The following is a 64,662-nucleotide window of genomic DNA, read 5'->3' as shown; positions in this document are numbered from 1 at the left end:
CACACACACACACACACACACAAACAAACAACAGCTTCCACAAAGCTTCCCACCGAACCCAACTAAAATGTCTGTGGATAAGTGCTGGTGTGTGCTTTTTCTATAGGATTAGGAAGTCTTTCCAGTTTGGAGCTATGGCGTAGCTACGGGTGCGCCTGGGTGTGCCAATGCCACCCACACAGGCAGCTGGCACACCCAAAAAGAAAGGGGAAAAAATACAGTTTTTGGTTTGTCTGCAAACACATCAGCTGTCACGCACAGCCTGTCATGCGTAAGTGTCCGACTGTCCGCTATGCCTCTGTGCCCCAGAGCATCATGGGAAACTAGCTACGCTGTCTAGTAAAGTAAACAAATGCAGCCGCAGCGCCAAATCAAGAAGACATGAAACAGAGCTCGCTTTTAAGCTTTTTCGACAAAGGTAAGAAACGTCGCATTGATGAGAAAGAAGATGACTCGTCGCCCTCCCCCTCAACAAGTGTGTTATGGGGCGGCTGTAGCTCAGGAGGTAGAGCGGGTTGTCCACTAATCGCTTTGGATAAAATAGTTTGGTGGTTCGATTCCCGCCTCCTCCACTCTGCATGTCGAAGTGTCCTTGGGCAAGATACTGAACCCCAAATTGCTCCTGATGGTGTGCCAGCACCCTGCGTGGTAACCTGCCGCCATCGGTGTATAAATGGGTGAATGTACCTACTGACTGTAAAGCGCTTTGGATAAAAGCGCTATATAAATGCAGGCCATTTACCATTTAACAAGTGCGGCTTGTAGTGCACCCGTTCCAGCACATGTATTGGTGGTGGACAGTGGAGAGACAGACGATGATGAAGATGATGCAGTCGAAACAATGATGTTAATAAGAGTGGGGGACGCAGCCAAAAACACACCGGTGGTTTGTGCAGCAGCAGAGTCAGAGGACACTAACGCTACAGATTACATTACATTACATTATGTCGCTTTTAACCAAAGCGACTTACAATAACACATTTTTGTCAACAATAGAGCAATCAACTATGCAACACAGTCTATGACAACTACAACATCTGAAGGAATAGTGGTAAAGTTTAGTTAGTATTTATTTTTATTTTTTTTAAGAGAGAGAGAGAAATGTTAGTTCAAAAAGGGCCCAGATGGAGCCTGAAAAGGTGTGTTTTAAGTTTTCGCGGAAAGATTGGCAGTGAAGCGGCTGTCCTGACCATAGGAGGGAGCTCGTTCCACCATTGAGGTGCCAGGGACGAGAAGAGTCGCGATCGGGATGAGCGACTTTTGAGCCCCCATAGCGAAGGAGGGGCGAGGCGTCCTAAACTGGTGGAGGAGCGAAGGGAGCAGTGAGTGGTTTGGAACCTGACCATAGATTGCAGGTACAGAGGAGCTGTCTGGTGTACTGCCCTGTAGGCCAGTACCAGTGTCTTGAATTTGATGCGTGCCGAGCAGGGGGCGTTTCTAGGTCCTGAAGACATTGGGGGCTTTAGCCCGGTAAGCCGACGGGGAAGGAGGGGAGGGGGCTCCCCCCCCTTTTTTTGTTTTTTCCAATCCGTAAATACCCATGTTGTGAGTCATTTGAGATGAATACAGAAGAACAAGATTAGTGGGTCTCAAAGTGAGGTCCAGGAACCACCAGAGGTCCTTGATAGGGTTCTGGCGGGAGTCCACTTAGCAAATTCATGAATTGATAAATGTCAGCATTAGCCTCTTTCACTTACAAGAAGTTCTCACCACCTCCCCTCCTCATCCTCTGGTCTGGTCTCCTCAACTCTGCTCTCCTCTCCTCTCCTCTGCTGTGGTCTGGTGTCCTCTGTTTTGCTCTGCTCCACTCCCCTCAGGCTGAGATGAGAAAAAAACAAACAGAAAATATCAGTAGGCTATGCAGGACCAAATTATCAGTTACTATTGTCATAGTGTGTCATTACATAATGTTTCTGCTTCACTCCTCACCACCTCCTCTCCACACGAGCTCATCATCTCACTATGAAATTATTCAAACAAATGACATGCACCAACATGCACAGCATCACAGTAGCTACAACTATGAAATTATCTTATGTTATTTAGTTGTTAAGATATTTTCTGAGATAAATGGGCCTTGATGCTCAAGGCCCATTTATCTCAGAAAATATCTTCACACAGAATATTATTAACCATACAAGCTACAACGCTAGCATCAGCATGAAACCACAGCCATCCACTCCAATGTCTATAGAAGCTAACGTTAGCATGACTGTCACAATAACAATGCCTTCACTTCACAGTTACATTAAACAAAACCACACATCACTGCTTCATTAAACCATTACAACAAACAATACCTTGTTCCCAATTCCAGCTAGGCGCTTTTGATTAGATAAAAGAACCGTAGGTTGAAGAGCGACATGTGTTTTGCGACCGTCTGTTTAAATTTTTCATGTCAATTCACTTCCGGCCGGTGAGCACACCTTACGTCAAGTAGCGTAGATACAACATCACTACGTCCGCTCTAAGTTTCAAAATAAAAGTACCATATGATACAAAAACGGCGCCATCAGAATTTAGGTTTACACCTTCACAGGAGTTACTGGGGGGGTTCGTACACTCTGACTGAGTTGGTTTCTTCCATGATGCGTCATCATGGGAAAAACCAACTCGACGGGGGAAAGAGGGGGGTTTCGTTGCAAGCACTGACTTGAGAGGCTGTTCATAACCTCCGGGGCTAGGAAAGAAACATCCGGGGCTCTAGACCCGGAAGCCCAGGGCTGACGACGCCACTGGTGCCGAGATGGGAAGATAGTGAAGGTCCCGGAAGAGGGGAGTGACATGAGAGAATTTGGGTTGGTTGAATACCAGACGGGCTGCAGCGTTCTGAATGAGCTGAAGCGGTCGGATGTCAGCGGCAGGTAGGCCAGCCAGGAGCACGTTGCAGTAGTCCAGGCGGGAGATGATAAGTGACTGGAACAGGAGTTGAGTCGCTTCCCTCGTGAGAAAGGGACATATTTTGCGGATGTTGTAGAGGGAGAACCTACAGGAGCGTGCTATCGCAGCTATGTTGGCCGAGCAAGACAGTTGGTTGTCAAGGATCACCCAAAGGTTCTTAGCTGTTTGGGAGGGAAGCACAGTGGTATTGTCAATGGAGATGGAGAGATCTGCGAGAGGGCAGTGTTTCCCTGGGAGGAAGAGTAGCTCTGTCTTACCAAGATTGAGCTTGAGGTGGTGGGCAGACATCCAGTCACCATGTCTTTGAGGCATGCAGAGATGCGAGCCTCGATTTGGGTGTCGGAGGGGGGGAAGGAAAGGAAAAGCTGGGTGTCATCAGCATAGCAGTGATAAGAAAAGCCATGAGATGAGATCACATGGGCAGGGAAAAGCAAGGGGCCCAGGACTGAGCCCTGGGAGACACCGGTGGTAAGAGGGCGGGATCTGGAGAGGGACCCTCTCCATAAGACCTGGTATGAGATCTCTCTGCAGTAGACGAACCTGCATGCCAACCAAACTTGCATTCTTTCTCGACTAGAACACTCTTTGGAAAAAGTAGGTCAGACGTTTTTGAGATACCAAAGTGGTTTTACATGTTGCCAAAAAATACAATTTAATTGGCTGCTTCTATCTGCTAATAATGAGTGTGAAAAGGAGCAAACATTGATGGTTATGGTCATATGGTCCTATTTTAACATTCCTCTAAATCTGGCTTGAAAAGGCCCACATTTTTAGTTCGCCCTCTGGCACGCCCTGTCTTTCTGTGGCACAGCCAATGTGGTTTGGAGGCGTGTGTATGCGTGTGTGTGTGTGTGTGTGTGCGTGCGCGCGCGTGCGTGAACACGTGTGTGTAAGAGAGAGAGAGAAAAACTAAGAGGGAGAGGGTAAGACAGGAAAGGAGTGTGTGTGTCTTTCTCTCTCTCTCTCTCTCTCTCTCTCTCTCTCTCTGTGTGGGTGGGTGGGTGTGTTTGAGTGTGTAACCTACTATATAGCTTGCCTTTCCATTTGAGTGATGTCACCTCAGCTCACCCTCTCACTACTAAGTCATTCACTGGGGAGATACAAAACCACCAGAGGGGAAACAACAAGGTAACAACAAGGTAAGCAAGTCTTTCAGCCGTTATCACAGTGCTACTTTACATTTTTGTTTGAATGGTTAAATGTAGTTAGTGACATCGTATCAAAATATGTTCCTGTCAGAGCCCTGAGGTCCTCAGATTCCCTCCAATTATTTATTCCACTGTCTAGAACTAAAACATATGGAGAGGCTGCTTTTAGTTCCTATGCGCCTAGACTGTGGAATAACCTTCCTTTAGAAATCAGACATTCTTCAGTCGATATTTTTAAGAAAAATCTAAAGACCTACCTCTATAAAAGGGCATTCTGTTAGGAACCATTATTTTCACTGATTTTAATTTGTACCATATTTCCCATCATTCATTTTTATGCTTATTTTACGCTTTGCTCATTTTACCACTATTCTGTTTTGTGTGTTTTGCTGACATTTTATTTCACTATTTTATCTTTCTGTAAAGCACATTGATTGGCATTTTATGTTTGAAATGTACTATATAAATAAAGTTTATTATTATTATTATTATTATTATTATTAGTTAAGTTATTGAATTTTCAGACGAACTCCAGTTAATTAAATTATCTGAATGTGTCCACTCAGCAGATTTACCTAATTTCAAATAGAGGAGGGTACATTATTGTGATAGTCTCGGCTCCCAGACGTTTGCGGCACCAACAGCGCCACGGATAGAGACTGAGAACTAAGTCTAGTATTGTGAGGACTTTGCGTGACTATTGTGAGGACTTTGTGTGACTAATGTAAGGACTTTGTGTGACTATTGAGGACTTTGCGTGACTATTGTGAGGACTTTGCGTGACTATTGAGAGGACTTTGTGTGACTATTGTGAGGACTTTTAACCTGACGCTGCCAGATGGATGGTTTGGCTCCACATTACGTTTCACTAAACCAGTCGATCTGGGAATGCAGTAACCCGACCCGCTGACGGAGACGGGCACTTTTTCCAAGCTACTTGGCAGGTGATTGGATGACCCATCTGTCTATCACCGCTGGTGCGTGTTAACTTCAACCAATCAGATCGCCATGCCTCTGACGTCACGTTTGCGACCGGAGGAAGGTGCCTGTGCCTGATCTCCGTGGTAGTCTATCATTGATTGAGTCCTCACCGTCCTCATCGTCGTAAAGTCGCCTTCGAAGCATGACGTTCGATTATAACGAACTAGTTGTGTGGCTTAGCCTTCCCAAATGTTGAGGGTCGTTTTTTAGAATTTAATACATAGAATTGGGAACGTTACATTCAATTTCATTCAGACTGCCTGTCACTTCCGCGGCGGCAGCCATGTTGACGAGTGAAAAGAACTACAAAGACCATGTACCCACTACTTGCCCAGACGAGCCTAAGCCCGCCTAAGGCTGCCGCTGATTCGTCGAGCCGGCCATGGTTCGGCCAATCATCTTAACTGCCTGTGCATGACAAGATGGATTACGTCGAGAGAATCTCTTTTGATCTCGCCAGGTTATCCATCTTGCAAGCAAGGTTAGAGGACTTTGGCACCAGCGTCAATATAACAACAGGTGTGCAAAGGACTTGTCTTTCATATTATAGAGCGAATCCCCATGACGTGGCAGTGAAGGTCCCTTCCGGGTAGACACCTGCCATTTTATTTCAATTGTGGAGATATCACAAACTTGTTTATTGTTTATTTGTTGTTGTTGTCATTTTCAGCCATAACTGTAACGTTAAAGATTACCCTAAACACGGTGGTCCGACCTATCTGATGTTTGTCTGTGCTTATTTTATGTATTGTGTTAATAAACCAAATCTCCCCAATAGGACAAGCTGCACCTGTTTTGGGTGAACTCAAGCTGTAATTGTTTTTATTCTGTGGTCCAACAGGTAAATTAGGTCTCTAAACTAACATTAGTGAGTGTTGTTAATTAAGTCAAGTCAAGTTTATTTGTACAGCACATTTCATACACAGAGGCAATTCAAAGTGCTTCACATAAAATGGTTGACAGGAAAATAAAAGAATAAAAGAAGAGAATAAAATGGACATTTAAAAGCATCACAACAAAACTTAAAAAAAAGAGTATAAAAAGTGCATTAAGCAACAGGCGCAGCAGTTGCAAAAAGAGCTAAAAACTTATAGAGGACTCATTGGGTTTGCATAATAGAATAAATCAATTTATCTATATTTAGTCCCCCGACATCATGACTACCGTATATAAGAAACATGACTACACACACATAAAAATCAGGTCTAGGTACGGTGTCCTCTTTTAAGCTTCCCATACGCGTGCGTCCCTCCTGACGCATCACCTCACCCTCTTGTGAGTATATCCGTATTACGGAACCACCCCCCAGACCTGCAGCTTTTAGCAGTAATTGCAATCATCTATGTTTTAAAACCAATTGTACAATAGTGATTGAGAAACAGCTGTCAGCAGTTAAAAGCGACGGTAAACATAAAAGTCTTTAGTCTATTTTTAAAAGTAAGTAAAGTTGGAGCAGATCTGAGGTCTTCAGGCAATTTGTTCCAGCTAGCAGAAGCATAGTGGGTAAATGCAGCCTTCCCATGATTTGATTTGATCCTAGGGACAGTTAATAAGCTGGACCCTGCTGACCTAAGAGGTCTAGACGGTTCGTAGCGTGGGAGCAATTCAGCTATGTATTTTGGGCCTAGGCCATTACGTGATTTATAGACTAATAACAGTATTTTAAAATCTATTCTATGACACACTGGCAACCAGTGTAACGACTTAACACATTGACTGCCAGCCCTTTTTTCAATGCTGTAGGTAGGTTCTGCCAGTTTTTTTTTTGAGGATTCTGGCTCATTTTACAAGAGCCGAGGATTCTTTTCTGTTAAGACTTCGTGAACACCAATCATCTAAAAAGAACTAATAGAATGTGTGCTTTCTCTGTCTAAAAGAGTTAGTTTGTAGAGTTAGTAGTTATGTAGATATTAGCCGTTGAGTACAGCATGGTTTCAGAGATTTTCAGAGAGTTTTGAGATAAATGGATTTTTAGAACCACCTCACGTGCCTGTGATTATGGGTGCCCTTGGGCAAGTCTGTATACTGTATTGTGTGTGTGTGTGTGTGTGTGTGTGTGTGTGTGTCTCCAAACTCCTCCCTCCGTCTGTGCTGCTGCTGCTGGCTCCGCGGCCGCTCTCGGGCAGTCTGGATTACTGTAAAACGGGCTCGTTCGTTTCTTGAGGTGTCGGCTGAGAGCTTTGAAGAAGCTTTTGCGATTCTGGTCTTATTTATGCTCAAAGGTACTCGAGTGTGTGTGTGCGCGCGCGCGCGCGTGTGTGTGTGTGTGTGTGTGTGTGTGTGTGTGTGTGTGTGTGTGTGAAATCGAAAGCGTTTTCGCCCAGCTATTTCCTTGAAAATTAGAATGGCTTTCTCCCGCGGACCCGCGGCTGTTTTTTGCTCGGCTTTCTCTCTGTCTGGAGAGCACTGTCGCCACCTAGCTGGTCGGTAAAATAGATTATACACATTATCTTCCTCCAATATTGGTATAGGAGACGTAAAAGGGGTTGATCGATGTCCCACCGTCAAAAAAAAAAAATGTTTATGTAAGCCGAGATATCTCGTCCTTGGCACTCAACGGTTGGATCCTGTAAGCCGAGATATCTCGTCATTGGCACTCAACGTGTTAAGAACTGGAGTGATATGATCAGCTTTCTTAGTCTTCGTTAGAACTCTAGCAGCAGCATTCTGAATGAGCTGAAGTTGCCTAAGTTATTTTTTGGAGAGACCAGAGAAAAGGCTATTGCAGTAGTCTAACCTACTATAGGCGTGAATTAGTCTTTCTAGATCCTGTCTGGAGATGTAGCCCCTAATTCTTGCTATATTTTTAAGAGGATAAAAAGCAGATTTTCTGATTGACTTAATGTGGGAGTTAAAGTGGAGATCGGAATCAATAATAACGCCAAGATTTTTGACTTGATCCTTAGGCTTCAGGGATCGAGACTCAAGGCGTGCAGTGATTTTAAGCCTTTGTTCTTTGGGACCAAAGACAATCACCTCTGTTTTGTCTTTGTTTAGCTGTAGGAAATTCTGGCACATCCAGTTATTTATTTGATCAATGCACTGGTACAATGATTCTATGGGAGCATAGTCAGCTGAGGAAAGAGTTATATACAACTGAATATGAAGTCATCAAACATGCATTTTACACTTAATAATTGTATCTTTATCTCAGTTGTTACCGACCCAGTTTGCCCAACTCCATTCAACTGTATGTATACCTGACGCCTGCATTGTCTACCCGGTAGTGATGCGCGGGTCACCCAGAACCTGCCAGGTCCCGTGGGCGAGAGAGAGAGGGGGGAGAGAGACAGAGTTATTAGCTACTTTGTACACCTTGGAGAGGGTTAGGGTTAGGGTTGCTGCGCTCCTCCTGAGTCCGGAGACATATTACATTAAATTGGCCGCTGCGGGCTGCTGGGTTGGGCTGGGTTGGGAATTTTCAGATAGTTTAACGGGCTGGGCGGGGCGGGCTGGCTCCAATGATGGGTTGGGTTGGGGCGGGCCTTAAAAAACCCTGAACCGCGCATCACTACTACCCGGACGTTATTGTAAACAAGTGGGTGATTTGGTCTATAGTCTTTAAGGAGTCAGGACCGCTATAGTCAAAAGGAAACTGTTGTTGCCATATGCAATAGTTATATTGCAAAGACCCCTAGGTACAGAAGAGAGCAGCAGCAATGCCAGCAGACCTTGTCTAAGTCAGACACTACATGTGGGAGGAGCTGGGGTGCAGGTGGGGTGCAAGCGGCTTGCAGAGGAAGCAGAAAAGGATAGGTGCACCGAAGCAGCTAAGGTGCCCTGGACAGTATGTTAAATAAGGTGCCCTGGATGAGATTTACCAATTGATACCTAGAAGGAAACCAGCTGAGCCATCAGCTGATGTGGGCTGGGGGTGTGAGCTGAGCTTGACTTCAGGGCCACCCTGAACTAACACTATGCTCATATTATGGAGTACCGCAGGGGTGACGTATTTTGTAGGCTTATCCAGAAATCGTGGCCATTTGGTTCTTCAGTGGAAAAGTCTATGGGGTTTTAGAATGGGGATTTCACTTAAATGCATAAAATAAGGTCTGTGGTTAACAAAAGTTTATGGGAACGCAAATTTGGGTTCAACATGATACTCTTCACAAACGTGAATAACTTGTATGCCTTTTGAAGCGTTTTATAAAAATCACTTGAAGAAAAAACGCATTTACGTTCCAAAAGTCATAAAAGTTATTCACGTTTGTGAAGATGATCATGCAGAACCCAGATTCGCGTTCCCATAAACTTTTGTTAACCACAGACCTGATTTTATGCATTTAAGCCAAACCCCAATGTCAAATCCCATAGACTTTTCCACGGAAGAACCCAAAAGTATAGTTCCGGACTCATTCCTGCAGCTCTCTATTATATCATATTATTATATCATATCATGTTCTTTCCTGGCACCACTGAGTCCATCATTACAAGGTGGCATGGCCAAGCTTCATTCAAACCCACAGAACTTCATTTAACATTTTAGTCAAGAACAAGATTTCCAAAGACATCAAATCATGAATTACAAGGAAATGTATAATGACGGCATCATCTCGATGTTTTTCGCTCCATTTGATGTGCAGCCACAAAAACTGCCATCTTGTATTTGAAATATTTCATTCAATCTAAGTAGAGCTTCAAGAAAGAGTTGTGACAGCAGATACAGAATATGGATGTGATGTACAATTTCTATTTAGGGGGGGGGGGGGGACGGGGGGTTAGGGTAAAGTCAGCTAAAGTCAGGGTACAAGGGGTTAAAAGCAAAACTATGAGAACTGAGTAACCTTTATAATCTTTAAAACTGAACGTTTGCCAGCTCACTCTTGGCACCTTATTGTGGCTGAACAGGGAAGACCATTTGGACTTTCTAAACAGTTTATTGGAGGTGCAAGACTGAGTTTACAATGGCCACATGCGTATGTGTGCTAAAAAAATCAGTTTCAACATTCAAACAACAGGCAAAGGTTTAACTTTCACTACTAGTTTTACATTGTATAGGTTATAAAGGTTATACAGGTTTAATTTACATTTTAAATAATAAAAATACAAAAGGAGAAATGTATGTGCTGTGCAGAAAGAGATGAGGACCTTCTAAAACATCTAACTCCAAAAGAAAAGGAAGAGAAAACAGGCAAAATAATAACACTGATTTGCTGCTCTCAATTTCTCTCCAGCCGTTTCCTATTAACTCATTCATGGCCAGTTTAGGACTGCCAATATTTAGCACAGGCCAAAGATTTTCATAATTGTTGGTCATCTTTCAAGACCCACAGTAAATTATCTATTAGCACCAGAGTGATTTGCAATACCTCAAAATGAAGATGTACGTCTCTGGGTTCACCAGGAAAAAAAAAAGTGAGCTTTTAGCATGTTCTGTACTCTACTTATATCCATTTATATACACCCTGTTTTCACCCAAAAGGTCTCTTTGAGAAGGAAAATAGGAGAAAAACGCCTTTTTGTAAAGAAGACAATCTCAGGCAGATCTCGCTCTCAATTCTTTTATTTTGAACTGTATTGACATCAGACATGTAAATACTATTCGTTATGATACAAATGACAAAAAAAAAATATATATATATATATACACATGAAGTGCTTTTTTTACATTCAACAATGCAGTTTACTCAGTGTGAGTGAGCGTGAATGTGTGTGCGCGGGGCCCATGTGTGTCTCTTTAGATTACATTTCGTCATTTAGCACACTTTTATCCAAAGCGACTTACAATGTCACATTCTGTCAACATTAGTGGAATCAACTGTGGAACATCATCTACACAGATACACCCTTGCAGCAAGCAGTAGAGTAACATCAATGTTTTTTTTGTTTTGTTTTTTTGGGGGGGGGGGGGCGGTTTGGGGTGAAGAAGGGGGGGAAGATGCTAGATGGGGGGAGGGGGTTTGGGGTGGAGAGGGGGGGGGAAAGATGCTACATCAAAAGGGTTAGTTCAGGAGGGACTCAAGTGGAGCTTGAAAAGGCGAGTTTTTTTTCCAAAAGGTGGACTCACTGAAAACGAATAAAAAGTTGAAAAAAAAGATGGGCAGGGATTCGGCCGTCCTGACCTCAGTGGGGAGTTCGTTCTACCACTGAGGGGAATTTACTCTTTATAGTTCAGGGTGTCATGGTAGACCTCAAAGCAGGGGACCCTGCACAAGGGGATGCGGCAGAAGTGGCACTGGAAACGTGTCTCCTTTCTCTTTTTGTTGCCCAGACACACCTTGCATTTCTTAGCTGGGTTGTCATTTTTGGGGGTGGGGTCATTCCTGACAGGGAAATGCTTTGCCAGGTTGGCAGACAGCCTACTCGGACGGTCAGCGTAGGGAACTCTATGGAGCTTTGTGGCAGTGGTCCACGCCTGTATCAGACTCTCCTGGAATGCATACATGGTCTTTACTGTGCCCTGTGGGTTTTTAGCTCTGTATAGGACGAAAGCGTTGTGGAGGCAGATTTGGAACATGTACAGAACAAATTTAGTTGTCCATTTATACGACTTCCTGATGAACGGGTAGTACGAAATCATTTGATCCAGCCTATCAACACCGTTCATAGACTGGTTGTACTCTACCACAGAGACAGGCTTCTCCTTCACCACCTTCCCCCTCACACCTTTCTTCCACGTCAAGACCTGTCTCATCTCGTTCTGGTGAAATGTGGATACCATTCTCACAACATTTGTGTCCCGCCATGCCAAGCACAGAACCCGGTCAGTGTGGAAGGCAATTCTGCCCCCTGGTTGCAGGGTGGCCTTCTCAGCATGGTGTACAGCTGGTGGTTCTCCTCTATGCTTTCGCAGTGTGCCACATACATGTGTCCCCAGATCTAGCAGGATATCACACATGTTTACAGAATTATAAAAGTTATCCATGTACAGTTTGTAGCCCTGCTGTTCCAGCCCCAACAGGAGACCACACACTGTATCTACAAGAGATTTACCGTCTCCACAATAAGGCATCAAATTATAACAAAATCCTGTCTGGGACTCACATAACACATAACTTTTGATCCCGTAACGCACAGGTTTCTGTGGGTTAAAAACTTTGAAGCTCAATCTGCCTCTCCACAGTAAAGTTCCTTCATCTATTGAGATGTTCTGGCCTGGCTGGTAGAGTTCCTGGAACTTGTTCACTAGCATGTCTAAGACTGGGCGGACTTTATGCAACCTGTCATCATTGTTTCTCACTGCTGTGTTGTCAGTAAAATGCAGGAAACGCAGTATGATCTGGAACCTGTTTTGGGACATTGTCTTTCCAAAATAGGGGGTCTCCAGCACCTCGTTCGTGGACCAGTAACTCTCCAGGTCAGGCTTTCCAATGAGCCCAGTCAGGAAGAGGAGCCCTAGGAAGGCCTTCAGTTCAGCAATGTCAACAGAATTCCATGCATCGAGCCTGACACTCGTTGCGCCAGCCTCAATTGTCTGCTGTGCATACAGGTTGGTCTGGTCCACAACATACTGCAGCAGCTCTTCAGTCAGGATGAGTTCCAGGAAATCGACCGGCTTGTCCGACTCCAGCGCAGCAGCACTGTTGAGCAGGCCAGGAACAGCAGTGAACGGGATGTCTTCTGGCTCCCACGGCACTTCATCCATGCAGTACCATTGCTGCTCTGGATACAGGATAGGTGTTATAAAAATATAGAAATACAAATACATTACTATAGCACACTCACACACACACAAGCTTGTAGATCAGCTATATTGGGCAAAGAGGGAAAATGAACATACCTTTGGTGTCTTTCTTTTTCCCCTTCTTGGGTTGCTGTCCCTCCATTGGCTCTCCATCTGCACCACGGCCTGTAAATAAAGAAATACATACATTACAATACAATTTACAACACACACACAACATGTATAATTGTGAGCTTGTAGATCAGCCATTTTGGACAAAGACACAAAAGAGGGAAACAAGATCTTACCTTTTGATCTAGGTTGTTTTTTCTTTGATGTGGGCTCACTGGGTTGTGCAACAATCGGCTCCTCAGGCTCCTCATCTGAAATAAAAGCAATATATCCTCAGTAAACTATATAATCACATTTAGTACAGAGAGACAGTGTATTGTACTAGTGTCTCAGTAAACTATATAATCACATTTAGTACAGAGAGACAGTGTAGTGTCTCAGTAAACTATATAATCACATTTAGTACAGAGACAGTGTAGTGTACTAGTGTCTCAGTAAACTATATAATCACATTTAGTACAGAGACAGTGTAGTGTACTAGTGTCTCAGTAAACTATATAATCACATTTAGTACAGACACAGTGTAGTGTACTAGTCTCAGTAAACTATACGATCATAGAATGCAGAGATAGTGTAGTCAGTAGTCACACACACACACACACACACACACACACACACACACACACACACACACACTGATGACATCATCACTGGGACTTTGTGCGTGAAGCTGGTACTGGTACTGTCTGTACAATATGCATATATCAACAACAAAATTACTCCTTACCACGATCATCGGGGTCCTGTCGCATTGGATTCCAGTCTTCCTCCCCCTCGACATGGACAACTGGCAACGGTGTGACCATCTCCTCTTCAGATGAATGGGAGCTTGATGGCTGAGAGTCAAAGTCACTTTCCATGTAATCCCGGGGCGTCTTTGCACGGCGCAAATGCGCCCTGGAAAATGGCTCCTCCTGGGGAATCATGTCTGTTGTTGTGTTGCCCTCGATCTCCTCCTCGTCACTAAGTTCTGACTCCGTCTCGTCTCGCAAATGCGCCCTGGAAAATGGCTCCTCCTGGGGAATCATGTCTGTTGTGTTGCCCCCGATCTCCTCCTCGTCACTAAGTTCTGACTCAGTCTCGTCTCGTTCGGGCTGGGACACAGGAGGCTTGGGTTTGGGACCAGGCGCTGGAACCGGATCGATGGTGGTCACGGGTTTGACTACCAAGAACATCTCATCCAGTGTCCGCTGCCCAGCAGCAAGGCCAGCAGCAAGGCGAACAGCTCGGGCACCGCCGCGCCGAGGGGCGATGCGGTGTTTGGTCTTTCCTTTTGCCTTCACCATGACTGACTAGACTATGACTACTACAACTAACTAACTAAACTATACTACAGACTATACTACAACTAACGCTAACTAAACTGACGACTATAGGCTACTAGCTACTGTAATCTCTTCAACTTCAACTTCAACTCCAACTCAACTCAGCACACTGTCACAACCGTACACAATGGCGTCTCTCTCCTACTCTGCAAAGAGGCAGCGTTTCTCACGGCTTTTGTCTTCTTGCCTCCTCCCCCATTTCAAAAAAACAGCTGCGGTATGTGTTTGATCGCGTGCTGTCGGCTACCCTTTGAAGGCAGGGACCTGTGTCTGTGTCACAGGCTGGGAAAGTGTTTGCTGCACGCGCTGCACTAATAAAACCAAAAACACGTCAAACACGTCTTTGGCGTGGATGGCTATTTCTGATAAGACGTCAAAGACGTCTTTGGCGGTGAATGAGTTAATTAAATTATCTGAATGTGTCCACTCAGCAGATTTACCTCATTTCAAATAGAGGAGGGTACATTATTGTGATAGTCTCGGCTCCCAGACGTTTGCGGCACCAACAGCGCCACGGATAGAGACTGAGAACTAAGTCTAGTATTGTGAGGACTTTGCGTGACTATTGTGAGGACTTTGTGTGACTAATGTAAGGACTTTGTGTGACTATTGAGGACTTTGCGTGACTATTGTGAGGACTTTGCGTGACTATTGAGAGGACTTTGTGTGACTATTGTGAGGACTTTTAACCTGACGCTGCCAGATGGATGGTTTGGCTTCACATTACGTTTCACTAAACCAGTCGATCTGGGAATGCAGTAACCCGACCCGCTGACGGAGACGGGCACTTTTTCCAAGCTACTTGGCAGGTGATTGGATGACCCATCTGTCTATCACCGCTGGTGCGTGTTAACTTCAACCAATCAGATCGCCATGCCTCTGACGTCACGTTTGCGACCGGAGGAAGGTGCCTGTGCCTGATCTCCGTGGTAGTCTATCATTGATTGAGTCCTCACCGTCCTCATCGTCGTAAAGTCGCCTTCGAAGCATGACGTTCGATTATAACGAACTAGTTGTGTGGCTTAGCCTTCCCAAATGTTGAGGGTCGTTTTTTAGAATTTAATACATAGAATTGGGAACGTTACATTCAATTTCATTCAGACTGCCTGTCACTTCCGCGGCGGCAGCCATGTTGACGAGTGAAAAGAACTACAAAGACCATGTACCCACTACTTGCCCAGACGAGCCTAAGCCCGCCTAAGGCTGCCGCTGATTCGTCGAGCCGGCCATGGTTCGGCCAATCATCTTAACTGCCTGTGCATGACAAGATGGATTACGTCGAGAGAATCTCTTTTGATCTCGCCAGGTTATCAATCATCCATCATCAGGTGTGCAAAGGACTTGTCTTTCATATTATAGAGCGAATCCCCATGATGTGGCAGTGAAGGTCCCTTCCGGGTAGACACCTGCCATTTTATTTCAATTGTGGAGATATCACAAACTTGTTTATTGTTTATTTGTTGTTGTTGTCATTTTCAGCCATAACTGTAACGTTAAAGATTACCCTAAACACGGTGGTCCGACCTATCTGATGTTTGTCTGTGCTTATTTTATGTATTGTGTTAATAAACCAAATCTCCCCAATAGGACAAGCTGCACCTGTTTTGGGTGAACTCAAGCTGTAATTGTTTTTATTCTGTGGTCCAACAGGTAAATTAGGTCTCTAAACTAACATTAGTGAGTGTTGTTAATTAAGTCAAGTCAAGTTTATTTGTATAGCACATTTCATACACAGAGGCAATTCAAAGTGCTTCACATAAAATGGTTGACAGGAAAATAAAAGAATAAAAGAAGAGAATAAAATGGACATTTAAAAGCATCACAACAAAACTTAAAAAAAAGAGTATAAAAAGTGCATTAAGCAACAGGCGCAGCAGTTGCAAAAAGAGCTAAAAACTTATAGAGGACTCATTGGGTTTGCATAATAGAATAAATCAATTTATCTATATTTAGTCCCCCGACATCATGACTACCGTATATAAGAAACATGACTACACACACGTAAAAATCAGGTCTAGGTACGGTGTCCTCTTTTAAGCTTCCCATACGCGTGCGTCCCTCCTGACGCATCACCTCACCCTCTTGTGAGTATATCCGTATTACGGAACCACCCCCCAGACCTGCAGCTTTTAGCAGTAATTGCAATCATCTATGTTTTAAAACCAATTGTACAATAGTGATTGAGAAACAGCTGTCAGCAGTTAAAAGCGACGGTAAACATAAAAGTCTTTAGTCTATTTTTAAAAGTAAGTAAAGTTGGAGCAGATCTGAGGCCTTCAGGCAATTTTTTCCAGCTAGCAGAAGCATAGTGGGTAAATGCAGCCTTCCCATGATTTGATTTGATCCTAGGGACAGTTAATAAGCTGGACCCTGCTGACCTAAGAGGTCTAGACGGTTCGTAGCGTGGGAGCAATTCAGCTATGTATTTTGGGCCTAGGCCATTACGTGATTTATAGACTAATAACAGTATTTTAAAATCTATTCTATGACACACTGGCAACCAGTGTAACGACTTAACACATTGACTGCCAGCCCTTTTTTCAATGCTGTAGGTAGGTTCTGCCAGTTTTTTTTTTGAGGATTCTGGCTCATTTTACAAGAGCCGAGGATTATTTTCTGTTAAGACTTCGTGAACACCAATCATCTAAAAAGAACTAATAGAATGTGTGCTTTCTCTGTCTAAAAGAGTTAGTTTGTAGAGTTAGTAGTTATGTAGATATTAGCCGTTGAGTACAGCATGGTTTCAGAGATTTTCAGAGAGTTTTGAGATAAATGGATTTTTAGAACCACCTCACGTGCGTGTGATTATGGGTGCCCTTGGGCAAGTCTGTATACTGTATTGTGTGTGTGTGTGTGTGTGTGTGTGTGTGTGTGTGTGTGTGTGTGTGTGTGTGTCTCCAAACTCCTCCCTCCGTCTGTGCTGCTGCTGCTGGCTCCTGCTGGCTCCGCGGCCGCTCTCGGGCAGTCTGGATTACTGTAAAACGGGCTCGTTCGTTTCTTGAGGTGTCGGCTGAGAGCTTTGAAGAAGCTTTTGCGATTCTGGTCTTATTTATGCTCAAAGGTACTCGCGCGTGTGTGTGTGTGTGTGTGTGTGTGTGTGTGTGTGTGTGTGTGTGTGTGTGTGTGTGAAATCGAAAGCGTTTTCGCCCAGCTATTTCCTTGAAAATTAGAATGGCTTTCTCCCGCGGACCCGCGGCTGTTTTTTGCTCGGCTTTCTCTCTGTCTGGAGAGCACTGTCGCCACCTAGCTGGTCGGTAAAATAGATTACCGTAAATTCCGGACTATAAGCCGCGGCTTTTTTCCCGTTTTTTGGCCCCTGCGGCTTATATAACGGTGCGTCTTATCTATGGATTTTTTCAGAAAAAAAAAAAAAAAAAAAAAAAATCTCTCTTTTTTAGCACTCTTTCTAACTATAAATCCACTTCTGTTTTAATTTCCTCTCTTGCCCTCTTTTCACCACACCGCGGACACTGTGTGCACTGTAAAAATAAACAACGGTGGTGTTGTGTTATGTTGTTTTGTTGAAATGTTACGGTAATACGGTAAATGGGAGCTTCCTCAAACAGCCATCTCTTTCCCGACAATCCCCTCTGTGCGTGACCACTTACATATGGTAATTACGGTAAGCAAACGGCCACAAGCCCATCAACTCCCTCCCCCGACTACCAGGAGAAAATCACAAACTTCGGCGAATTCACACAAAGGAAGATCAAGGAATATTCCATCGAACCGGAGCAGATCATAAATATGGATGAAGTGCCTTTGACGTTCGACCTGCCACTCACTCGGACTGTTAACAAGAAGCGCCCTGGAGGATTCTTTCACCAAAAAAAAGCTTTGCTCGTTCTCGACAGCATGAGAACGAGCAGTAGATGATCATGAGGTGGTTTTTCAGACGTGTCGATATAGCAGTTTATCGCAAAAGTGTAATGGAAACACATTTTTCGCATTTGCACGTCATGTGACCCATATTATCCCTTGGAAAAGGAGCGGAAAATAAGTTTGGTAAGTAAGGTTCGATAGCCGTGTCAAAACCTCCGCAGCAAGTGGAAAACTTTGAAGCAACGCTACCTAGCAGAAAGACGAGTGTTGTGCAAAAGCGTAGCCGGGCAAATTAGATAATGTTTAATGGCAGAAATCGGTCCATGGTGACAGCAGGCTGCCTGTGTGCGCGCATTTGGCACAGCGGCGAGATGAGAGGATGAAAAGCACACACTGGTGCGGTGGTGCTGTCTGAAGTGAATACAGTGACTGTGAGTAGGCTAATACATTGCACACGTTTCAGGTGCAATTATAGAACCAAATCAGCCTTTTCCCCCCTCCATCTCTAAATCGGACCAGTTGTAGGCTATTAGGCTACCTTTTTTCCTCTGCCTGTCGCGCTGACTGCATTCACGCAGCCAGCAACATTTTGCGACTCATTTTCTTTTGAATTGATAATCAGGCTCGTTTATATGCATTGTAACTTCATGTTGGGATTTCCATTGACCATTGGTTGGATTTGAGCATGCAGGGGACGGGATATGGGGCAGATCCCCGTGCGTAATCACTGTGGCAGCTGCTGCAACGGGGAATCACTCAAACGCAACTTCAATGGAAACGCCTACAAGTCGCAATTGTACATTGTCGAAGTTGTAGAAATATCGCAATTCTTTTGCGAAAAACTGTAATGGAAACACAGCTATAGATGAAGAGGAGTTCGTTGGTTTTGAGTGACAATGAAGGAGAGAGGAGAGTGGTTGACGAAGCCACCCTGAACCTGTTCGTTTCCGACACTGAAGATGAGGACTTTGGTGGTTTCAGTACGCAGGAAGAAGAGGAAGACGAGCATTAGTGACTTGACTTCTCTGGTTACAGGTTTGCTGCACATATAGCCTATTGTTGTGTGATTTTGTCTGGGGATTAGTGACCTGACTTTTGTTTTGTTTTGTTGAAATGTTAATAAATGGGAGCTTCCCCAAACAGCCATGCTTTCCCGACATTCCTCTCTGTGCACGAACCCTTTCATATGGTAATTAAACATCAAAACACCCGCGGCTTATAGACCGGTGCGGCTTATAGAAGAAAAAAATAGTCAATTTTGGTCCCGCGGCTTATACACCGGTGCGTCTTATAGTCCGGAATTTACGGTATACACATTCTCTTCCTCCAATATTGGTATAGGAGACGTAAAAGGGGTTGATCGATGTCCCACCGTCAAAAAAAAAAAATGTTTATGTAAGCCGAGATATCTCGTCCTTGGCACTCAACGGTTGGATCCTGTAAGCCGAGATATCTCGTCATTGGCACTCAACGTGTTAAGAACTGGAGTGATATGATCAGCTTTCTTAGTCTTCGTTAGAACTCTAGCAGCAGCATTCTGAATGAGCTGAAGTTGCCTAAGTTATTTTTTGGAGAGACCAGAGAAAAGGCTATTGCAGTAGTCTAACCTACTATAGGCGTGAATTAGTCTTTCTAGATCCTGTCTGGACATGTAGCCCCTAATTCTTGCTATATTTTTAAGATGATAAAAAGCAGATTTTCTGATTGACTTAATGTGGGAGTTAAAGTGGAGATCGGAATCAATAATAACGCCAAGATTTTTGACTTGATCCTTAGGCTTCAGGGATCGAGACTCAAGGCGTGCAGTGATTTTAAGCCTTTGTTCTTTGGGACCAAAGACAATCACCTCTGTTTTGTCTTTGTTTAGCTGTAGGAAATTCTGGCACATCCAGTTATTTATTTGATCAATGCACTGGTACAATGATTCTATGGGAGCATAGTCAGCTGAGGAAAGAGTTATATACAACTGAATATGAAGTCATCAAACATGCATTTTACACTTAATAATTGTATCTTTATCTCAGTTGTTACCGACCCAGTTTGCCCAACTCCATTCAACTGTATGTATACCTGACGCCTGCATTGTCTACCCGGTAGTGATGCGCGGGTCACCCAGAACCTGCCAGGTCCCGTGGGCGAGAGAGAGAGGGGGGAGAGAGACAGAGTTATTAGCTACTTTGTACACCTTGGAGAGGGTTAGGGTTAGGGTTGCTGCGCTCCTCCTGAGTCCGGAGACATATTACATTAAATTGGCCGCTGCGGGCTGCTGGGTTGGGCTGGGTTGGGAATTTTCAGATAGTTTAACGGGCTGGGCGGGGCGGGCTGGCTCCAATGATGGGTTGGGTTGGGGCGGGCCTTAAAAAACCCTGAACCGCGCATCACTACTACCCGGACGTTATTGTAAACAAGTGGGTGATTTGGTCTATAGTCTTTAAGGAGTCAGGACCGCTATAGTCAAAAGGAAACTGTTGTTGCCATATGCAATAGTTATATTGCAAAGACCCCTAGGTACAGAAGAGAGCAGCAGCAATGCCAGCAGACCTTGTCTAATCAGACACTACATGTGGGAGGAGCTGGGGTGCAGGTGGGGTGCAAGCGGCTTGCAGAGGAAGCAGAAAAGGATAGGTGCACCGAAGCAGCTAAGGTGCCCTGGACAGTATGTTAAATAAGGTGCCCTGGATGAGATTTACCAATTGATACCTAGAAGGAAACCAGCTGAGCCATCAGCTGATGTGGGCTGGGGGTGTGAGCTGAGCTTGACTTCAGGGCCACCCTGAACTAACACTATGCTCATATTATGGAGTACCGCAGGGGTGACGTATTTTGTAGGCTTATCCAGAAATCGTGGCCATTTGGTTCTTCAGTGGAAAAGTCTATGGGGTTTTAGAATGGGGATTTCACTTAAATGCATAAAATAAGGTCTGTGGTTAACAAAAGTTTATGGGAACGCAAATTTGGGTTCAACATGATACTCTTCACAAACGTGAATAACTTGTATGCCTTTTGAAGCGTTTTATAAAAATCACTTGAAGAAAAAACGCATTTACGTTCCAAAAGTCATAAAAGTTATTCACGTTTGTGAAGATGATCATGCAGAACCCAGATTCGCGTTCCCATAAACTTTTGTTAACCACAGACCTGATTTTATGCATTTAAGCCAAACCCTAATGTCAAATCCCATAGACTTTTCGACTGAAGAACCCGAAAGTATAGTTCCGGACTCATTCCTGCAGCTCTCTATTATATCATATTATTATATCATATCATGTTCTTTCCTGGCAGCACTGAGTCCATCATTACAAAGTGGCATGGCCAAGCTTCATTCAAACCCACAGAACTTCATTTAACATTTTAGTCAAGAACAAGATTTCCAAAGACATCAAATCATGAATTACAAGGAAATGTATAATGACGGCATCATCTCGATGTTTTTCGCTCCATTTGATGTGCAGCCACAAAAACTGCCATCTTGTATTTGAAATATTTCATTCAATATAAGTAGAGCTTCAAGAAAGAGTTGTGACAGCAGATACAGAATATGGATGTGATGTACAATTTCTATTTAGGGGGGGGGGACGGGGGGTTAAGGTCCTTACACACCGAGCACGTATTTCTCGTGCGATTAATTCGCACGTCAATAATATTTTCCGAACCTATATCAGTCAATGCAACCGTGCATACCAACGGCGAAGTTTCGCCCAGCGTTATTGCGGTGTTTATTTTTTCGAACCACGTTCGATTTTTCAGAAATTCGCTTCCGACGTGTACACATCTGTGGCTGTGATTGACAGGTGGGTCAAAACTCGCATCGCAATTACGTGCCGTATATTCGCATCGCTCCCGATGTGTAAGGACCTTTAGGGTAAAGTCAGCTAAAGTCAGGGTACAAGGGGTTAAAAGCAAAACTATGAGAACTGAGTAACCTTTATAATCTTTAAAACTGAACGTTTGCCAGCTCACTCTTGGCACCTTCTTGTGGCTGAACAGGGAAGACCATTTGGACTTTCTAAACAGTTTATTGGAGGTGCAAGACTGAGTTTACAATGGCCACATGCGTATGTGTGCTAAAAAAAATCAGTTTCAACATTCAAACAACAGGCAAAGGTTTAACTTTCACTACTAGTTTTACATTGTATAGGTTATACAGGTTATACAGGTTTAATTTACATTTTAAATAATAAAAATACAAAAGGAGAAATGTATGTGCTGTGCAGAAAGAGATGAGGACCTTCTAAAACATCTAACTCCAAAAGAAAAGGAAGAGAAAACAGGCAAAATAATAACACTGATTTGCTGCTCTCAATTTCTCTCCAGCTGTTTCCTATTAAAGTTTCACTCCAACTCTCAAAACTCTGAAAATGTTGGGTTTAATGCCAAACACCCTTCGTGCCCCCTTTTTTAAGAGACACATTTCAGATGTAAACGTTAGTATTATAATTCTTACCATTAAAAATTATAAATATAATGTCAATAATATAAATTGATGAAAAATGACAGATGATTCCACTCTCCAGAAGGTTACTAAATACTAGGGCTGTCAATCTCCCTCTATAATCAAATTCGAAATTCAGTGCTTTATACATTTTAATATTCGAATTATATTCGAATATTTTTAATTAATTTTTAATTGAATTTAAAAAAAAAAAAAAAAAATTTTTTTTTTGTCTGAGTGAATTGTTGTCTTCTCTTATGTTATGTTCTGATTCTAAATATAGCTGAATCTTTGGGTTTGACCAAGTAAAACTTTTTCTAAGCATTTTACCAAATGTAGATGGAAAAGTGAATGGTGGATGAATATTCAAAATAATATTAGGCTTATCACAAATAGTCCAGCAATGATGTTTATTTAAGAAAACATGTTCCTTGTACAATGTACATACATTAATTGCATTAGAAAATAGGTCAGATAACCAGAGCTTAGTTAATATTCATCAGTGATGTATTGGTGCTGTCTGAAATGCTAAAATAAAATAATTGATAATAAAAAAAGACACAGCCTTTGTTTGAGCTCCTCATCAATAAACAAATAAGTAAACTTTGCCAAAACAACAATGAGCCATGAACAAAAAAAAATCAGTCACGTATTGCACTTAAGAGCTACATGTTTACATTCAGTATAGCAGCTTCAACAGTCAACTTCAGTTAACAATGAATGAACATACATTTTAAGAGCTACAGGTAGGTTTACATCAGTATAGCAGCTTCGACAGTCAACTTCAGTTAACACTCTTTTCTTCAAGTATGTTGTCAGAACTTGTCACTGTTCTAGTGTTCTAAAAAAAAAAAAAAAAAAAAAAATTAAAATAAATAAATAAATATTCGTTTTAAAAAAATAATAATAATCGAATTTCGTTCATAATTATTAAATTCGAATAATATTCGAATATCAAAATTCGTTTCAACAGCCCTACTAAATACATAGTAAATGTCTTGTGCAATGGGAACATCTTCTTCAATGGAAACTCTCTCAGTCGTTCTTATCAGAGTGTGGCTTCCTTTTTCTTGTCTTTTTTAAAGATAAGATCCTTCCATGATGAAGCATTTTTACCGGATGCTTTTGTTGAAGAAACAAGAGAGTTGGCAGTTCAACAGTTTATTCAAGCTGCAAGTTGGAAGGTAAGAAACTCAAAACTGTGACACAGGAATACACTAAATGTTGACTGTTGAGGTTCATGATAATACAGGTCATTACTATGACCATTACTCACACTACTCACACAGGTAAACCTTAAATGTCCCATATCATTTCCATTGCCTCTTTGACTATAAAGGAGATGGTCTAAACATGGTGAAAGTATCAAAACGCATGGTCGGCAACTAAATCCACACAATATTAGAAAATAGAGCCTCTAAATGAGTTGTTTGGACCTATGGTGTCATTATCCTTTTTAAGTGGTGCAGCCGCTTCTATACGTGACATGTGTGTCCGTTTGTAGTATGAGATGTCCGTTTTGTAGCATGAGGGGGCAGGACTAGGGAAAAGGGGCCGTAGCAAGGGATAGGAAGGTGGTAGAGAGCCGTGGGGTGGTTAGAGGAGTGGCTAGAGGGATATGGGGGAGATGAGACAGGGGGCGGGGCTAGGGAAAAGGGGCCGTAGTTAGGGATAGGAAGGTGGTAGAGAGCCGTGGGGTGGTTAGAGGAGTGGCTAGAGGGATGTGGGGGAGATGAGACAGGGGGCGGGGCTAGGGAAAAGGGGCCGTAGTTAGGGATAGGAAGGTGGTAGAGAGCCGTGGGGTGGTTAGAGGAGTGGCTAGAGGGATGTGGGGGAGATGAGACAGGGGGCGGGGCTAGGGAAAAGGGGCCGTAGTTAGGGATCGGAAGCTCATAGAGAGTTGTTATTCCAGGGGTGGGTAGGGGGAGTGACTAGGCGGATGTGAGTGGCGGGGCTAGGGAAAGTGGCCATAGCTAGGGATCGGAAGGTTGTAGAGTCGGGATTCGAGCGATGGGTAGGGGGAGTGGCTAGGGTTACAGTATGTGGGTATGGGGTATTGGGGCCGTAGCTACAGGTCATAGAAGGTCGTAGAGGTCACCATTTTTGTAACATAAGCTTAACCCAGTTGTTTTATTTGCCTAAACATAAGTGAAATTGTTTTAATTGCCTAAACCTAACTGTCACGCATCGGCCCAGTCCAATCTTATATTTATATCGTTGCCTATGGGCGGACTGGTAGTGACTCACATAATGAAATATGGAACAATGAATGAGGCTGGTTTATCAATGAAAGTGCAGGGTACTCACCCACTAACTGTCTGCTCCGGCCTGGGACTCTCTGGATGATCTTCTGTGTGGACTGTACTGAGAGGGCAGCACGCAGGTGCGGCGGCCATTTTAAAGATAACTATGGCAGCCCAAAAAGGACAAAAAGGCGTCACCTACTGTTACAATTCAATACCACACTCCCTCAAAGACAAACCAGCCATAACCAATAAGTGTCTGTGTGCATGCATGAGCATTTGCAATTGCGCAACTGCATGTCACTTGAGGCTGAGCAACTGTGATCTTATCTTTAGGTAAAATTGGCTAAGTGTCTACAGTGTCAGTCACGGTTTGTGAAGTGAAGTGATGTCACTCTGGCAGGTGTGTGTGTGTGTGTGTGTGTGTGTGTGTGTGTGTGTCTGATCTTATCTTACTTAAAATTGTCTAAGTGGGTGGCTGTGTCTGCCTGTCTGCGGCTGTCAGTCACTATTGTGATGTCATCAGTGATGTCAATCGAGCAATTGTGATGTCATCATCAGTGATCCTTGCTGTCTGAGGCTATATAAGTGGTGGGTGTATAAAAGAGGACAAGTGGCACATTATCTCCAGAGTAAGTGGTGGGAGTATACAGTATGTAGGGGGAAGATGACAAGTGGCACATCATCTCCAGAGTCTCCACCCTAGGATTCCTAGTTATTCAAAGTTGAGTAAGTTATATACATCTTATCTTAAAAAATGATTTTAGGGGGTCTTTAAAGAAATAATAGAAATGGCATATCTTATCATAAACCTGAATAATCAAACACAATATCATTTGTGTCATTTGTTTAGAAAAATGTTTAGTCAGAGTGTGATGTGACAGTAGCCTGGGTCAACTGCACATCTCACAAATAACAGCAGCAGCAATGTCAGCAGTACTAATGCAGGATACAGTAGATGCAGGATACAGTAGATGCAGGATACAGTAGATGCAGGATAAACGCATGAAAAGAGATTTGCAGAATCTGTATCTCTTTGCTTCTTATCCTGTTTCCTTCCTCAGAGGAAAACAACATTTGACACAGTTTCCAGTGTTTCCAGATTACTTCAGCCTTTTTTTACCAGTTGGAGTGTCCTACTTTGAACAGCGTGATCCAATCCATCCTTAGCCTATTATTGTGTCACTTTGTGAGACAATACAATTGTGTCACTCCAAACAGAGTAAAACAAACACTTTGAATCATTGGCTCACACTTACACAAATCACACACTCTCAAAATGTCCTGGGTAAAATAAATATATATATATATATATATATATATATATATATATAAAAAATATAATTACAATATGAGGCATGTTGATGTGAGCCAGATGTGTTATTGCCTTAAATTCTTTTTTATTTTTACATTTAACATTTTGAGCTCAGCATTAAAATAAGCTTCGATTTCTATAAAGGTTAGAGCAAAACGCCCTGACAATATTCCTATGACTGTGGAAAGATCACGTGAGAGATAAGTGCTATATGGAAACACATAAAAAATAATTGCAAAGGAAAGAGGTATGAACATATTCATATTAGTATGATCTTCTAGGAGAAGATGTGGGAGGTGGATATGAATCAGTATGTGTCAGATCAAATATAAAGGTTGTAGTGAAAAGCAATCCAAAGATAAAGCTTGTTGAAAATCCCTGTTTAGGGAGACTTTGAAGAATCTAGCGGGGGCATTGGTTTAATGTCAGTGTGATTATTCATGCACCTCCTGGTTCTCCAGTATTCCTCAGCATTTGAAGAATAAATAACTACAAACTTCTCCAAACAAATGAGTCAGAATAGTCCTAAAACGGCCACCCAGGTTGTTTGGATGGCTGACAGTGGAGAAAACAAAACAAAACATAGTAGAATTGTCAACAGTGCGTAGGCCAGTCATTTTATGGGGGGGGGGGGGTCATTTAGGTAGATTTCATTATACATCAGAGTGTCCGTAGCATACATATATATATATATATATATATATATATAGCATGTGTATATATATATATATATATATATATATATATATGTGGGCTCTGTTTGTTTAAAGTTCTGTGTGCACAGCTATGCGGTTTCCGAACTCTCTCTATGTGCCAAATAAAGTACCGTAAATTCCGGACTATAAGCCGCGGCTTTTTTCCCGTTTTTTGGCCTTTTTTGGCCCCTGCGGCTTATATAACGGTGCGGCTTATCTATGGATTTTTTCAAAAAAAAAAAAAAAAACTCTCTTTTTTAGCACTCTTTCTAACTATAAATCCACTTCTGTTTTAATTTCCTCTCTTGCCCTCTTTTAACAACATAACATAACATAACATAACACAACACAGGTAAGCAGAAAGAAAAAGACGAAGCAATCACCGCCATGAATGAGGAAATGACTCACCTGCTGGAGGCTGGAGATACACGGCTTGGGCTAAACTTTTACTCCGTGAAACACTATCGATTAAGTCCGACATCGCTCAGAGGTTTGAGCAGCTTGAAAACAAGTTTGAAAACGTGCAGAAGTCCATCCACTCAATCACTAAAGAAAATAACGCAACCGTGAACAGAGTTTCTAATGCGGAAAAGCGCATCAGCGCACTGGAGGACAAAAACAACACAGTGAGTCCGAAAGTGGATAAAATGCAAAAACAAATCGAAACCGTGCACACGCAGGTTGATGACTTAATCAGCAGGAGTAAAAGAAATAACATTCGCCTGATCAATGTAAAAGAGGGAGCTGAGATTGGTGACATGGACGCTTTCGTGGCAAAATCCTGTGTTACATCCTGGACCTGAAGGAAGGCGAGAAACCACCAGAGGTGGACAGGGCACACCGGGCGCCTCGGCCACGTCCAGACCCCGGCCTGCCACCGAGGGCCATCTTCATCTGCCTACTCCGCTGGCCCGACCGTCAACTCATCCTCCAGGCTGCGGGGAAGAAGCCCCTCACCTGGGAGGGTACGCGCTTTTTCGTCCGGCAGGACCTCTCCGCGTTGGTGCAACAGAAACGCGCAACATACAACAGCATCATCGAAAAGGTTAAAGTCAATGGATATCGCTTTGGCGTACTGTACCCAGCGAGACTCGTCATAACCATTGATGGACAGCGGCGGAACAAGAGCTCAAAGTGAAACTGCCGAATATCTTTTGAGTTGGACTGGTCAATAGTACTGTGAGTAACTAAAATAAAAAAATAAAAAACGGAATTCTCTCTTCTTTAGCACTCTTTCTAACTATAAATCCACTTCTGTTTTAATTTCCTCTCTTGCCCTCTTTTCACCACACCGCGGACACTGTGTGCACTGTAAAAAAAAACAAAAAATACCATTAAAACACCCGCGGCTTATAGTCCGGTGCGGCTTATATAAGAAAAAAATAGTCAACTTTGAAGGTGCGGCTTATACACCGGTGCGCCTTATAGTCCGGAATTTACGGTACTACTACTACTACTTTACGTGTGATCGGGCTGAAACTTTCAGGGTGTGTAGTGTAAACCCATGCGGGGTGACCTGATGGAGCCAGATTTTTTAATTAGGCTTATTAGCTAATGATGTGATGTCATCAGTGATGTCATAAGGGCGCACGCACGCACACACACACACACACACACATACACACACACACATACACACACACACACACACACACACCGCGCGCGCCAATAGGGCAGTATATATATCAGGATTGCAAGTGACTGGGCTGCATGGCGTCATGCAGCCCAGAAAGAGACATTCTCATCCACAGAAAGTAGCAGCCAACGATGCCAAAGCAAAGGGGTTGATACTGATACGCTGCTTTTGATGCCACAGATAAGCTGTCTGTCTGTAGATGATGGTGTCTGCGTATTGCCTGTCCATGTGACTCATACCAATAATTATGTGTATGGAATTATATCTTATTGAATATGTAATGACTAAAATGTTATAACAAAAAGTGAATAGAATGTACTGTCAGATGATTATCTCCTCTCTCTCTCTCTCGTTCCCTCTCCTCTCTCTCTCTCTCAGCTCTCAGTGATGGATGCTCTGAAATTCCTCAGCTTGGTGGTGACTTTGCATGGACACACATCTGAAGGCTCAGGTGTGAAACTGACTTTCCACCCATTGGTAGCCATTGTAGAAGCCTCCTTTTTAGCAGCATTTATCCTGCAGCTGTCCTGCATTAGTACAGCATACAGTATACAGTGGAAAAACCTCAACAACTGTCACTGTATGCCATGCAGTGACAGTTGTTGAGGTCTTTCCACTGTATACAGGTATCTACAACAGTGCAGAAGCATAGCAGCAGGCATCTGTTTTGGTTTGTTTGTTTGTTTGGATCTATTTTAGTCCAATTGGACTATTCTTCCAAGAGTCCATAGTAGGGATGTCAACGGTTAACCGTTAATCGATTAACCGTCGCTAACGTCGTTGTTCGGTTATTGCTGTCGGTCTATCAGTTAATATTTAAAAAAAAAAAAAAAAAAAAAAAATTTTTTTTTTTTTTTTTTTTGTCTATTTACTCAATGAGCTCATGCCCAAACAAGGCGTGTCTATTTAGATGCTGAAATGTTAATGCTTTTTGTGTTAGAAATTCTAACACAAAAAGAATTTGTGTTGAAATGTTGATGCTTTTTGTTAATGCTTGTTAATGCTTTTTGTGTTAGAAATTCTAACACAAAAAGCATTAACATTTCAGCATCTAAATAGACACGCCTTGTTTGGGCATGAGTTCATTGAGTAAATAGACAAAAAAAAAAAAAAAAAACATTTTTTTTTTTTTTTTTTTAATATTAAAAAATTATGAATTAACCGATAGGTTAATCGATTATTAGCGTCGGTTAATCGAAAGTGAAATTAACCGAAAATTGACATCCCTAGTCCATAGCATAAAAAACATGTAATACCAATAACAGAAACATAATACAAAATGTCCTAATCCTAATGTACAAAAGCAAATACCTAGAACATATAGAATGACCTATCTGTTAACTCATTTAAATCCTGATGAGTCACACGTAGTCCACATACATCACACTGACAGTCACAGTGACAGTCACTCACTCACTCACCCAGTCAGTCACTCAGTCACCCAGTCAGTCACTCACTCACTCACCCAGTCAGTCAGTCACTCAGTCAGTCAGTCAGTCACTCACTCACTCACCCAGTCAGTCACTCAGTCACTCAGTCAGTCAGTCACTCACTCACCCAGTCAGTCAGTCACCCAGTCAGTCACTCAGTCAGTCACTCACTCACCCAGTCACTCACTCAGTCAGTCAGTCAGTCACTCATGGACGTTTAGCGGGAAAATGGCCGTAGTTAGGGATAGGAAGGTGCTAGAGAGTCGGGATTCGAGGGGTGGGTAGGATTAGTGGCTAGGGGGATATGGGTGGTGTTGGGGCTTCTTGGATGGCTATATTGCATGAACAGATCTAGGGTCAAGGATGAATAACAGTGATATTTTCCAATTTGCCATCATAATGTTCATGTTTGTCCACATATTCAGAGAAGGCAGACTCTCAATGCAACAACTTGAAAACAGAGGGTTTAAATGTGATGGAGGGTGAGGCTCTGCGCTTCGTGCCGAGATACAGTGAGAAATTCACTGATGAGGAGTTCACCTGGTACAGAAACGACTCGCAGCGCAAGAAGATCTCCTCTGAGGAAGGAGAGCGGATTCATCACCATGGACCTGCACTCTTCTTCCTCGGCTTGTACATCAACGACTCTGGCCTCTACATCGCCCGGTGAGAGACACAGAGTCACAGTGTGACCTTGGTATTATAAGGTTCTATATCTGGGTTGAGTGAGTTATTCGATACAGAGCATCAACGTTTTTACATCCCAGCTGGCTAAACTGTTAACTAGTGTAGTGAATCTTTAGTTCCCCAAGACCTAGTCCTACGCTGTGCTCCCATGGTGCTTTGAATGTACAATATCAAAATTCTGTGTTTTTTAGAAAGTTGATTTTTGAAGACGTCTAAACACAGATAGAACTTTATAATTCTGTAAGCTCAGTCAGCGTATGGTATTTATAAGGTTATATCTGGTTGTTTGTCATAAAGCATCCCTTGATTTCAATGTTGTGGTAATGTTTGAGCAATATTGAAATGCTACATGTAGCACCTTTACAATCTAAAAGTGGAAAAAGGAGCTTACTGGTAACTTTTTTGCGAGAAATTTAATCCAGAAGTGTTGGTACACAGGTAACCTCAGGTTTACATACAATGTACAACTTCATATACAATAAGAGACACGGGCAGGAAAACGCAACGCGTTTCAACCTCACTGGGTCTTCATCAGGCTATGGCAGCTGGGCGTTGGCTACCGCTCCTACAAATAAAGGGGCATAGGTGGCAAACAGGTAAGGTGACGTGGCATACGGAAGGTAAGTCTGACGCAGCAGTGACGCAAAAATGTAGAAAAAATAAATAAATTTGTAAACCTGAGGTTACCTGTGTACCAACACTTCTGGATTAAATTTCTCGCAAAAACGTTACCAGTAAGCTCCTTTTTCCACTTTTGTATTCTACTTGACTTTGAGCTTGCTTGCTGCCACTTTCTCTACTCCTGCACCTTTACAATCTAACAGGGGAAGCAGTGACCAAATGGGCAAGAAAGGCATAAATGCGTGTATGTGTGTGCAAAACATGATTGAAGACGATATGCATTTCCTGATACACTGTCCTAAATATTTCCCAACATAATATTATGAAAGGTATTACTTTGTTTCTCTGTTTTCCCTAATGTGTACTTGTGCAGCTATGTATTTATGAATGCAGCTGCATGTCACCAGATGCTTTACATCAAATTTGACTAGCTCTCTCCTCCTAGGCGGAACTCCTCAGGAGAATGTACCATCTATTCTCTAAAAATCACCGTCTTCCGGGCAACACTGCCGCTCGCTAAAGAACGGCTCTATGGCTCCCAAAAACTCTCTGACAAGAACCCCCTGATCAGATGTCCTATCAAGAAGCAATGCCAAATAGTGAAAGGAAGCTTCACCTGGTACAAGGTACGGACACTGGTGCTCACAGGAACTCACATGCAGTGGAGGGTAAATTAGCCATCTGTAAACTACAAATATCTGTGAATCTGTCAGTGGTTAGTTAACGTATAGAGAATTCTCTCTAGCTGATAGAAACCCAGAATTAACATGATGAGGATGTTGCATCTTTAAAGGGGTATTAAGTACCATTATCTTCTTCTGTTGGGAACCAGTAGGAATTGTGACAAAATTGCTAGAACTGGAAGAGTCTTGAAAGTCCAGGACACGGAGATTTCAGCAGGTAGCCAATTAGTGGAGTTATTGGTATCGATCAACAAACCTATCAGTTCTGTGCTATGGGGCAGGATTTGTATTTATATAGTGCTACTTTAATCTTCAATCATTCTTGAATCATTTCCCTTAGGTAATTCAGAGCCTCAAATGCATTTGCATTGTATCTATTAATTCTACTCTACTCTACTTTTCTACCTTTCTTCTTTATGTTCATATATTCATCTTGTCACCCCCTCCCTTATTGCCCCCTGCCTCAGGATTTGGCTCCTCTTCAAAGGCAGCATGGAGAGGACTACCGGCTGGAGAAAGCCACTACAGCTGATGATGGCATCTACACATGCATGTGTACCTGGACACACAACCACAGAGCGTACAACTCCACCGGCTCCAGGAAGTTTCAGAAAGATGGTGAGACAGTTTTCAAAGCTCTTTAATTTCTTTATTGAACTTTAACAAAGGTTGTACTGAGAGTCGTATATGACAATAAACGGCCTGTTGAATAGATATCCTGGATTGTCTGTCACTGTGAAATCTTTTAAAGCGGGGCGGGGGGCTATATGCTTTTCCATATTATGTGATTCTGCCCCTGTCGGCCTAGTACTCTCATTCCTAGCTACCACAGGCTCTGGCTTCACTAATGCTTCTGTCACTACAGGCTCAGTAGTCTCCTTCCTGACCTCTGAGTCCAGCTTCACCTCTGTCTCTATTGGCGGGGCTGCCAAGTGCTGCTCCCTCCGTAGCCCCAACAGTCACCACTGCCAACTCCTGTGCAGGCTCCTGTAACTCAGCGGCTAGAAGCACTACCTCAACAGCTATGTCTCGTACATCAACTGCTACGGTCCCAGCCTTCTTATCAGTGGTTCTCTGTGACACTGTCTCCAACTGAGACTCCTCAGTGAGCTCTTCATTACTTTGCTCCACTGTGGTTACTACTGATAAAACCACCACGTTGCTCTGGGGCTGCTCCAGCTCATGCTGAGCTTCAGCTAACAAGCGCTCAGCCCTAGCTTGCCTGGCTCTCTCTATATGGCTGCCTTGCTTTCTTTCACTTCCCGATTAGCCTCCTCTGTGATTGTCTCCCGCTGCGATGGAGCAGACATGCCTGGGAAGACTCTTGTTCCTGCTGCATCATTCCCCAGCACCAAATCAATTGCTCTATACTGTAGGAGAGGGACTCAAACACTGCTACCACATCACATACCCATCCACTAAACCTGAACGCAAGAAAATGCGGTGGGGCGGCACATTTGGGCACTGGCAAACCACACCCCGCACTTCTGTGTACTTCCCCGTGAATGTGGACTCTGAGATCTCTTACTATTCCCAAACTGGTAATCTTGCACACAATCCTCACAGCACATACACAACACAATAACAACACAAGGAGAGAAGTGTTCTGTGTCCCAGCGGGCCCCCCACAGACTGGTTCTCATGGATGGCCCCTCATCCCCACAGAGTAGCATCTGTGGTGACCAGCTCCTTGGACCGGGTCATGCCCAATGGGGCTCCCGTGGTCAGGAAGGAGGGGGTCATCCATTCCTGGAGCGCCATTACGCACTCCGGGGTGACCGTTACCCTCCGTGCACTAGGGGTGTCAAAAATAATCGATAATAAGATGCATCGCGATGCGGACGTGCACGATTCTGCATCGATTCACAAATGTCAAAAATCGATTATATATAAAAAAAAAAAAAAAAATTATAATCAAATAAAATATAATGGAAGTACATGCAGTTGTTTATTTTAATTATGGATCATAATACAATGCAATTCCAAATGCACTTTTATTTTAAAAGTAGCCACACAGTGAGAAAAAATAAAGTGAGAAAAAATAAATCATGTATTGCGGAAAAAAGTGATGCATCGATTTAAGATGCATCGAGATGCATCGATAATCGTAATCGAATCGAATCGTAGCCCTCTGATTCGTAATCGAATCGAATCGTGAGGCCAGTGAAGATTCACAGCCCTACCGTGCACCATGACGCATGGGGTCCAGCCTGAGTGAAGCTGGAATTATGCTTCCTGCATCGGCGAGGACCGCGAGTGTCCGTGCGGAAAAATGATGTCAAATCAGCCGACACGCCCCTCCACAAGGCTCCTGTGTGGACGGTTTTCGCCTGGCCATGCACACCCCGAATTTTGTAACTACCGTACGCGGACGCGGCTGGGTGGACAAAGTGGAGTTTTCAAGACTCCCGCTCACTTCCGCGAGCAGAAACCCTCGAGAGTATAAAAGCTCCACATGTTTTCTCGTCAGAATGCCGTGTCTCTCATTTCCGTGCGGCCGGGCTAAACGTCAAGCATATTCCCAGCTTGAGGCCACCCAGCGCTGGAATTCCCTCATGTGCAGGTGGCCAAGGTGAATCACTGAGATAGCCGAGGCCAACATGCCCAAAAGTCGTTGGCAGGTCTTGAGACTCACAGAGTTGCCACAATGGAAGAGTGCGAGGCACGCTCTGTACAACTCCACGCGCTCCGCCAACAGGCAGGCCATGAAAGGAGTAGTCTGCAGGGATAGAGCGATGTAGTCTATCTCCTGGGACAGGATGAGCTTGCTCTCGTCTTCGTTTATCACAAAAACTAAGTTGGTTATAGGTGTGTGTTGTGTGACCATACGAGTGTGCGTCAGTGCCTCCTGTTCCAACTGAGCTAGAATTAGTCAGACGTCCAGGTAAGTTGCCAAGCGAATGCCTTCACGCCTGAGCGAGGCTATCGCCGCCACTGTGCATTTGACAAATACTCAGAGTACTCAGAGACAGGCCAAATGGGAGGACACAGTACTGGTAACACTTTCCCTTGAACGCGAACCGGAGGAATCGGCTGTGCGGCGGGTAAATGGGTACATAAGTACGCATCTCAAAGATCCACCGACATGAACGAGTAATTTGGACGGATCATGTGCAGGAGTGACCGAGACGTATTTTGTATCATATTGTACCTTTTCTACTTCCTGAACACTCTTGACCTGCTACCAAGTCCCAACATATGTGCAAAAACATCTATTCTGTAAAGAACAAAAAGGTCAGTCTAGCAAGTGAAGGTCAGTGAACAAATCATCTAAGGTTTATCACAAAACATAACAAAAAACAAGAGGTTGCAAAAAAGAAGATTTTTCCCAGGACCCCCCCCCCCCCCCACACACACACACACACACACCCGCCCCGGCCCCGCCACATCCTGTTCCACAGGAAACCCTGAAGTTCCTCGTTATTTAGTAAGTTAAAAGCTTTTAAAATGAAGCAATGAAGCAGGAAACGGTTGTGTATGGATGGTGCACAAAACAAATATTCCATGTAGCTTGAGCTCCTTTCATACTTCAACCTCGGCTCTGCTGTAGGGGAAACACTGCCAATGCCAACACTGAATAGAACCTCTTTTTTCTGACCAACAGTGCCCACTGTTGTCAAACAGCCAGAAATCATTACTCCAACAAAGCACTCAGTGCACTCCGCTGACAAAGGTAAGCTTTACTACAGCAAATTGAATGTGTGCATGATGGAGTGAAAGTAGGTTGAATTTTAAAACTGATCAACAATTCAACTAACCTTGCAACTCTAGAAAGGGGACTTATTTTGCTTATATAAATTGTAAGGCTTGATGAGGTAAAAATAAAGAAATGCACAAGAAATAAAGGAAAATTCGGAGAAGGCTTTAGGGGGGGAAATCTGAATTGTGTCTGACTCTGAACTAGACCGCAGGAATGAGTCCGGAAGACCTGTTAGCACTTCCGGGTGCCCTCTTACGTGTAAAGGCCGGGATTTTGGTATGGGAATTTGGGTTAAATGCATGAAATAAGGTCTGATTAACAAACGGTTATGAAACAGCGTTTCAAGATTCACAAATGTGACCTGCTCTGACAAAATCAGTCACATGTAGCACAGGGCCGTTTATGTAGAAACATGATTTTATGAGAAAATATTGATTTTGGCTGTTTTGGGATGCCATCAGATTCTACTAAAATAAAGCATTGGCTTTCATTCTGTGTAAAGATTACTGTGAAATTTGAAAGGTAAACATAGTTTAAAGCTCATAAAGTTAGGGTGACAAGCAGAACTACAGTAGCTTACTTTGTCCAACTTTGAGACCGTTTTTTTCAAAAACATAGTTTGGAAACAGTCAAGACATAACGGGCTTTATCTCACTCAATATTTGAAGTACAAAAATAATTTTGATATCACCAGAAAGTTTACAAAACACTTCAAAAGTCATAAAAGTGGTCCTCGTTTGTGAAGATTATCTTGCTGAACACAAACTTTGCTGTTTCATAAACTTTTGTAAACCACAGACAAAATAAGTTTCATGCCAAAATCACCATACAAAAATCACATTGAATTCTATACGTAAGAACCAGGAAGTGCCGGGACTTCTGGGTATGCCTACAGAAATGCATGTGGTACTTTTTGTTTCTGACTCCTGTCCTTTCATCTCGCTTGATTAATCCAGTGACCCCTAGTGGGTCACTGTTTTAGAGGAATGAGACTCTCATCTGGGAGTTCAGATGGCTTCTCACCTGCTGGAGAAATGAACCAAAGTAAAGGAGGAAACACTGCAGAGTTTGAATAAACTGCTCTGAACATGCTGGCTGTGAACCAGGCCTGGTTCTACGGGGGTGCAAAAGCATGCATTGCACCCTTATTTTAATTGTCTGCATGCTCAGTTGAAAAGTAAAAAAAAAAAAATGCTGCAGCTGCACACTTACTGTTTAAACTTGAATTATAATTGTTGTTTTTCTTTGTTCTTTGATGTGAATTTATGGATTTTTGGCACCTATATGTAACCTTTTAAGGTTGAGATAATTGTATTATCATTATATGGTCCAAATATTTCAGTAAAGCACTTGAAACACTTAATATTCTTGCTTGGGTGGTATCATTCTACTTGAAATGATGGTCAAATGTATTATTTTTAGTAAAATAACATGTCAAATTTTTCGGGGGCCAGCCGCCCGAGTGGGCCCGGCCTCTGCATCCCTTCCTATCTAGGATGCATCCCTAATCATCTTGTTCTGGAACCGGCCCTGCTGTGAACGCACCATAAGAGTGGAACCTCTCCACTAAAACCTGTCCTCTTGCTCCTGCCAGGCTCTGTGATGACGATGACCTGCTTGGCATACTGTGGACGGACAGGAAACATAACAGAACACATTCTTGATGCCTGCGACATTTGGTGGCAGAAGAACGGGAAGTCTCTCTGGGAGGAAGACGGGTACAATCAAACCATCAGCTGGTAAGAACAACAGAACTGCACCGGTTCGGTGCAATTCTCTCTCTCTCTCTCTCTCTCTCTCTCTCTCTCTCTCTCTCTGTGCAATTTTCACTCATATATATTTGAATATTAAATTTGTGTTCGATTCTGCCCCACCCGCGTGCACATAAAAGGAGCGCTCCTCTCTGGAGCTGCTGGGTGAAACGACCACCAATTCTGGTCAGTAATGGAGACCACTGAGACGCTGTTTTGAGCGGACACAGAGACCACTGACAGCAGTGATATTGACAATAGCAGGCAGCTAACGTTAGCTAGGAAGAGCTAGCTAAGTAACGTTAGGCAGAGCTGGGTCATCTCTGCAACCAGATAATGTTCCAAAAGCATTTATTTTCTTAATCTTTGTCCTTCTCTATGCCCTTTTCTTTTTATCCATTTTATGGAAAAAACTTTGAAATGTGTCTGTGTATGAAATGTGCGATACAAATAAGCTTGCCTTGCCTTATTGAACCAAACTGTCTCTCCGGTTGAAGGGCCGTTGAGAAGGAGAAGATCATGGGCACTGTTGTCCTGACCATCGCCAGAGTGTCTGCTGAAGACCTCCAGGCCACGTTCACATGCGTCGCTTGGAACAGCCTCGCGAAGGACTCAGCCTCTGTGAGACTGAAGCCACCAGGTCAGTGGAATGAGGCATGAAAACATTGAGACTAAGAAGATATCAAAGCAATATTCCACTTACAGTAGTTTTAACATGGGGGTTATTCGGCACTCAACCTGGGAACCCAGAGTCTATTTTTATTTGTAAAATAATAGACTCTGGGAGAGCCCTATCGTTTTTCCCAGCTTCCTGTACAGCGCGCCTCTCCTGCCACCGTCACTTCCTTTTCCGCCTCCGTGCTCCACAGTTTACAGTCTAAATAGTGTGTGTGTTTATGCGTTAACGTTATTAGTGAATAGCCGAAACGGACGTGTCCTGATCTTCCCCCAGTCAACTCACTATTCACAAAACGCACCTCTACCCGGGCAGCAAAAATCACCAGTGACCACTCACACCAGCTCGCTCTGGAAGGCTATAGGGCCATATCCACCAAAACCACCCGGTTCAAAAGCAGCTTCTCCCCCCATCTGGACCTCTTCTGCTGCTTGTATGTTTTCTCTGTGTGTGCTGCAACGTCTATATAGCATTTTTATTGATGGAAGAGAACATAGTGGAGAGATACCATTTAGGAGAGAGTTCCTGTTTGAAAGACCGGATCTACTAACGAATTTTAGTGTAAGGCTGGCTTTACACGGTGAAACTTTCATGCAACTTTAGTTGCATGAAACTTACGTGAACCCAAGTTGCAAATGAATTGCATGGTGTAAATCCTTCTGCAATGCACTTGAAACTTCCCTGAAACTCAGCTGCAACACTTGCAAAGTTCTCAACTTTGTGAAACTAGTTTCCCACAACAGCCAATCAAAACGCTAATAACTAGTCAGCTGATCACATAAGGGCTCGCTGGACCAGTGTCAACAAACTCACAGTTAGTATGGCAGGACAAATTGATATTTTCCAGTGAGAAAATTATACGAAATGAGATACAAAGATGCAGAATGACAATTATCACTTGAATATAGTGATTAAAAAAATACAACAGATGAAAAATTACCAATCTAGCTATAGTTTTAGTGGAATAAACTGCATGAGGGCCTGTGTCCACCTAGCGTCTTTTCCTCATGTCCAGCGTCTTTTTTCAGTTGTTTCCAATGGGGGGAGAGCGTATGCGGGCGCACACGGACGTGTAGAGAAAGTGTGCTGCACCCAGCGTCTATTTTCAGAGCGCTCCGCCGTTTTTGTGCGCCGGCTCCCAGCGCTCCCAGCTGAGAATAATTTAACTTTTCAGAAAGACGCTGGTGTCGGGTGCTCCTTTTCTGGCAACTAATCATATGGAGAAACTATCGCAACAGAGACAGAAAGGCTCAATTGTGGGAGCAGATTGGCTAGACACTTAATATTCCTGGTGAGTGTTGTGCTTACTGCTTTTAATAACGTAGCCTACCTGTGTTGTTAGCTTGCTAGCTGTCAGCTACTACCGCACTGAACTAACGTTAGTTTCAGACTGCTTCCTTGTATATTGTGCACTGGGACTTGATTCTTTTTTGTATTGCTTTGTGTAACTGAACTTGAAGTTGCATGGAAATTAGGTTTCATGCAACTTGCAAAATATAACTACCGGTAGTTGTGTGAAAGTTTCACCGTGTAAAGCCACCCTAACTTTTTTCTTGTTTTTCTTTGGTGTAAATTGAAACCAAGATTAGACAAGGGGAATATCATTTTACATGATATGGAACCATTAAAACACACACACACACACACACACACACACACACACACAATGTGAATACGTTACGCGCTCACAAACCCATTTTTTTTTACCACATGGCCCCAAATTCAAACACAATAACGCCTCTTTCATCCTTTCTCCAGAGTCGATCATTCCGCTGGTCATTGCAGCGGTGAGTGTGATAGTGCTGTCTGTGTTGGCGGCCGCAATGGTCAAGTACTTCGCCATCGACCTCACTCTCCTCTTCAGACGCTACTTCACCCTCTGCAGTAGCCACCACGAAGGTAATCTCTCCAGACAGAAATTCGACTTGCAGCGAAAATCTGTCGGAAAGCTCTGTGAAAAGCCGAATAACAGCGTTCGTAGGACGCAGACTCGCATGCTGCGGGGGCGAGGGCGGGGCGAGGCTCTGACGGACGACCATGTTTAGTAGGGGTGGGGGAAAAAATCGATTCACCTAAGTATCGCGATTTTTAATGTCACGATTTTTTGGATCGATCTTTTATTCCAGAATCGATAATCGCAAATTTTTTTTTTTTTTTTTTTTTTTTTTTTTTTGGGTGCTTGCAGTCAGGCCACTCACTGAACAGCAGGCCAGGCGCCGCCTACTGGTTTACTAGTGGTTTTATTACTTTATTAGTTAGTCTGAAGTAATAATTACACTTCAGGGTTAAAGTGGGTGCATCTCATTGTAAAATTGGACTTCAAACGGCCCGAATCTGGCTTCAAACGGCCCAAATTTCACGAGCGTTGGCCCATATCGGCCTGGCCTGCTTGGTATCTAATGCCCGGCCTGAATTATGATCCCAGTCCGCCCCTGTTTTTAACTATATCGCCCAGCCCTACTCATGATATATAATATACAGTCTCTAGTGTATGATTCAACTTTTCCCATGTTCTAATCTAGTGTAAAAAAGCAAACAAACTGAAAAAAGAAAAGAAAAAAATAAACAAAAATCGCAATAAATCGTAATATCGAATCGCAATAATCGTAGAATCGCAATACTTAAGAATCGCAATATAAATCGAATCGGCACCCAAGAATCGTGATAGTATCGAATCGGGAGATAAGTGAATCGCCACAGCCCTAATGTTTAGGCCTTTAAGGTCTGGGGGAGGTTAGGTTTAGGTGTGGGGGGTGGGAGAGGTTAAGTTTAGGGTTAGGGTCTGGGGGAGGTTAGGTTTAGGCGTGGGGGGTGGGAAAGGTTAGGTTTAGGGTTAGGGTCTGGGGGAGGTTAGGTTTAGGCGTGGGGGCTGGGAGAGGTTAGCTCCAGCCGGTCCACCGACACGCTGCATGCTGCCTTGCTCAGCTGGTTCTGCTTGTGGGCTATCAGCATTGCAGGCTGTCGGCACATAGACGGGGCACAGTAGCAATGAGAAGAGAAATTAGAACTTAAAGGTAATACTGTACCTGGCTTTTTAGCTGCAACCAGCAGCTCTATAAGTCACTCTGTGGAGAGGTCGGTCCACAAAAAGTTTGCCACCCTTTAGCAGGCACAGTTTTCGCCCTATGAGGCTTGACATGGAGGTCAAGTGTGTGTGTGTGTGTGTGTGTGTGTGTGTGTGAATATGTTTGTGTTCATGTCAATTGGCTAAAAGGGGGGTGGGGGGAATTCCAAAATGCAGGATGGCAGGGGCAGATAACTTAAATTTGGCATGGAGTTCAAGTGTGTGTGTGTAGACGTGTGTGCGTGTGTGTAGACGTGTGTGTGTGTGTGTGCGTGTGTGTGTGTGTGTGTGTAGACGTGTGTGGATGGGGGCCGGGGGGGATTTTGAAATGCAGGGTGGGAGAGGCAGAGTGGGCTGCCCCTGCCATCCTGCATTTAGGAAATTTGCACATGTGGTCGCAGCTATTGTGAATTCACGCTTGTTTAAGTGGGCAGCAGCTTCCGCTGTGTTTGTGCAGTCAGTATAGTCGTAGATATCAGCACTCGTTTTCCTCCGTTCATTCTTGTCTCTCAGTATGAAAAACTAAACTTCACAGGAAACATGAAGTCAAACTCTGTTTTCTCCTTATGTCATTGAGCTGAGTCAAGTCAGCGTTACGTTACGCTCCACGCTGCTGTCAGTCAGTCAGCTGAGAGTGACACCACAGGAAGGAATGGAACTGTCAGATATTAGCATCCCCACCATTTTGATGTGTAGTACAAATAAATAGTGTATAATATATGATTATTATAAAAAAAAAAAAACTTGTACCACTGTTCCTTCAGAGGTTGTAGGTATCATAGACTGTGTTACATAGTGGATCGCTCTATTGCTGACAAAAATGTGTTATTGTAAGTCGCTTTGGAGAAAAGCGTCTGCCAAATGACGTAATGTAATGTAATGTAATGTAATTATGAATGGGCTTTTTCTGAAAAATGACAAATGAAAGAACAGAATATGCTTAATTTACAAAAAGTCGTACTAGAGATGTAATGCTGGAGGAAAAACACTACAAAAATGTAAAATACATCTGCAAGTGAGGGGGAAAAACCCCAAGGCACTTGACTCCGCCTGCTGGTACAAAATAATGCAACATTTAAAACATGCATAGGCTATAGCTATTAATCAGAGATCAGTTTGGAAACAATTTATTTAGTACCAGCAAAAAAAAAAAAAAAAAAATGCTGCCTGCATTGAACACCTACAGATGGGAAGGTGTACGACGCCTATGTGGTCTACCAGACGCAGATGGGGGACCAGGCCTTGGAGGAGAGGCTCTGTCAGTTTGTCACCAACGTTCTGCCCTCCGTTCTGGAGCAGAAGTGTGGCTACCGGCTCTTCATCCATGGCAGGGACGACATCCCCGGGGAAGGTCAGAGCTTTTAGTTTGGTACAGAGCTTATAGTTTGTTACAGAGCTTTTAGTTTGGTACAGAGCCTATCGTTTGGTACAGAGTTAGTTTGGTACAGAGCCTATAGTTTGGTACAGAGCCTATCGTTTGGTACAGAGCTTATAGTTTGGTACAGAGCCTATAGTTTGGTACAGAGCTTATAGTTTGTTACAGAGCTTTTAGTTTGGTACAGAGCCTATAGTTTGGTACAGAGCCTATCGTTTGGTACAGAGCCTATAGTTTGGTACAGAGCCTATAGTTTGGTACAGAGCCTATAGTTTGGTACAGAGCCTATAGTTTGGTACAGAGCCTATAGTTTGGTACAGAGCCTATCGTTTGGTACAGAGCCTATAGTTTGGTACAGAGCCTATCGTTTGGTACAGAGCCTATAGTTTGGTACAGAGCCTATAGTTTGGTACAGAGCTTATAGTTTGGTACAGAGCTTATAGTTTGTTACAGAGCTTTTAGTTTGGTACAGAGCCTATCGTTTGGTACAGAGTTAGTTTGGTACAGAGTTAGTTTGGTACAGAGCCTATAGTTTGGTACAGAGCCTATAGTTTGGTACAGAGCCTATAGTTTGGTACAGAGCCTATAGTTTGGTACAGAGCCTATAGTTTGGTACAGAGCCTATAGTTTGGTACAGAGCTTATAGTTTGGTACAGAGTTAGTTTGGTACAGAGTTAGTTTGGTACAGAGCCTATAGTTTGGTACAGAGCTTATAGTTTGGTACAGAGTTAGTTTGGTACAGAGCCTATAGTTTGGTACAGAGCCTATAGTTTGGTACAGAGCCTATAGTTTGGTACAGAGCCTATAGTTTGGTACAGAGCTTATAGTTTGGTACAGAGCCTATAGTTTGGTACAGAGCCTATAGTTTGGTACAGAGCCTATAGTTTGGTACAGAACCTAGGCCTATAGTTTGGTACAGAGTTAGTTTGGTACAGAGCCTATAGTTTGGTACAGAGCTTATAGTTTGGTACAGAGTTAGTTTGGTACAGAGCCTATAGTTTGGTACAGAGCCTATAGTTTGGTACAGAGCTTATAGTTTGGTACAGAGCCTATAGTTTGGTACAGAGCCTATAGTTTGGTACAGAGTTAGTTTGGTACAGAGCCTATAGTTTGGTACAGAGCCTATAGTTTGGTACAGAGTTAGTTTGGTACAGAGCCTATAGTTTGGTACAGAGCCTAGGCCTATAGTTTGGTACAGAGTTAGTTTGGTACAGAGCCTATAGTTTAGTACAGAGCCTATAGTTTGGTACAGAGTTAGTTTGGTACAGAGCCTATAGTTTGGTACAGAGCCTATAGTTTGGTACAGAGTTAGTTTGGTACAGAGCCTATAGTTTGGTACAGAGCCTAGGCCTATAGTTTGGTACAGAGTTAGTTTGGTACAGAGCCTATAGTTTGGTACAGAGCCTATAGTTTGGTACAGAGTTAGTTTGGTACAGAGCCTAATAGTTTGGTACAGCCTTTTTGGAGAGACTGTACAGACATGCAGAAGGCCCACAGTAGGGTTGCACGGTATACCGGTATTAGTATGGTACCGCGGTTCCCTGCCGTTAAAAAGGATACTATACCACGTTAATTTAGTACCGATACTTAAAAAAATGTCATGGGTTGCGTCAGTGTGCGACCGTGGTGTTTGTTAGCGGAGGAGAGAGACACAGCGGCATTACAGTTGAGAGCCTGTCTCCCACCTCACGTGAAGGCAACACAGCCTTGCCTTGAACCAATGGTGACTCGTGAAAAGTGAAAAAAAGCTCGTCTCTGACTCTGTCTGCTTCATGTGGGGGCGTGTCGACTTTCCTCTCTTCCCTCTCTGCTCGCTCTCTGGCCACAGTCGTTCAGTCCTCACTACAGCACCCCGACACACAGGACAGACGCAGCGAAAATGGCAGCGGCTTCTTCTAGTCTTGCAAGCCGACCAACGCTTGTAGAAAAAGCAGATGCACGAAGCGAAATATGGAAATATTTTGCTTACGTTGCCGACAGCGAAGGCAAGCCCGTGGACACATCCAAACCAGTGTGTAAAAGGTGCTTCAACGTGACGCAAGCGAAAGGATCAAACACATCGAACCTGGCTAAACATCTTGCCGACGACAGGCACCCCGACCTGTTCAAAGAGTTTAAAGACCGACAGGTTAGCGAACGTGAACGATAAACATACATGCCCTCAAATAAGTCCAACGAGTATTGTGTGACAAGCGAACTTGTTTCACTGAAAAAGTTCGCTTGTCACAATAGCCTACTCGTTTACAGTGAAACACGAGGCAATGTGCTCGAGCACAGATCTCTGCCAAGGAGCAAGTCATGACATGTAACGTTTAGGGGAGGGGACATCAGATGACTGCATACCATGTACAATATTTAATAACACTATGGTCCTCAATGCCAGTGTTATTAAAGCTTTTACATGGTAAGCAGTCATCTGATCTCACCTATCCTAATATTTACAATAATCCCAATTATTAATGATATACGAATTCATTGTAAAAAACACCTAGCCTACACGTATGGGGGGGGGGGGGGGGGGGGGGGGCTGGGAATACACCACATAATAAGCCTACATTTCAATAGCCTACATTTATGTGTGAAAATAATATATATTACTAGATTAACCATAAATCAGGCACTTCATGTTAATGAAGCTTAGGAGCTGCAAGTACAGAGTACTTTTTTTGGATAAAACAAATAGCTATAATAGTGTAGCAGCTGTGTGAAAATATATTTTATTTATATTATTTATAAGTTTAAACGGTTGACATTCCTTTAAAATATGTTTACAGGAGAGATTATGTTAATTTTACACTAGATAATAAAAGTTCTAGCATGTTCAGCGCCACACGTGGTGGCAGTACTACCAGCATGTAGTAAAATGACTACATGGCTGTGCATTACCTTGTTAAATCAATAAAATAAGTTTTAAGTTCCATGTTTTGTCCCCTCTATTTATTCCAATACTTTTCCTGATGTTTTAGTTTTTTGCCGTGGTATCGTTTCAGTATCGGTATCGAGATACTTAGGCAGGTATCGGTATCGAACTCATAATTTTGGTATTGTGACATCCCTAGCCCACAGTATGCTTGCTGAGCTGCTGCTGCATTTTTGCACATGGAGAGGTGAAGTCTGACATCATTTGGCACAAAGTAAAATACTTTTTGTGAAGCATGAACCTCTCCCTCTGCCCCCACAGACCGCCTGGAGCTGGTGGAGAGCCGCGTGAAGCTGAGCAGGAGGCTAATGGTCATCCTCACACCTGGGTTGGGGTCAGAGGTCAATGACCAGCAGCACGCATCCCCTGAAAACCCACTGGTTGGGGGGTATGATTGGCAGGTGGGGTTTTGAAGATCTAGAAAAAAAATCAATAACATTTTTATATTCCATATTCGGCTCTTGACTGCCATGAAAACCAGAATATAAACTAATCACCGAGATCAGATGCAGATCAGAGTTTGAAATGTTACTTCCCATTCATTTCAATGATGCCGTGAAAATAGATTGAAAAGTGATATTTAACTCATTCATGAGCAGATTCCACAACAGATTCTACTGCTGTGATTTTGAGCTGACTGTCCAACACTTTAACAGAATTTAAATTGCATCTTGATTTGATAGACATAGCAGGGGGATCTTATAGAGAGATTGTTCCTGTTTGGGAGACAGGATCTACTTTTATTTTGAAATAGTAGATTTAGCATGAACCTGCAAAATGAAGATGGACCCAGGATGCTTTGTGGGTTCTGTTGATTAATCTGTTCACCAACGTGTGCAAGTTCAAGTTTTCATGAAAACTAATAATATAAACTAGCCTACTCACCAAGATTGGATGCAGATGGCAAAGGTTTGTAGTGTGTGAAACCTGCACAGGAATCCCCTTAGCCTAAATATATCATGCTAACCTCTGAAATGTCACGTTTTTCTGATAAGTTGCTTCACTCTAGCAGAATACCTGTTTGCTCTGAGGTATGAACTAACCTCAAGGCAAGAATGCCAAGACATAAGTTTCAGGTGTAAATATAATTATGAATGTGAGGCAGAGGAGTGCTAAAAGAAAGCCAAGGCAAACGTTCATATTAGCTTCCTCCTCTCTTACCTCTTTTTCACATAGTGGGGCTCAAAACAGCACCTATAGGCCGCTTCCGGAAAGAAGCGCCAAAATTGGCACAAATACTCCTTGTGGACTGTTATTTTGATAAAAGTAACTGGCCACGCAGAAATTTTATTTTTTTCCAAGATGGCCACCATTTCCAGCCTGAAAACACTATTTTGGGGGCAACTTTGGGTAGAATTTTCCAATATGAATGATCTTGTTATCAAACCATACATTTATGACCACAAAGAAGCCAGATTTATTCCATGAAAATTTCAAAATGGCTGCCATTTTAAAGATGGCTGCCATTTCAGCCATTTTTACCATAGGATTTCACTGTCCAGGGCGATTTTGATGATTCTGGTGTCAAATGACAGGTTTTTAACTATGGAAATTTCAAAATTATACATCAGAAATGATTTGTATATCTCCTTTTGCCATTTACTCTGCATATATTTTCAAAGTAATGTGAAAATGCATAAACAACAGTATTTTAGAGATTTAGTATTTTAGAGTAAATGGTAAAAGGAGATATACAAATGATTTCTGATGTATAATTTTGAAATTTCCATAGTTAAAAACCTGTCATTTGACACCAGAATCATCAAAATCGCCCTGGACAGTGAAATCCTATGGTAAAAATAGCAGAAATCTTTGAAATGGCAGCCATTTTGAAATTTTCATGGAATAAATCTGGCTTCTCTGTGGTCATAAATGTATGGTTTGATAACAAGATCATTCATATTGGACAATTCTACCCAAAGTTGCCCCCAAAATAGTGTTTTCAGGCTGGAAATGGCGGCCATCTTGGAAAAAAATAAAATTTCTGCGTGGCCAATTACTTTTATCAAAATAACAGTCCACAAGGAGTATTTGTGCCAATTTTGGCGCTTCTTTCCGGAAGCGACCTAAAGGCGCTGTTTTGAGCCCCACTAATGGTAAAAATAGCTGAAATGGCAGCCATCTTTGAAATGGCAGCCATTTAGAAATTTACATGGAACAAATCTGGCTTCTCTGTGGTCATAAATGTATGGTTTGATAACAAGATCATTCGTATTGGACAATTCTACCCAAAGTTGCCCCCAAAATAGTGTTTTTGGGGCGGGAAATGGCGGCCATCTTGGAAAGATCGAGATTTCTGCGTGGCCAGTTACTTTTATCAAAATAACAATCCACAAGGAGTATTTGTGCAAATTTTGGCGCTTCTTTCCGGAAGCGACCTATTTTACATTGAAAGTGCATTTTTTGAGCCCCACTAACAGGGCTTCAGTCTTGTTACTTAGGCCATGTCCACACACGGAGACGACTTTAGGTGTATCCGCTAAAGTTTTTTGTCATATAGCCGTTTCGTCCAGATGGAACCGCGTTCTGGGACTATACGTTCTGGCCGTATACGCTAATTTTTCAAAACGGGTCCCAGAGTGATTAAATCTGAAGACGCCACCCTTGCATTTCCGTGTTTACAACCCATACGCATCTTTCCTGAAACGATGACGCCATAGCCCCACCTCTCTCCACCAGCAACAATAACAATCATGGCAGTAACGTTCGTGCTACAGCAGTGGGGATCTTGCAGCAAAATATAATGCTCCTCTATTACCACCGTCAGCAACAAGTGGACACGGAGAACAGCGTGTAGCCTACAACATCCTCAGGGCTCCACACAGCTGACTCTACCCATCCACCCCTCCCCTCCCTTCATCGGATATTTCCCAGAAGGCTTAGCGGCGGCTACATTTTTACAATAACACAAACAAAATCAGGCTTAACGTGTTAGATAGAAATTATATTTATTTTTAATACAACATGCAATTCTGGAATATTTTAATATTGGACAAAATGAAATGAAATGAAATCTAAACCCTGAGTGTAACCAACATACTCTCTTGCCCTATATATAGCCCTCGTAAATACAACGTGAATAGGGAAGTGAGAGGTTTGAGGAACACGTGGTTGCACTGTGATGTCTGTGATATCCGCTCGTGTCCACTCCAACAAGACTTTAGCTTACTTGACGCGACTTTTTCCAATAAAAACACATTTATGCCATGAGTTTATATAATGTATATTTATGTTGCATCATTTAGCCTGTGCTGTGATGTGCAGGAGCGGCCAATACGCTGGGATGTGTTTGCAACATGTCTAAAGATCATGGAAGTGGATGATATCAGGAATGTCACCGATAGTTAACGTTCTATATTGTAGGCTACAGGGAGACCATCAGCCCTGCTGAACAGCTCTGCATTTGCATGTATAATGTAGGTTTAATCATTTTATTCATCGACATGGCAAACCTCCCCGCAAAGCCAAGGGTTTAAGCTGCTGCTACAGTGAGATACACATTATAGACTGTGCGCCCCTAGAGGTTGTATGCCATTATTGACGAGATTGTCTTTCTCTGTTATTCTACAGCGGTTTCAGTGGTTTCATGTGGATACACACATTTCTTGAAACGTTTCCATGTTTATGGAAAACTTTTCTGAAACGAAAAAAAAAAAGATAGCTTCCGTCTCCGTGTGGACATGGCCTTAGTCAGAAAAGAAAAGAACATTTCAATCAGCTGGATAAAAGTGGTCTTGTTCATTTCCAGGTGGGACTCCACGAGGCACTGGTCCAGACAGAAATGAGTGTGATTCTGGTCCAGCTGGGAGACATAGGGCTGCAGGGCTACACACACCTCCCCGCCGGCTTACAGCACCTGGTCCGCAAGAGCGCCCCCCTCAGGTGGCGAGCGGACTCGCGGGGCGCTGCTATGAAGAACTCAAGCTTCTGGAAGAGAGTGCGCTACATGATGCCGGTCACGCCCGCCAAGAACACGCCTCAGTCTGCTATTGTTTGAAATCCTCATTGGATTTATCTTGTTACCCAGTCTGTTTATTGCTGCCATTTTTTATTAACTTATTGAACTTTTTGGATTGCTGGCGATCAAGTGTTATTAACGGGCCTTTCGGACTTTGACGTCTGCTCAGCTTGGCACATTCTGTCAAGTGATCCCCATGTTGGACATGCCTTCATGATCCTCCCATTGTCCATAAACGTGCCAGAAACCTAATGGACACTTTGGTTAAAGCTGATGAAGAACCTCTCCTTTTTTTTCTTTTTTGAAAAAGATATACTCACCAAATTTGACATTACTCTTTTGTAATAATCCCAATTTCTCTGCAGCATAAATTTACGTAATTAACTTGATTAATATGAAGATACTAACAAAATACTATATCCATAAAATGATATGGCTTAAAGACTACCATCCACTGTACGCACAGTCGCACACACATCTGTCCATTATTGTTACTGTTGTTGTTGTAGTTGTTTTTATTTTGTAGTTGTTTTTGGTGGTGTTGTTTTTGTTTTTTGTTGTTTTTTGTCAGTCCCCATGGGGTGGGTGGGGGGTGGGAGGGAGGGAGGGGAGAAAAAAAAGAAAAAGAGTTTTCATACTGTATTTCGTGACATCCATGTTTTTTTGTGAAAACTGAGAAATAAAGTGATAAAAAAAAAGACTACCATCCTTTTATATTTTTAAATATACAGATACTTAAAAACATATTTGACTACTATTGAACATTTAAAAATGATAAATGTGTTTTTTGATTTCTTTGTTTCACTTAAGATTCTTTCCATTCTTGTTATTTGTTGCACAATTGTATTTATTACATGTTATTTTTATACTGTGAAGTATTGAATATTTTATATAATTGAAAAATGTCTGTATTCTTTATATGAACAAGAAAGTAAAAAAATAAATCATTGTAATGCCATAATTAGAGGTTAGAAATTTTTACATCCACATTCTGGCAAAAAAGTTGTTTATTAAAAGTAGGATTTATTGTAGGACTAAGTTTGTAGTTTATCTTTTAAAATGCTTGTGCCTCATGCTATGTTGGTAAAAGTAAATCCGTGTGTAAAATCTCCGTGGCTAGACACTTTAATGCAGCAGACCATGATGTAATGGGGGCAGTGGTGGCCCAACGGTTAGAGAAGTGAGCTTGTAACCAGAAGGTCGTCGGCTCAATCCCCGGGACCGGGTAAAGTGAAAAGGCAGCGCTTGCCCCTCCCTCATAACCACCACTGAGGTGCCCTTGAGCAAGGCCCTAACTGCTCCAGTGGAGCTAGTCAGTGGCCAGCAGATCAGACTGTGTGTGTGTGTGTGTGTGTGTGTGTGTGTGTGTGTGTGTGTGTGTGTGAGAAATGAAAGGGAGGGGCGGAATGTGAGAGAGAGTGAGCCTCTGTTTCCATAGCAACGGAACAACACAGTGGAAGTAGAGAGAGAGGGACAGAAAAAAAGAAGAGAGATAAAGGGGGAAGTAAGGAAAAATGAAAAAGGAGACATTTGGATATTTAGAACAGGAATGTCGGTGGAAATCCTGTGAGAACGAGCGGTAACCAGGTGGAGAGACACAGGAACAGAGAGAGAGAAAAGGGAGAGAGAATGAGAGCAGGACGTCGAAGTTGAAGAAGGGACACTGCAGGTAAGGAGAGCCCTTCAGACTCAGTTTACCATGATACACTGGTGAAGTGTAGTTTTAATAGTTTTTTTGGTTACAGTGTGTGGAATTTTGTGTCATTTTCCCGTTTCTTCCAGATCAAAATATTTTTGAAAAAGTGCTTGCTGAGGCCAACTTGGTGAGAAATTAAAGTAAATAAAGAAATGTCATAAATTAAGAAAAAAAATTACCCACAAGTAGACACAGACAGAGAGGCTTAGTTCAACGAGTTGTATTTGTATAGAGTACCGGAAGAATATCCGGAAGACCTGGATGTTAGCACTTCTGGTTCAAAGTCAATGGGATTTTTGTATGTGCATTTTGGCTAAATGCTTGAAATAAGGTCAGTGGTGGTAAGAAAAGTTTATGAAACAGCAAACTTTGTGTTTAGCAAGAAAATCTTCATGAATGTAGATCACTTTTATGATTTTTGAAGCGTAACCATTAATATTTTTTACAATGCACCAGGTTAGAGGGTTGCTTGTACAATTTACAGCATTAGTTCTTTGAAAATCTCTTTCATATCCAAACAAAATTGGTATTGTAAATCCAATTGTATTGTATTGTATATCGGATCACATCAAATATGGAAATCGACCCGGGACCCAGTGTATCGGAATCGTATTGATTCGGGAAATCAGTGGCGATCAGTGTTGGGGAGTAAAATATACGTGTTACTGTAATTCTATTACCGTAAATTCCGGACTATAAGACGCACCGGTCTATAAGCCGCAGCACCAAAATTGACTATTTTTTTCTTCTATAAGCCGCACCGGACTATAAGCCGCGGGTGTTTTGATGTTTAATTACCATATGAAAGGGTTCGTGCACAGAGAGGAATGTCGGGAAAGAGATCGCTGTTTGGGGAAGCTCCCATTTATTAACATTTCAACAAAACAAAACAAAAGTCAGGTCACTAATCCCCAGACAAAATCACACAACAATAGGCTACCGTATATGTGCAGCAAACCTGTAACCAGAGAAGTCAAGTCACTAATCCTCGTCTTCCTCTTCTTCCTGCGTACTGAAACCACCAAAGTCCTCATCTTCAGTGTCGGAAACGAACAGGTTCAGGGTGGCTTCGTCAACCACTCTCCTCTCTCCTTCATTGTCACTCAAAACCAACGAACTCCTCTTCATCACTGTCGGCATCGAACAGCCTCTGAAGCCTCTGACGGCCCTCAGCGCCAGCTGTGGCGGCGTCATCCTTTTCATCCCGCAGCAGTCCAGCGTTTTGGAACCCGTTGGTGATTGTGGATGTTTTCACACTCCTATAATATTCCGTGATCTTCCTTTGTGTGAATTCGCCGAAGTTTGTGATTTTCTCCTGGTAGTCGGGAGGGAGTTGTTCAGTAGTTCTCCCCCGGACGGACAGTCCCTTTCGTCTCATGAATCGGTAGCACCAAGATGGCCCACCTCTGAAATGTTCAATTTTCATCTCGGTGGCGATTGTTTTGGCCTTCAGTCGGATCTGCACCGTGGAAACGCCTCGGCCGTCTCCTCTCTGGGTCAACACCCAGTCCTCAAGGGAATCTTCAAGTTCCGGCCATCTGCTTTTGTGGCCTCTGAAGGACTTTTTTGTCTTATTACACTGAGACAGTTCCTCCTGCTGCTGCTTCCAACGTCTCACCATTGACTCATCGATGCCCAGGGTACGCGCTGCTGCTCTGTTTGTTTCTTTTAGTGCGAGTTCGACTGCTTTCAGCTTGAAAGCTGCGTCGTGTGACTTTCTGCGTACCTTCCCCATGGTAAGTGAGAGAGAGACTGCTCGTCTTGTTGTGATTCCGGGCTGATGAACTTTGCTTACCGTAATTACCATATGTAAGGGTTCACGCACAGAGGGGATTGTTGGCTGTTTGAGGAAGCTCCCATTTACCGTATTACCGTAACATTTCAACAAAACAACATAACACAACACCTTTGTTTATTTCGACAGTGCACACAGTGTCCGCGGTGTGGTGAAAAGAGGGCAACAGAGGAAATTAAAACAGAAGTGGATTTATAGGTAGAAAGAGTGCTAAAAAAGAGAGATTTTATTTGTATTTGAAAAAAAAATTCTGAAAAAATCCATAGATAAGACGCACCGTTATATAAGCCGCAGGGGCCAAAAAACGGGAAAAAAGCCGCGGCTTATAGTCCGGAATTTACGGTACTTTCGCAGTAACTGGTAATGTAAGGAATTACAATTTACAAAAGAGTAATTATATTACAGTTACTAATCCAAGTATCTTCAAGTTACTGTATTACTTCCTCCAGTACTGGCACAGCGCTAAAACAAAGTGTGGAGATAGGTCTGGCTATACATGTATATGTCAGACTACTGCGTTGCCAGAACGGGATTCGTTTTTTGTATATAGGCAAACAAAATAAGTATGCAGTTTGGTTGATGTTTGACTCCTCCTGTAAGGTTAATTATTGTTCCAATAAAGTTCTAAAAGGATCTGGCTAAACAGGTGTACGTCACTTTTCAGAAGAGAGTAAGCGAAAATAACTAGTAAAGTAACTCATAACTAATTACCTTTGATAGTAAGTAATAAGCAAAGTAATTGTATTACTTTTTAAAGGAGTAATACGATAAGTGTTACATCTCATGAGTAACTTGCCCAACACTGGTGGCGATACTCAGTCGTAGACACAGACAGACAGAGGCGGGGAGGGTGACGATCGAGGCTGCGGCAGGCAGAAGCTTGGTAAGATACTAGGGGTGTCAAAAATAATCGATTATAAGATGCATCGCGATGCGGACGTGCACGATTCTGCATCGATTAACAAATATCAAAAATCGATTATTAAAAAAAAAAAAAAAAAAAAAAAAAAAAAAATTTTTTTTTTTTTATAATCAAATAAAATAGAATGTAAGTACATGCAGTTGTTTATTTTAATTATGGATCATAATACAATGCAATTCCAAATGCACTTTTATTTTAAAAGTAGCCACACAGTGAGAAAAAAGAAAGTGAGAAAAAATAAATCATGTATTGCGGAAAAAGTGATGCATCGATTTAAGATGCATCGCGATGCATCGTGATGCATCGTTTAATCGAATCGAATCGAATCGTTGACAGATGAATCGTAATCGAATCGAATCGTGAGGCCAGTGAAGATTCACAGCCCTATAAGATACTAGACTTGAATGGACAAAATGATACTTGACTTGACTTGAATGAACTTCATTCACAGACTGGTCACTAACAGACTTTCTGAAAGCATCAAGGAGGCTGCATGTATGCCAGAGTTTAACATGTGACGAGGAGTGCTACATCTCCACGTGCAGAATGTGGTCCATGCCAACTGTCAATCAGCCCTAATAGGCCCTTTTCACAGATGGTAAAGCAGGAAGTCAAGCGGGTGTGACCAATGACATTAATGAGGGCCCTGGCACCGGAACACCTCAATGGAATGGGACCATCATTAATGGTATTGGTTACACCTGCTTTACTCCCTGCTTTACCACATCACAGGTATAGAAGCCAGAGCAGGCTGCCAGAGAGATGCAGACAGAGGGGGGGGGGGGACTAGCCTGGGTAAACCCAGCCTCCACATGACCTGCTCTGAGAGCAGGTCACGTGGAGGCTGGGTTTACCCAGGCTAGGGGAGGACTGCCCGAAACATGACATGCTTTTATCCGAAACAACAGAAACTTGAGATTTTATGAGCAGGTTTGGATGAGAGAGGGCAGAGATTATCCCCCACATTTTTTTATTTTCCCTTTATCTTTCGAGTCAAAATATTTTTGAAAATCTCACCCGGGATACAATGTGTAATATTAACACATTCACTGCCAGCAGTTTTTTTCTTACTGTAGGTTTTTTAGGATTCTGGCTCATCTTTCAAGAGCCGAGGATTATTTTCTGCTAAGATTTTGTGAACACAAAATATCTCAAAAGAACTAATAGAATGTGTGCTTTCTCTGTCTAAAAGAGTTAGTTTGTAGAGTTAGTAGTTATGTATGCATTAGCAGTTGAATACAGCATGGTTTCAGCGTCTGAAAATTTAAGCTGAGATAAATGGCTTTTTGTGAAATTCGATAGAACAGTCACTTTAACCATTTATTTTTGGCGTAAGACGTCAGACATCTAAACAATAGTTTTGAACAGTAATTTCCTCCATAGCAGCAGGAAACCCCCCTCTCCTTCAAACTCCTCCCTCCGTGTGTGTTCTCCTCCCTCCGTGGCTGCAGCGGTACAAGCGAGGCTCTGCCTGTCTGTGCTGCCTGGCTGCTGGCGGCCGCTCTTTGGGCGAGTCTGCATGGGGCTCGTTCGTTTCGGTTGTGAGCTCAGCTGGAATGAAGCTGCGTGCGATTGTGGGCTTTCTGCCGGTGTTTCAAAGTGTGTTGCACCCATATACTATTATGCAAATTTGCAATCCCCCACCGCCAGCTCCCAGCGCGAAAGCGAAAGCGTTTTCGCCAATCCATTTTACAGTATGAGAATGGCTTCCTCGCGCGTTCCCCTGCAGTTTTGGCTCGGATTTTTCTAGTCTGGAGAGCACTGTCGCCACTTAGTGGGTCGGTGGAATGGGTTGTACACGTTCGGTGGCTCCCATATTTTTATAGGAGACGTGGGGGGCGTTGATCCACGTCCCACCGTCAAAAAAAAAAAAAAAAAAAAAATTGACGAGATATCTCGTCCACGGCAGTCAACCGCTGGTTTCTGCTTGACGAGATATCTCGTCCACGGCAGTGAACGTGTTAACATCATAAAATTTAAATGTGAATCATTTCTACTACAAAATCATAAAAAGAAAAACAAAACAAAAATGCCAAAGAGGTACCTCTGTAAACCGCTTTGTTTTTTCCCCTAATTTGCCATTTTCTTTTTTATTTGTTATTTTATTTTATATTGTGAATAAATGAACAAATCATAGAATGCATTAACAACTGCGGAAAAAAGGCCTCATAAAATATCCAAAATCAGAAGATTCTCAAAATTCCTGTCAATTGGCTGCAATAATATTGAAAAAAATAAAATAATAATGAACAATTACTTTATAAAAACAGCAGCAAATTCCAACTAATACAAATTTAAAAATTTCTAATCAATTTCAGCTTAGCAACCATGTTCTGTTTCCGTGGAAACCGTGAAGAATTTTATGGCGAAGTGCTTCTATTGGACGAGAGAAAAATCACTCTGACATATGAGCAAGGCATCAAGGTGACAATAACATTTCCTTTCATTTTTTTTAAATCTTTAAATATTTCATATATCCCTTTTTCTTTCTTATGATTCTTTTTTTACATGTGTTTATACATTATTATTATTATTACTTATTGGTATCATTATTATTATTATTATTATTATTATTGTTGTTATTGTGTGTGTGTGTGTGTGTGTGTGTGTGTGTGTGTGTGTGTATGTATATATATATATATATATATATATATATATATATATATATATATTCTATTGTATTTTTGTGTTTTGCTTTTTTTCTTCTGTATCAGAAATCTTCAAAGGCAGCAGCCATTTTGAATCTAGTTTTCTCTCATCTTGAGCTGAGGGAGACGGAATTCTTTGGTCTGAGATTCTGTGACCGACAGCAGCAAACGGTGAGAGGGAAAATAAACAACAGCAGAGAGAGAGCAATGATAGAAAAAAGGGAAAAAATGACAGGAAAGGCAAAACAAGGCTAAGTCGAAACCTAGCATATGGCCAGCGGGGAAAAGCGTTGACCAGCCTGTAAGTATTAATGTCCAGCAGTCCCACCACTTGCAAGTAGCCCACTGTTTTTTTTAATTCCCCCATACATGTAAAATTGTGTAAAATTCCTGTCGTGTACCATGAAATAGGACGAATCAGCGTGACGTCATTTGACATGCAGAAATGCGGAACCCCACGGTAGTTAATCGTATGAGTTGTGCCAAACAAGCGTTAATATCTCAAAAACTATACACGACATCGCTTATATTTTAACATTCTGAGTGAGAGCAGAAGTAGCTCAAGAGTTTGATGTATAATATATGCATGTCGTGTTAAAGTTGTGTGAACGTCGCAGTTTTTAAAATGTAAACAAAGTTAACTGGATAGTCAGACAATCAAGCCTTGCGCCACTTGGGCTCCATAGGGTTCCATTGCCGTTGCCACCCAGTGATGCGGTTTGTTTACCAAAATGCTGCTCGGCTAATCCCTCGTATAAAATGGTTCAAAACTTTTTGATAGAAAATCTGATGCTGGTGAAAATTAATAGCAATTCAATTGCCCCCGACCGAAGTCATCATCATCAGCGATTGCTCCTCCTCTGTCCCTTTGCTACATGTTCTGCACCACATGTTGCACATAATTAAACAAAATAAACAACTTAACTGCAACGTTACTAGACCCTGTTTGTGTTTCCACGGCAATGCTCCCTGCATACAACAGCAAACCTTTTTAGCAGTAGTGCCTTCCTTGCACTGCAACAGCATTATTGGGGCCTGAAAACACAAAAAAGTAAAAACAGGTTCCAGAGTGGAATTCTTTGATAACGCCGCGGTGTCGCCGTGTAAAGTGATGAAACACAATTCAGGTGAAGCCCCCCTTTGCCAAACAATGAGCATTCAACTAGCCCAATGATAACGTTTTGCTAAAAACACCTAATCTGCATAAAGTGCCTGCTATTAATGTCAAACATATAATTAATCACTCCCGCATTTATGACAGTCGTGCTCGACCCCCTCCGTAATCTGGAAATTCTGCACACTCGGCAGCCCTACTTCTTTATACATGCACCAATCTCAAATAAAGTACGAACCTTAGAGCCATGGGTGTTGTCTCTGAAGTAGGGGTGTGTTCGTTCTGAAATACTGTCGTCCATAGTTTACGAGTATAGGAGAAGACGAAAACAGGCTCACTAACGTCACAACCAGTGTCAAACTAGTCTCGCTAGTCAGCCTCCTCTCCCTTCCATCCAAGGAGTCTGGTGCCGCAGGTCTCCATAGTGGGATTGGCGCCGCTTAGCGGCAGTGCCCTTGGAAAATAGTTTCAAACAATCCAACTTGCCGTTTTCAGCGTGTAGCAACGAGCTAGCATGTAGGTTTCTGCCGTTAGCTTGCTAGCTAGTTAGCGTTGTTGTTTTCACTGAGGCGGCAGGGCACTATTTACAGCCACACACACGGAGGAGGGAGCGGAAGCCGCTCTGATTGACATGGTCGGAGCCAATGACAGAGCTTCTTAAGCGGGGAGCGGAAATCCGGCAGCGTCTGAAATCGACGCTTCAAATGGGAGAGCAGAGTAGAGCACGGGAGGGTTTATCCCAGTTATGGAGACCTGTGGCGCCAGACTCCTCGGACGGAAGGGAGAGGAGGGTGGCCAGCGAGACTGGTGTCAAACTAACCAGAGTAAAAACGAAACTTCAATTACAATTACAATTTTCATAATAAAAGCAATATGGATGAACATACAGTAACATGTTGGTATAATATAGGGCTGTCACTTTTTCCCAAAATAAAATTCGAACGAACTTTAATTGCCCGAAATTCGTTCGAATATATTCGAAGTTTTTTGGTAAAAAAAAAAAAAAAAAAAAAAATCAGTCCAGCAGCCTGTTGCACCAGCTGAACGTAAGTTCTGTCTTAAGTTAGGGTGTAAAGTCCACACTAACTGCTACGTTCAAACTAGTTAGTTTGACACTAAAGTTGTGTCTTTGTTGAGTTGCACCACGGAGACGTAAGGTACATCTTAACTAGTAGACCCTAAAGTCCATACTAACCAAAATAGTGTCGCAGACAATGACGTGTACAGTATCTGTGACCAATCAGTGAAAAGCACGGTGGAAACGGTGTTTATTTACGGTTGTTTAAGTAAGTGGAGTGAAAACAGGACATGTTGCCCACCGCAAATTAGTGCTTTCATATTTCATCAACACTAATCAAATGAGAACGTTATTGAGTAACGTTCGTTTAGGTTCATATTACTGTTAACGTTTATCTGTGAGCTCTTCATCAGTATTGTAGGCTATACCACCATCCTGCCTCACTAAATTGTTGCGGTTATTTTAATTTGTATGCAGTGCTGCAGCTTGTGGCAAACAAAAGCGTGAGTCATAAATATCAAAGGGTGTAATTTATCACGGAGAGCGCGTTGCGGACGCAAAACAACGATGCGCCACGGTGCCAAGTTGCAATCCGTGCCAACTGCTATTTTACGGAGGACTTTACACCTAGTAAGACGTAGGTGTAAATTTTAAGTTCTAACTTATGCCTACGTTGTAACTATTTCACTTGGTGCAACCCAAATATTTTTAGTAGTGCATAAACTCGGACTTAGTGAGACTTTACGTTCAAACTAGCTTACGTTTCAACTTACGCACAGCTGGTGCAACCCACTGCAGGCCACCGGGCATCAGCCCGACGTGTTAGCTTGGACGCTCACAGTCACAACACTGCCTCACAAACTTGGCTGCATCCAACTCGAGACAACTTTTCAGACCCTGGAGACAATCTTTCTCAGAAGAGACTAACGCGACAAATCTGGAGAATTTTTCTGACATGGGATTAACATTACCAGCAAGCAGCAGTTGGTTAATTTTGGTTCATAAAAAAAAAAAAAAAAAAAAATCGAACATTCAATTTACATGTCGAACACGAACCCCTCCCCCACATTCGAAGTTGCATTAGAATTTCGAATGAAAAGTGACAGCCCTAGTATAATATTAGCCGTGACACACAACTTTGTTGTGTTCTGTCTTTGGTGCATTTCGGATCACACACACACACACACAAAACGTTGCAACATGCAGCAATAAGGCTATTAGTTTATTATATAAACTAATAGCTGCTATGAAGTTGTTTGTGGCTTCAGTCTGCACGCAAATCGTCCGCTGAGAAACTACGTTGTTGCCTACTCCTGTACTTGTTTAATTGTTGTTTAATTGTTGTTATTGAGTCTATTTCGGCAATAACTGCACTTTATAGCTGTTTAAACTCGACAAACATTGTTGGCGAGGCGGACATCCATGGAGGCAACCATTAGGCTACTGTCTTGCCAGCGGCGTTCCTGATTACCTGTACCGCAGCGTCCCACCCAAAGGCTGGAAGGCTTCTTCGGATTGACAGCAGACATCACTCAAAAGATTGAAGTGGACCCTAAATTGGTGACCAAATAGGGGTGGACATAACCCCTAATTAGGGCTGGGCGATATATCGAATATACTCGATGTATCGCGGCTTGTGCCACGTGAGATGTAGAAATGACTATATCACGAACATTCGAGTATAATTGTCACGCATTGTTTATAATTTAAGCCGCCGGGCATGACTCACTTCACGTTTCCTCTTGTCAGCTCTCCCTGCTCTGTCACACTCTCAGGAAGGGAGGGGGAATCACATGGATACGTCAAACGCGTCAAACCGCGTCAGACACACCCGTCCCCACCAACCAACCCAAGCAGCTGGCGAAACATGGCCGCCTCCAGTGTGGCTGTTGACAGTTTCAAATTATAACAAAACAACCACTATTGCAATTTGCAATACATGTCCTGCAAGGTTTCTGAGATTAGGGGAAAGTCTGAGCTGTCGTTACGCTAAACCAAACTTGGGGAGGAGGCAGCGGATTTGTTTGGCGTGGGGGCTAACGTTAGCTAGCTGGTTGTGGCTTCCTAGTTGCAGGCAGCGCTCCACAAGCTTGTTGTGACCAAAATCCCCGCATTTAAAGCACTTCATACTCCCAGAGCTGGCGTAAACCATAGAGAACCTCATGCATTACTCAAAATGAAACGTCCAGGGTTTGCGTCTCCAAAAGCAACTAACGCTAACATTACATGCAAGGTAACGTGAAGCTAACGTAGCTAGCTGCGGGGCAGTCATGATCTATAAGGAAAACGAATGCGCCAATTTAGCCTACATAAAAGTCAACATCACATAGTGTCTTTTCTTTAATCTAGAGGCATCATTTTTCAGTCAAAAGTGAAACGACACAGATATGATGGGCGTATAGTGAGGCTTTCCATGCGTCACTATAGAACTGGCCCCAATGCAAAATTCAGACAGCTTATATGTTGCCGTCATGCCAATAAGAGTCTAAATTTATTTTTTTATGTTTTATCTGCAGACTAAGCAGCTAGGCTTTCGGTTCTATAAAAGCCATTATTTTTTGTATTGACTATTGAGTGATACACTTTACTAAAACAATCATATTATATCAGAAGTGTTGTTGTAGTGATGTCAGACTTGCTTAGGTCAGAGCTATGGAATATTAAATCATCCATCTTTGCTCACTACATCTGCCCTTTCTTTCTTCTTCTATTTTACCCCAGGTGTGCATAAAATACAGGTTAACTCATTCATGGCCAAAGACGTCTTTGACGTGTTATCAGGAATAGCCCTCCCAGCCAATGACGTGTTTGACGTGTTTTTGTTTTTATTAGTACAGCGCGTAGTTCAAAGACTTCCCCAGCCTGTGACATGTTATCAGGTCCCTAGCCTCAAAGTCAAGCGACAACACGTTATCAAACACATACCGCAGCTGTTGTTTTGAAATGGAAGAGGAGGAGAAAACGGAGAAACGCTGCCTGTTGCATAGAGGAGAAACGCCATTGAAACACCCCTCGGCGCGCTGCGCTGGTCGCCTCTGCTGCAGGGCGAACCTGGATTGAGTTGTTCGCGGAAGTCAAACCAACATGATCGATCCGGTTCCAGCGCCTGGTCCCAAAGCCAAGCCGACCCCGTTCCTGTGTCGCAGCACAGAGGCAGAGGAGGCTAGACGCTGATCTCAGACCAGTTTGGTGTCCCTCCTATGCTAATTTGCGGGGCGATCAGTAGTGTTCCCAGGGAAGAGGTGCAATCCAGCAGCAGCTGTGGACAGAACTCTCTATCTGTGTGTGTGTGTGTGTGTGTGTGTGTGTGTGTGTGTGTGTGTGTGTGTGTGTGTGTCTGTGTGTCTGTGTGTCTGTCTGTCTGTCTGTCTGTCTGTCTGTCTGTGTGTCTGTCTGCACTAGGGATGTTCATCAATTATCGAAAATCGATAATTGATCGTTAAGGATTGGAATCGATCCTGTGGCATTTGGATCGATTTTTTAATTATTAATTATTATTATTATTATTATTTATTTTTTTTGGGACTAGGTTTGGGTGGAATTCGTTCCTCCTCGCCCCACTCCATTGCACAGCCGACTAACGTGAGGTGGAGCTTCATATAGTCTCTAGTTTTCTGGCTGGGCACGGGCCTTTGTGCCAACAAAACTGTTTTAAACATGGGAAATTCACACCGGCATGCGCCGGGGACAGCAGTGTTGGAGAGGAGACACATTGAAATAAAGAGTTAATTGAGGAGAACATGTTGTCTTTCGTATTTTCTGCCATAGGCATTCATTTTGTAAAAAAAAAAATTGAAAATTGAAAATTGAAAATTTTCTAAGTATTAATATGATCGATAATCGATAATTGATCGTTAATTTTCACCAATTATCGATTTTGGAAAATTTTCAAAATGAACATCCCTAGTCTGCACACTCACTCACACTGAGTAAACTGTATTGTTGAATGTAAAAAAAGCACTTCATGTATATATATATATATACGGTATATATTTTTTTTTTGTCATTTGTGTCATAACGAATAATATTTACATGTCTGATGTCAATACAGTTCAAAATAAAAGAATTGAGAGCGAGTTCTGCCTGAGATTGTGTATTTTACAAAAATGGCCTTTTCTCCTGTTTGTCTTCTCAGAGAGACCTTTTTGGTGAAAACAGGGTGTATATAAATGGCTATAAGTAGAGTACAGAACATGCTAAAAGCTCACTTTTTTTTCCTGGTGAACCCAGAGACGTACATCTTCATTTTGAGGTATTGCAAATCACTTTGGTGCTAATAGATAATTTACTGTGGGTCTTGAAAGATGACCAACAATTATGAAAATCTTTGGCCTGTGCTAAATATTGGCAGTCCTAAACTGGCCATGAATGAGTTAAGAACTTATGGAAAAGTCATGGAAATCCATTGGTCAAAATGTGTATGAACCCTGAAGGGTTAAATTGAGCATTTATGAGAGATTTCAAAAATATCGAGATATATATTGTGTATCGCGATATAGCCGAAAAACATCATGATATTCTTTAGAGGCCATATCGCCCAGCCCTACCCCTAATAAATATATATATATATATATATATATATATATATACACACACACACACACAGTGCCTGTTCACTCATGAGGTTGTGGGTAATGTAGTCCCGGAGCAGAGTGTAGTGCAGTGCCCACCCATCGGGTCCTTCCGCTATACTGCAACGTGCCGAAAAGCAATGTTCTGCTGCAAAACCGGAAAACAAAATGCACTCCAGGCTTGCCAGCCATGCACCCGCCAAGTTCGAAGTCTATAGGACAAACAGTTCTCGAGATGCCAAGCCCCACCCACACACACACACACACACACACACACACACACACACACACACACAGAGGTCGGTCCTGCATGCCATTATTATTATTTATAAAGACTTTTTTCTTTTTCAGCATTGGTTGGATCCTTCAAAGACTCTTGCACAACATCCAGATCTAGGTCAGTTTCATGAATATGTTACTGCTAAAATAATATATTCATAGATTTCTGTTGACATCACACAACTGTTGTGGCCCCATCTTGTGAACCAATTTGAAACAAGATGCCCACTCAATATGAAATAGAGTGGGACACTAGTGTCAAACAGACCTTACTATCTTAAAAAAATATATACATCACATCGCTTATAATTGACACTGTGAGTGAGAGCAGAAGTTGAACGTGATCTATAATATACATGTATGTAGTGTTAAAGTTGTGTGAACTGTCACAGTTTTAAGGTGTGTGAATTTAGTGGGAAGTGCAGTCTGTAAAGCCCACTAGTGAATTATGACACCATGCCCTCAAGGCATATGATCCCATTATAAAGCTTGAAAAAAGTATAAAATGTATGCTGCGATTTCTCAAAAAGTACAAATATCAAAGAGTGGAATTAAAGTGATAAAGTACTAAAAGTGGTGACCCGTTTAAAGTAGAGTTCAAAGAGGGTTAGTGTTAGCGTTAGGGTAATTTTGTATCATGTGGTCTAAATACACTGCACTGATTTGCTCAACAGATTTACCTGCTTCCAGTAATAAAGCATTTCCAAAGTTCATTCATAGTTTGCATTTACGGGTGATATCGGCTTTTGCAACGTGTTTTTTGGATTCCAAAATTGCACTATGTCAAGGATTATTTACGTTTTCTTTTTTATTCAAGAATGATGTTTATTGGGTTTTTTTTGCAAATGAATGCTTCATACACCAAAAACATTAACATTTTCTTATTTCATCTGTTTGTCCCAGTTGGGCCTCCGTACTTCTTCTACTTTGGTGTTCGATTTTACGCTGAAGATCCATGTCAAGTCAAGGAGGAGATTACCAGGTACAAATATTTATAAATATAATATAAATATATTTTTTTATTATTAATATCATCATTAGACTATTATTCTATTGTCTGTTTTATTGTTGTGCTTTCTGTCGTTTTTTATAGTGTGATATACGACCACAAAAAATCAGTTTGTATTTATTTTAATTTCTGAGTTGTTAATAAACAGTCATTGAATATTTCCAAAACAAAAAAAATTATAACTTATTTAAATGTAAGGTATTAATACAAATTAATCCTTGTTTATGTTTATATTTTAATATACAGTGAATTGTATAAATCTTTTGTAGTGATGTTTATAATATGTTTATTAATACAGTACATATTTTGCTTTTTTATATTTTGTTTTCTTTCTTATGTTTCTTTTGTTTTCCGCATATTTTTATATTATCTATATTAATTTCATATTAGTGGACTAATCATGATTGCTCCTCCTGTAGGTATCAGTTGTTCCTGCAGTGTTTGGAGGACGTGCGGCGGGGGCGTCTGCTAAGCCCCGCCCACCTCACCGCCAGACTCAGAGCACTCATGCT

At 42.5% G+C, this 64,662-nt stretch overlaps 1 protein-coding gene across 1 annotated transcript; it reads left to right on the top strand.

Moving 5' to 3' along the window:
- The first annotated feature begins 3,997 nt into the window (after positions 1-3,997).
- Positions 3,998-49,668, top strand: il1rl1 (interleukin 1 receptor-like 1). The gene is made up of 13 exons (XM_083639407.1): positions 3,998-4,040; positions 23,430-23,528; positions 28,612-28,684; positions 30,089-30,329; positions 31,417-31,597; positions 32,122-32,272; positions 35,259-35,327; positions 36,949-37,093; positions 37,603-37,745; positions 39,540-39,680; positions 42,032-42,196; positions 45,402-45,541; positions 48,889-49,668. Exons 3-13 carry the CDS (start codon positions 28,621-28,623, stop codon positions 49,135-49,137), a joined length of 1,689 nt encoding a protein of 562 aa, XP_083495533.1. The 5' UTR covers positions 3,998-4,040; positions 23,430-23,528; positions 28,612-28,620; the 3' UTR covers positions 49,138-49,668.
- Positions 49,669-64,662: the final 14,994 nt, after the last annotated feature.

The sequence above is a fragment of the Poromitra crassiceps genome, assembly GCF_964638095.1.
Source record: "Poromitra crassiceps genome assembly, chromosome: 6".
NCBI classification, from domain to species: Eukaryota; Metazoa; Chordata; class Actinopteri; order Beryciformes; family Melamphaidae; genus Poromitra; species Poromitra crassiceps.
This window is presented reverse-complemented; position numbering and strand designations above follow the sequence as displayed.

Excerpts from the sequence above, each read along its gene's own strand:
- il1rl1 (XM_083639407.1), top strand. The coding sequence starts at position 28,621 with ATGGATGCTCTGAAATTCCTCAGCTTGGTGGTGACTTTGCATGGACAC. Across the intron at positions 28,685-30,088 it reads ACACACATCTGAAGGCTCAG|AGAAGGCAGACTCTCAATGC; the intron begins GTGTGAAACTGA and ends CCACATATTCAG. Across the intron at positions 37,746-39,539 it reads TGTGAGACTGAAGCCACCAG|AGTCGATCATTCCGCTGGTC; the intron begins GTCAGTGGAATG and ends TCCTTTCTCCAG.